The sequence below is a fragment of the Colias croceus genome, chromosome 1 (genome assembly GCF_905220415.1).
Source record: "Colias croceus chromosome 1, ilColCroc2.1".
In the NCBI taxonomy this organism is placed as follows: domain Eukaryota; kingdom Metazoa; phylum Arthropoda; class Insecta; order Lepidoptera; family Pieridae; genus Colias; species Colias croceus.
The window spans coordinates 4680030-4741285 of record NC_059537.1 but is presented as its reverse complement, the minus strand read 5'-3'; the positions used below and the strand labels follow the sequence as shown (position 1 = coordinate 4741285).

General features: G+C 33.7%; 2 protein-coding genes and 1 non-coding gene across 4 annotated transcripts; 2 read left to right on the top strand and 1 right to left on the bottom strand.

Moving 5' to 3' along the window:
- The first annotated feature begins 583 nt into the window (after positions 1 to 583).
- LOC123693036 (fork head domain-containing protein FD4-like) lies at positions 584 to 2025 on the top strand. Its single transcript, XM_045637929.1, has one exon. It carries the CDS (start codon positions 701 to 703, stop codon positions 1475 to 1477), a length of 777 nt encoding a protein of 258 aa, XP_045493885.1. The 5' UTR covers positions 584 to 700; the 3' UTR covers positions 1478 to 2025.
- Positions 2026 to 4306: 2281 nt separating this feature from the next.
- Trnas-gga lies at positions 4307 to 4382 on the top strand. The gene has a single exon. It is a non-coding gene; the product is annotated as a tRNA-Ser (tRNA).
- A 16102-nt stretch (positions 4383 to 20484) lies between these two features.
- Positions 20485 to 35242, bottom strand: LOC123692815 (fork head domain-containing protein FD4-like). 2 transcript variants are annotated; one of them, XR_006751602.1, is made up of 3 exons: positions 34408 to 35242; positions 23578 to 23798; positions 20485 to 20701 (listed from the first exon to the last, which is right to left on the bottom strand). XR_006751602.1 is itself a non-coding variant. In XM_045637616.1 (2 exons), exon 1 carries the CDS (start codon positions 35179 to 35181, stop codon positions 34411 to 34413), a length of 771 nt encoding a protein of 256 aa, XP_045493572.1. In that variant the 5' UTR covers positions 35182 to 35242; the 3' UTR covers positions 23577 to 23798; positions 34408 to 34410. The 2 variants fall into 2 exon arrangements, 1 of the variants encoding a protein (XP_045493572.1); XM_045637616.1 differs by lacking the exon at positions 20485 to 20701 and having other exon boundaries at positions 23577 to 23798.
- Positions 35243 to 61256: the final 26014 nt, after the last annotated feature.

Below are 61256 nucleotides of genomic sequence, written 5' to 3'. Positions count from 1 at the left end.
ATAAATATTTACTATCAAGATAATTCTTTACTGGCGAGCTTTCATTTATTGTGATTAAATGTAAAATATAAAATATTTTAGCTGATAAAATATGATATTTAAAATGTGCTCTACCGTTGAAAGAGTCCTTCCTCGATGATTTTAAACATTTTTACAACAAGCAATCTTTAAAATACACCTGAAGTACCAGATCTGCATATATTTTTGTAACAAAATGTTTAGAGACTGCATTATTTTCATTAAAATCATAACTAATTTATTCAAACTGCAGTGAATGCAATTTGTTATATTGAGACTACGTAATGATATACATTCATCGTTGAATTGGTGCATAATTCAAATCTCTTTTTCTGTATCATTGTAATTTACATATGCTAAATAAAAAGCGGTGTCATCACAAAGGATGTTTGGAGGCAATATAAACATAATATCAATTTAAATTCCTTGTTAGTGAGCCGACATCATACCTGAAAGTTTTCGTTTCCCATTGGTCGCGTATCCAGCCAATCGAAAGCGAGAATCTAGCGGCTCTACTCATACACAGTGGGACCCCTGCAAGGCGGGCGGGTCAACCGGCAAGCTCTCCGCGCCTCAGTTCTTTTTCACACCTCGCATCGAAGTGACGTGACTACACGCTGTGCCGGTTTCACAAATTCATTTTCTAACATAATCTTGTTGCCGGTCCTCAGTGGAAGTGACCATGCCGCGACCATCACGTGAATCGTATGGTGATCAAAAACCACCTTATTCTTACATTTCGCTAACAGCAATGGCAATATGGAGTTCACCGGAACGCATGTTGCCGCTATCAGAGATATATCGGTTTATAATGGACCGATTTCCTTACTACAGAAGAAACACGCAGAGATGGCAGAATTCATTGAGACACAATCTTTCTTTCAACGATTGTTTCGTGAAAGTGCCACGAAGACCGGACAGACCTGGCAAAGGAGCTTATTGGACTTTGCATCCTCAGGCCTTCGATATGTTCGAGAACGGTTCTTTATTGCGTCGCAGAAAAAGATTCAAGTTGCAGAAAGGTGAAAAAGATAATCTTAATGCTGAATTGGCCGCCCTTGCAAGTTTTAATAGGGCATTTTTGGCTCGGCAAGCGAATGCGCCACCTCCGCCGTCGGCATTGCCCAGCGCAAGTTTGTATTCGCCGCCAATGTGTTCACAAATGAGCCCTGAACCCGCTGAATTACCTGAAGTAGCTGTGACAGTTTTACCACGGGAGAGGCCACGAAGAGCGTTTACAATAGATGCATTGTTGGAGCCAGAACCACCTAGATCGTCACCGTCACCTCCTCAGCCGATGATAACAATGCAAGTGATGCCTCCCATTCCGAGGTTGGATTTGTCGATGCCCTCGCCGTACATGTTGGCAGCGCATAGGTACCAGGCAGAGCTTTTGCAAGCGGCCGCCCATGCCCTCCGTCCCTGTTACCTGCAGCCACCGCTGCTTCCCGTCGCGTGACATCACCAAGATCTTGTGAACTGTTACAACATGTGCAATGCTAGGTTGTAAGTACAGATTTATGAGAAATATTCAAGTTAACACGATTCTTCTTCGGTTCCCGTTAAATCTTTATTAAGTAAATTAATTATAATAAGTTATTTTGTTCCTATAAATAGTCTTTGGTTATTCCGTTAGTATTTGTAGATTTTAAGGCTCGCGTGTTAGCCGACGGTGTTGTGAGAGGCCTAAATACGCTAATCGATTTAAAGTTTTTATAAACCAGCAACCTCATAATCAACGACATATATATTTAAGTGATCTCAAATATAGACGTACTTAAAAATTAATAGATGTTCGTGCTAGTGATGATAATAATTTATTTATTTAGTGATTGTAAATATTCTATCAAGTGAACATTCCATGTTAGTGAAGTTATGGAAAATTGTAAATCGTATTTATTTGGCTTTGTCGTTATGTGTAGATAAACTTAAATATTATTCGCTTTGTAAATAGTTTTCATTGTTATAGTTGTAAGCAGTATATTAAAAGAAACAATTATTATGGTACATCTTGTTTTATTGAATTTGTTCAACTCGGTTATTCTATCTGGGTGGTAAACGATAAATTTAATCAGATTATTACGCTTTTTACCGGATTGTTGAAGTGTTACTAAAGTTCCTAATCCTTCGTGGGGGGTTTGAGTTAGAGAAGAAATTTTTGAATGGTAAAAAATGAACGCGGAGGTGGTCCGTTTCACGCTGTAACGACCGCAACGACCCACATTTGTGATCTAATAGGTCGTGATATTGCTACTTGAACAATTGTCGAGTCATTGCCTCCCTGATTAGCCACTAATACAGATAAAAAACATTTTAAAGGAATTTTCAAACTGGCTGGTCGGAATGTGATAAATTGTATTACAAGTTAAACTACAATAGTGACACAGATCTCATTGGATTTAGGAAATAAATTGCCACCGTAAATTATTTATGAATAAAATTAATTATATTGAAACTTGCTTTATTTAATTATTTATCTAGGGCATACTGAATCATACTGCACTTGTAAGAGAACGGCGAGTTGATTTAAAACGGACATTAAACAGGATTTATCGATTAGCACTTGCTCCTAGTATTTACTGGGCTACAGTTCAGCTTTCATTGTTCATATTTGACAAGAATGAGATAATGTGTTTTGATTTTTATAATATGTAGCTGGACCGATTTTATTGCAATTTTTTGTGCCTTCAGGTGGATTCGATCTCATTCGAAGTCGGGCAAAACCGAGTAACAATAAATTTAATGAGTATAAACAATAAATAGTATTTTTGGCGTACTTACCTATACCAGACAATTTTAGATGATAACAATTATACACTATCACTTACCAACTAAGCATCTCGTTCGCTACATTTTAATGATTTTATAAGCTCCAAAAAAAAAACTCTACTTTTTGTAGAAACTTGTAAGCTTGTAAAATTTATTGGATATTATTTAACTTTTGTTGGAAAATATTAAAATTTTTAAATAAAAATGCAACAAAGCAGCAGCTACAAAAAAAAAAAACAGGACGAATAAATAAAATATGGTTGGTCATATTTTATTTGAAATACTTAGATACTGGGTTACGCTACATAGCTTATAAACACAATTTTAATTAATCCTATAGTAATTTGTTCCTACTTAATGTTTGTTTTAACGTTAAAGGTAGGTAAATTTGGATATATTTTTAGGAGCTTTTACAGGTAGGATAGACTAGATGCTTATGAATTATTATTTCGAACTTCTTTATTAATAAACAAAAATGGTGGGTGGGTTCATTTCATAAAAATCAATTGTTTATAAAATAAAACAATAAAAATATGAGTGACACTTTATTTTCAATTTTTTTTAAGTACATAGTTTTTGATTGACAGTTTTTTACAGTATAAATATGAAATAAATATAAATGTATTCCTTAATTAAACAGGTTTACCTACTTAATTGACAAATAAATTAACCAAAACATTTCTTAATATCGTGATGATAAAGATGTTTACAAACGCTCATTCTAGTGACTTGATTTCCTTCAAGAATCTATTTCCTCCACAAACTAGCGTTAGAGCATAAACAATATGTTCTTAACTTAGTAACAAGATCCATTAAAGTGTCATAAATCAAAATGATATCCATGCACCGACTCGGGCGTAAATCATTTGCAACAATGCTGAACAAAATTATTAATGGCGGTATTGTCCGCTGATACATTGCTAATATTTTGCCAATTGTAACATGTTTGTGGATATCTTTTACTGTTAAGTGACGGATAATTTCAACATGTTTATGTTGTTCCATTGCTTTAATAAACGGGTAATTTGAATGGTTTGTGGGTAAAACTTTCATCGAAGTAAGTAGGAAGGAATTATGGATATAAGGTAAATTTGTTCAAGTCTTACTGAATTTTCTTTTACCCATAATTTAAATTTGAGAGGAAATTAAGTGTAGTAGTAACTACATAGGTATTTCTTATTTCCCAGTTAAAGGTAGAAAGCTGATACTTATTTGAAATATTGGTAGATTTGAATATGATGTTATCAAACATAGGCAGTAGGTACGGTACATACATTATAGCCACCTAAAGTAGCTAATAGTTTTTATATTACTTGAAATATTCAAGAGCAAAAACTTCTTAACCATGTAGAGCTAAAAATACTTGATAAATAAAAAAAAATCAAATAATGAGGTAAGATCAACTTTGTAACACATAAAATAAAAAACATTACTTTTTCATAAGTTCATATTGTGTAAAATACATATTGTCTCTATTTATAAATTTATAGGATAGAATAAATTCGATTACTCAGGCGGGTCACGAGTGGCTGAGTTGGTAAGGCATCCGCCCCGGAATGGCGCGAAGGATGCGGGTTCGAGTCCCGCCTCGTGATCGATTTTTTTCTATTCTTTATAAATTTATATTTATAAAGCATTTGAATGCCATAAAAACCAAAAAATATAAATTCACTATTTTCTATAAGTTAAATATTACCCCACGGTCAAGTCATATTTGTAGAGTTAGCCCTAAGCCTAAGCACACATTGTTTAATATTATTTGTGCATCAACTTTTTTTAAGTTTCCACCAATCCTATAATAAATATTTGCTGAGGCAGCTGTTTGAGTAGGATCATTACAAACCTTAAATAATAATCGGTCTCTTAGCACTTCTGTCGATGTTTTTGTCCGAACACCTTTGTAACAAACAACGTAACCTCTAATTTGGGAATTAATATCTAACACATTGTGCCCATCCTTTCACAGCACACTTTTTTGTTTTCCTAACATCCTTATATGTAATTATCTCGCCGTGATATGAGTTTTAGAGACGTATAATATTAATTTGTGATTATTATAGGTATATACTGCAGGCTATTCGCAAAGGGGAACTTTAACGTCAAACCCTTGGGCATCAGAAATGAATATATTTTTTTTTATTGTACGATAGGAAGCGCTTGACCACGATCTCGCTTGATGAATTATATCTTCTTTATTCTAACGAAATCCATGCATATGACAGCTTTTTTTTTTCATATAATTGTTAAGAAATGGAAAAATGAAAATTTTTTCTCTACAATAATGAATATTATGTATCTATTATGCTTTGCTTTTATTTATGTTCTAAAACAAAGTAATTCATTTTAATCTAAACGAGTTTGTCCTTAAAAAAATTGTGAAAGACATAAGAATGTAGAGAAGAATGTAGAGTTAGGTATATAGATTTATATAATTGATTGATTATATGTATAAAACCTTTATACTTATTGATTATAGACTTGATTATAGATAATTGTTGTCGATTGTACCTACGAGATAAATGTTATCTATTGAGTTCTGAAACCAAATTTGAAATGAAAATTTTAACTTTCTTTTTAATAGGCATTTGTGCACTCACATAGAATATGTGAGTTGATTGATGTTGAAATTTTCACAAGTGATTTTTTAAGCAATTGTCGATACGAATGTCCCTTTTCCTGTAGGTGGTGAATCTTCTTGCTGTGTCTCCAATACCAAAACACGGTGCTTATAATCTTAAAATACTGTGAAAAGTAAAAACCTGTGTAAAATCGCCCTGTTTTGTTCTCGATATTTTTATTTTAACTGACCAATGAATCTACAACATGTTTTTTATGTTATGCAAGAAATAAAACTGTGTCATAAGTCCAGTTTTATTCGTATCATTTTTAGTAGTTACTTCCTTAATTTATCTTATGTGAGATATTTTGAAACGTATATCATAATATTTATGTGTCTTAAATTAATAATATTTATTATTTATGTATAACAGCTATCAATCAAGTTAATATATTAGACTAACGACAAATATCATATGATAAAATGTCAAGGTGAGATCACAATATTGTTTTTCTTATAGAATAAGGTAGGTACTTACTTCAAAATTTAATTAGATGATGATGACATTTTTAAATTCGGAAGTAAATATATAGGCAACAATAATATAATTACAAAAATAAACAATAACAATCAAACTATAAATCTTATAATTTCAATTCGTTAGCAAATTGAATGAACACAAACGATGTAAAGGCGACATTAAGGCTACAATCGAATAAACGGCTGAATGAATCGGCCCTAAGTCAAGGGACACGGTCTTGAAAGTTGAATGAAGGTTTAGAAAATTGTCGGTGACATCACGACATCCCGCCGCAGTTCCGGCTATTGTGTGCCGCCCGCCCCTCGCGCGTTGGATACCTGACTTAGGTACAAGATTGGTGATGAACCATTATTAATGTAGCTTATAAATAATTGTTTTAATGTAGAGAGAAAATATAAGGAATAAACTTATATATTTGTAAATATTCAAACAGAAATTCTAATTGCATTTTATTTTTCGCAGAAAAGAAAAGCCAAGTGTCAATTTTAAACTTCCAAACAAATAATAAGGAGAGACAAAGTGATTCTTAAACTAGCGCTCATAGAAATGAAATTGGTTTCCCAAAAGTGGTTGCGACGTTTTAGTAGTTGTCATTAGATCACGTATGGCAGGCCGAGGCTTTATCGGATGATGGTGTGAAATGAGCGGTCGCCGGCGCCTTTGAGCGCGCCGACCGATACCGTTCCGTAAGAGCCACTTTTTGTAACACGCGTTTAGGACGCCTTCGGTTTTTTCTACACTGTTTGTAATGCCGAGTGTGTGGGACTTGACACGTAGGTAACTATTGTTAATTTTTTCTAACTAATCATCTATTTGTATGTCGCTTTCGTTTATTTATATTTAGTTGAATACGTAGCGTTAGAAATCGATACCGACTTGAGCAAATTAATAGACTAACTAGAAATAATCCGCAAATGTCAGGAACTGAGCGTTATGTTATCCATTATCCAAATTGTTAGTGCCCGTGTTAGTCGTGAACGATTTATATAATGTTTGCACGCGAAACTAAAGTGTCGATTAATAAAACGAAACATTTACACAAATTTGTCTATCATTATTAAATTGCCAGTTTATTATGCAATTATTATACTTGCAAGAGATAAAATATTGATTGGTTCTTATAATATTCCTATAGTTTCGTGTTATAATGGAAAGTTTTGATTGATTTTATTTCGCCAAATCAAAATAATTGTTGTTGCAATTTATTGGGATATTTTAATTATCGTTAAGAGTTAAAAATATAAAAATATGCTACGTTTTATGAAACAAATGACGTTTTGATTGCGTGTGTATTCGGCGACAGATGCGTCGTGTTTAAAATGCAATTTAAAAATAATTTGTAAAAATAAACTTTGATGGTGATAATTTCTATCTGTCCACAAAGAAAAACAACAGGTAATGATGAAATAACATGCTAACTGCATAACACTGGTACAAATAAACTTGTGGGCAGAAAGTCTTGTTAGGTATGTGTAGTAGCTTATAGTCATAATAATAATCCATTTAAAAACGGTATTTTCCTTTTTATTATATTTCATTATTCAGTATATATTATTAAAGGCTAACCATATGCTCCAGTAACTAATTACTTACATTATTCTACCCAAAAAATAAATAAACGATAATTGAATATTAAAATACAAAATTCAAGACTGGTGAATAGGCACTGTTATAATTTTCATATTATTCGAAATGTAAGGCATATAAATCCGTAAAGGTTTTAACAATAGCGTTCTGAGAACATTAGCGATATGAAAAGGAGGTATAAACAACATTAGCTCCTTTGTTGTATACTGGAACTGATTTTTCATCATTATGAATAAACCAAGATTGATTCCCATACAAAAGCTGTCAACTTTAGCGGAATAATAAAACGCAAACGCGCCTTTTTATTGTTGTTACAACAAAATGAAGTCGTAATGAGTGGGTCGCTCAGCCTCACGTGAATTTAATGTCGCTCGATTGAATTAAAACTACTTCATTAATGTGGCTTTTATTTAAATGGCTGACACATGACAGGCGTCGCTGACGTCTGTCAAGATGGCGGCCGATATAGCGCGACAAATCTGCGACAAGCTTAAGCGCATAATGTAAGTGTAATTTAATTGTGTGTAGTATTGTTGCGGGTCGTAAGAAATATAATGCTATTTGAATAAAGTAAGCCTGAGTTGAAAACGTATCGATGAATGTAGAAATAGTTTAATTCAATAAAGAATATAAAGAATTAAGTAGGTATTATTGATAGCATCTATTATAACTGATATCAAATTAAGAGCGGATAGAGCTAATTTTTAGTACCTACTGGGTATATTAATTTAAAATTTTATAACTAGCTTTGAACGTGTAAAGTAATTTTTAAATCATTATAGGTGCCAAGTTTTGAGTAATACGAAGCGCATTTCCATTGTAAAATATTGTAACCGGAGACAATACTCAATCTTTTTCTCCGGCCATACCTCGCATCGGAGTGATTAGCCGCGCGCAGCCTGTAATCACTGTTGCCCGAGAGTCTGCGCGGACGCTTCCCCGCCGCCCGCAAACCCCCAGGCAAATGCCTTCGTACAAAGGGAAAAAAACTTTTCCCGTGCGTACACTGTTAACGACCCGACCTGTTTTCATACCACTGTGAGAAGATTTAGCGAATTTGAATTTCGATTGCCCCAGTCGAGCCCAACGGTCCATCCATCACGGGAATTGATGGATTTGGGGCCAAAAAGACGTGAAAAAGTTCGCGAGATGAAAGCGGGCCATTTTGTGAGCGGTATTTGTAAGCGATGCTATTAAGAGAGGCTATTATTGTTTATCTGGGCTTCAGAGTGTTAATTATGAGCTTATTTTATAGGTGTTTCGTATGAGTTATTAATATTTAAGACTTAATCTTGATTAAAATGTAACAGGATTTTGTTTTGCAGACGTATAAGGATAAAAGACAATGCTCTACCTCGTTTGTCTCTATATAAGTACTTAATTAATAATAAAAGTAAACAGAAATGTATATGAGCCATGAGGTTATTAAAAATTGAAGTCACCCAAAAGCCTAGCAGGTGGGTGATAAATTTTAAAGATTATTCACCGCATATTACCCGCATTCTTTATACCTACATATGACTGCAGTAAAGTGGTAGAATGTCCAGTTGTGTATAATCAAATTGGAACTGAAATATGCGAAAATTACACAACGTCCCGACTCCCGACTTCTGTTGGGGCCAAACAGTCTGGTTCTGCACTCCAAGAGTGTTTCTGCATTGACTTGTTTTTGAACAAGCCAAAAATGAGAGTCGATCACTAAACACTCATTCATTGTTTTTCTCAAATGTTCTGGAGATTTTACATTTGTTAGGTAGCTCCTTGTAGTTAGAATAGAATATAAATGAACGATATAGAGCAATTGTTGCAATATTAACAAAGTTGAGAAAAATCTTTTATTTGCTGATTTGAGATTCACTACCATCCACAGCTACCATCGCAGCAATATAGAACGAAAAAATATCGACTTCAATAATAATAATTAAAAAAAATAAATATATTTTCAAACGGCTTATTTGCATTTTTATGCTTTGAATAACGTGACAAAGCGTTCATCATTCAATGCCCCACTGAAGAAAAATCTGACAAAAAAAAACTTTATAGGAATACCTATAAAGTTTTTTTTGTCAGATTTTTCTTCAGCTGTATTTTCCTTATAGGTACACTTCCATTAATATTTTATTAAATATTAATGGAAGTGTACCTATAAGGAAAATACAGCTAAATACTAAAACGACATTTATAATAGTTAAAACCCTGGTTATATTATTTATAGATCATCATCGTAGAGTTAAAAATAGATGAATACTTAGATGATATATATAAATGAATATTTGTTTCAATGTGAGCGTGTTTGTATAATATTTTTTGTGTCAACAACAGGTTACAAATGGTTTGATCTCCGCATTCTTGAGAGATTGCTTCTTTGTTGTTGCCGCTTAATAATGGTAATGATGACGTTTGTAGGCCTTTGTATGCCGCAAGGATGTCGTTACAAAACCTCTCCTATTCAAAAAAATATCAGTCCAGCATTAAAACCAATGAAGTATTTGTTAAGGATAACAAAATTTTGAAATAGGTAGTAATACTATTTTTAGGTAGTTCATATTTAAAACAAAATTAAACATTCTAATTAAATATTGAAAAAAAGTTCTACACTGCGTAGAGACAAAAAGAGAGCAAAGAAGAATAATAAATAAATCATATATTTTTGTTTGTATAAATACTAATTTCGGCAATGTCCTTCATCCGTGATATGCCGATTTGACATTTAGTATATTTATTTTTCGTAGGTTACATATCAAGTTTGACGTTCGCAATCATTAAGAGAATTAATTCGTGTGTCTTAATTAAACGATCCCAAGCCAAGCAATTTAATTATTTACATATATTACTAACTACTCGTAGCGCTATATACCATTATAAAATTTATAACATTAATTATGCACACTAAATCATAATAACGTCGTACCTAATTAAGATTTCATTTCGTTTTCCTAAACAGTTTTTTGAGCGGCTACTTGTTGTTTTTGTTTTGATTTTGTATTTGTTTTTTTTTAATTTTTACCGATTTCATAAGAAAATAGAGATCTAAAGTGCTGTTTCTGTATTTTTGTATTTGTACTGGATTGTATATCCAGTACACAAAATACACTACTACAAAATACTACAATATACGAAGGATTTTTTTTCTTGAATGTGCTGCAGAGTAAAAATGTCACTTTCAAGTTGGTCCGCTAAGAAAACGAATATCGAATCTTTTATTATGTTTTTTTTTTCATTGAATCGTCATTCGTCAACAATATCAATTTAAGGTTTAAATAAAAGAGTTGTATCACATTCACACAAAATTTTAATAATCAAATAATTTGCAAAGAAATTTGATTTAGGCATTAATGAAAACTGCAGGACATGGAATTTCCAGGAAGACTTTGATTGTTATATACAAGGGTACAAATCCATACTAATATTATAAATGCGAAAGTAACTCTGTCTGTCTGTCTGTCTGTTACTCAATCAGGCCTAAACTACTGAACCAATTTGCATGAAATTTGGTATGGAGATATTTTGATACCCGAGAAAGGACATAGGCTACCTTTTATTGCGAAATATGTACCACGGGCGAAGCCGGGGCGGACCACTAGTATACTTATAAGAAAAAGCTTGAGCGGCTTCTTCAAAGTTAATTCATAATTATCGAAATAATTACAATATTGAATCTACAAAGTACTTATTATTGAGACGGATTTCCTGTTTTAGCTGCAACTTGAGTTCTCATACGTGAGCAATAAATTTTGGGTTTATGTCCGAACGTTTATTCCAATCCGGATTGGGAGCGGGATACTAAAGTCGTATAATTATTATAATCAGTGGTCTAGTTGAGTTGCAATGGGTTATTTTTAATTAAGCTTTGTTTACCTTTAAGTTTATCAGTGGCTCTGTTTTAAATTCACATTATATCTAGTGTGAGTGTTTAGATGTTATGTAGGTATTCGATCGAACACGAACTACCTAGTATTTGAAGTTTTTACTGAATTCATGGGTGCTTGTTTTTGTACCTACTAAGGCGATTGTGTTGTTTAATTTATTTGTTTTTTGTTATGAAATTCACTACTAAATTCTAATCTACATTTACCCACCTACTTACCATAAAAACGTTTTTGGATAACTTAAAGTTGCTTTTAAGAAATTTTCAGGTTAAGTGCGGATGCGAATGAAATATAGTAAAGTTTTGGCTAGAAAAAGATTTCTAAGATAGAATATGGGCTCAGAAAGGAGTGATTTAAGTGAACTTAAATTTTAAGGTAGCCTTCATATTATTATATGACAATACTTACGATATTTTCCAAGACATTTAGCAAAGCTAAAGTTGCTTACCATGATTTTACTTCACCAATGGATTGAGGGAAATTTGTAAGTGAATATTACTACCCAGGTACCTATACAGTAGGTATACATATTATACCAACCAGCAGAAGACCGATAAAGGTTCTAGATATTATGCCAGTGTTTAATGTTGAATATCGTTATTGTTTTCCAGCGTAATTAAATGTTGTTGCAAGCATAAACAAAACAGCAATAAGTTATAAAGTAGTACCTAGTAGGTATTAGGTAAGTATTTTCAAACAAATTATTCTGCTATATTTCTGAAGTTAATGCAACAAAGAAAGCTCGTTATAATATTAAACAGATACTAAATTAAAATAAAGATTATTTATTGTTATCGTCCATGTAAATGGTAAGACAACAAAGAAATATGACACGTGTTAAGGCCAGATGTAAATGGAGCTATTTATTTTGCTTGATATATTTAACTGAAGCCAGCAGACCGTCTTACCTACATTATCTGCCTACATCTGCCACATTTCATGCTTACCTTCTCCAATTTTCCAACGGTCATAAAGTTTATTTACCTACAAAAATCTACATTATCCGGGAATGTCCGTGGCCTTCTTCACGGTGGATTAAAATACAGATAGAGGATATAGATACGTATTGTCATTGTGTGTAAGCGTATAATGGTGTGAAATCAAATGGTATTCGTTGTGAACTCTGCAGGTGTGGTGTGCGGCTCGGACAGTGTCGCGCATGTAACTGAGCGTTGAACAATTCTTCAAAGGTGCTTATTAAAATATTTGTTGTTCAGACGTTATTTATTTGTATATGTTGAACAGCTTTGTGGAATGCCGGCGCTCTGATGTAGGTGGCATGCTGCGGACGTGTGGCTTTGTTGCGGACCTCTGTGACTAATTCCCTTCTGTAAGATAGTTACATTGCAAAATTTACTTTGTCCTTTGTGTTTGCTGTGACCGATTTCTTTAAACAAATGCCGAAATTATATAATTCAACAATATGTACTATAGAACTGTATTGTTAGTAACTTTTCTTTCTGTCGTATTTACCATCATTCGGACAAAACGAGCGAACAAATAACACAAATATACCTTGAATGTTAATTTATTTGCGCAGTGTTAAAACGTTCGTAAATATTAATACTGTATAAGATATCTAACGAGACTATTTCAGTTATGAGTATAAATTAAACGTCACTAGTCAATATAATTATACTAACGTTAGCAAATTATAAATGTTATGTTAGAAGGTTTGTTTACGAGACTTCTGCCGTTAAAGCCTACGGGCAATTATTTGAATAAATATTAAATATACTTACAGTACTTATTTATCTAATGTTTTTAAGGCTGGCGGTTATTTTTAATGATTTCATATGAGGTAGGTATGCTTTAAGGTAATCTTATACCTATTATACATTTACATTATCATCATACATACGCATTCTCTTCAATTTGAATTATTTTAAAAGCTTAAAACTATCCAGTCATTATGTAGGTATTTACACGAACAATTATCACAGTTTCTCAACATAGACAAAAACGGTATAGTGTATTGTTATGGTCAGACAGATGCATAGAACAGTACATAAATCAATTAACAAGAATCGATTAGCAGGACTCCGTGGCGGACTCCCGCGCCAGCTTTACTGCATAGAACGAATTGACTCAATTATAACAAACCCGGGGAAGAAAATGATCTCGGGGATCGGCTCGATGCACTCAAACGTCGAAACTGTTAAAACATTATGAGCCATACAATTTTATCTCGTTCGAAAGCAGCCTGGGAGAATGATGGGTCCCGCAGACGAACCGGCGCAGAGGGAACGGGACGGAGTACTCGAGAGAAAAAGGGAGCCAGCGCGTTCGACCGACAGAGGTCGAATATAAATGTGGAATGTTTATGGTTCTACCGTTTTATTTTATCTGTGCCGGCAACGCATTAAAGACTGTTCCAATTGAAAGGATTGATCAGATGTTGGGCTAATGACGAGTCCTGACGTTTGATTGAGTTCGGTTTGCAATCGCATCACGCGTAGATATCCGCAGGTGATACTACTCGTGTTACTTTGATTTAATCTACGCTGTCCAACCACTTAAGCGTTATAAATAAAGATTGGATCGCGAGATGCTTTGATCACTGTAAATGCTATAATTGAATAAGTGTTTAGATAAATCATATATGGGTTTGATTTATTGCACATTTTACACAAAAAATCTGTAGAGCTTTTTCATAGTGATATAATTAGCATAGTCATAAAGTGTTGAAATCTTTTTAAACGATCTCTGTTCATAGTCCTGTGAATGATTTTGCTCAATTTTCTAATAACTTTACTTAAGTTTTCGTTATACCATAGGTAAGTCATAAATTAAATTTCCATTTCTTTATTAAATCTTTAGATGTCATAAGTAAACCGTGACTACAATATTAAAAACCATCTACTTTAAACTTTAGAGCAGAAACGTTTAATGTTACCTTATTATTTGATCCTTGCCAACCATTGATAAGCAACATGCACACACGGATCATGAAACATGAACATATTATCTACTTATAAGTACTTTCAGGCTCTTTTCGGTCCACAGCAGCAGCAGCAGCTTTAGACATAGCCTGAATACTACAAAAAGACTACATACTAATGTTTATATTGATATTTCTAAGCAATCGTTTGGTTCTCATCCAGGAAAATCATACAACAACGCAGTATCGCTTTCAACCTCCGCCCGCCCGCATACAAAGCTTTGACGCTTTGAGCTTCGCAGTCTCTGACGCATTGTGCGATTAGTGCCGGCGCCGGAACACGCGTCGTGTTGTGTTGTGACACCGACAGAGACGCCGATGTTTGCATTGTTGCGTGCCGTGACATATCGTTTGAGAAACGCCGAATGTTTTATGTACTCGAGCTTTGTGTGGACGTATTGTCTAGCACCGTGAAAGTTGCCGGTGTTTAATGACGGAGAGATTGGTATTGTTTTGTCGTACGTATAGGTTGGCGAGGAATTAAAGCAGAGGTTCATGTGTAGGCATGTATCCAGAGGCATACACGGACACCAATTCCTTATTGATATATTGCCGCCTCTATTAATTTTACAACTTAATTCGCAATGTTTTAGAGTATCTAATATGAGTGTTAATACTGTTAGGTTTGAAGAAGATAGAGGTACATAAACTGAGAGAGTTGAAGAGGAAGATTGCTGTATATTTAATAAATAATACTAAATATACTTATTAATCATAAAAAAACTGTCTCCAAGTTTTTTGTAATAGGCCTACCGGCCCATCCGCTTATTAGCCTACTTAGCTAATTGGTATAGAATTTGTCTTTGTAGGTATGTGTCTGTGCTTATTGTGTGTCTGTGTGTCTGTAAACAATTTTTGTTAAAAATAAATATAGATTGTATAAAAAGAACCTATATAAACTTTCGTGCTCTTGTGATCAATACACGAATTTCCAACAAAACTCTACCTTGTAAATAAGCTTAGAAATTTCTTCAACACTAAAATTTGCGGTTTTGCGCGGTACGTCCAATAGTCTTTTTTGGTCATTTAAACGTAAAATACACACTAGAGTTGTTTCTTAGCATTGGTCTACTGGCTACTGTAACTCGAAGCTAAATCTACGCAAACGTGCGAGGACAATGTGCAGTAAAAATGAGAAGGTATCCAAATAGGCCCAGTTCCATATTGCTAGTAATTTGTGGTGTTTGTGTATGTCAGAAAACGATAGATGCATTTGTTTTGAGTAATCGTAATGCTTTGGTTCTTTGAAGTCGTAATTTGTCTAACAATATTCATGTTTTAAACTCCAATAATACTAATCGATATCGCGTTTATAACTTTAAAAACAAATTAATGTTTCAAGATATAATTAACTAGGTAAGCCATGTTCTTTTCAACAATTTCAAAAATCTATAAACTTGATGCATCTATTCATAAATCTATCTCATCTATCATCTCATTTTATTTTAACGTAAACCCTGGGTACCTACTCATAGAAACTTGTAATTATTTGTATATTTTGTGTTAAGAACGCGACTAAAGTCAAATCACCAATCAACATTTAGTTGATACGTGTAATATTCAAGACCAAATATAAAAAATAAAATATATGTAAAACTTGATGATATTTTCGATTATCCTGTTTGATCAAAAACATAAAATATTGAAATTGACTCGATAGAAATAATTCACGAAGTTACCTCTAAATTTCACACTTTGACGTTTTTTACTTGACATGGTTATGCCTATTATGTTATTTTTTTCATAAACAATTATATTGAAACATTTGTGAGAACTTTGTTATACCACTTTTGTCTAATTACTTTTAGTTTTGATTTAATCACGATAAAACACTTTTGGCGCTTACTATATTTTTAATTACGCAAGAAATCATCTTGCATCGCACGTTCTAGGAGCTTCAAACATAATTCTATTTCATACATCAGACGCTATCGCTCCGTTGAGACGAGTAGACCGTGCTCAAATTGCTGTGCCGCGCGCCGATTTTTTAATAATATTGTTTTAATATTGTTTTTATGAAAATGGTAAACAACAAAAGAAAATTGAAACTTCAGAAACGAGAACTAAAAGACTTTCGTATTTACATGATATCTAACTAATTTTCGAAGATAAGTATAGTATTGTAATCATATTAATAAATATTAAATACCTAATTATTATTTATAATAAATAATAATAATTATTATTTATTAATATGTATTAATAAAAAATACGACTTTCGATTCATTTCAGAAACTTTATGCAGGTGATTTTAGATATTACATAAATAGGTATGTAATATCTAATCACACTCACACGAATTTATGCAAATGCATAAATTCGTTTCCGTGGGCTGAGTATTGACGCGACGATCTTAGGTATACAAACATATATATAGGTATATATTATATGGATACAAATATTTCATTCATAGTGTTACATCAATAAAATCAAGAAAGATTTATATGTACCTAGTATATTTTTTTATTAATTACTTATTACCATTACTACTATGATTACCTACTACCTATTTGTAGATTCCTATGGTTGTTCCAGTAAATAACGTAAATAGGTTGTGAATAGTAGATATATATAATATAATATATTCACAATCTGTATTATAATAATCACTGGTGCAGTGAACTCCCATAAATAATTATAATCCATACTATAATATTATAAATGCGAAAGTAACTCTGTCTGTCTGTCTGTTACTCAATCACGCCTAAACTACTGAACCAATTTGCATGAAATTTGGTATGGAGATATTTTGATACCCGAGAAAGGACATAGGCTACCTTTTATTGCGAAATACATATGTACCACGGGCGAAGCCGGGGCGGACCTCTAGTAAATTATAAAGTTATACCTGCTCATTATTTGAAATCTATCGTAAAATTAAATAAAATAAGTAACTTTACTCGTCTAAATATTTGTATATATAAAAATGAAACCCGTTTCGCGTTGTCACGGTATCACGTGTGAACGGCTGAACCGATTTCGATAATTCTTTTTTTATTGTATCCCTTGAAGGATGAAGGATGGTTCTCATGTAGAGAAAATGTAAAAATGTACGGGCGAAGCCGGGGTGGACCGCTAGTTACAAATAAAATACATATATCATTCATAAGTAACACGCGAAACGGAGCGCTCTCGATTGCGCTCATATGAAACAACATTCAGTACAATGCCTACATACGAAATCCAATAAGAGAAATTTCGCGACAGTCCTGCGCGTGAATCAAAAGATGGAATATCCATTTTTGGAGCGCCGGTTTCAAGCGACGGTGATAGCAGCAATTGCGCACGACGCGACGGCGACCTTGCCACTCCTATATTATAAACAAACACTATGAATAGGGTTGCAACTTTTTTTACAAGAAATAAAGTACGTATATTCATTATTCAGGTCTCTCTCTCTCTCTCTTGTCGGTCCCTCATGTCTGAGGATCGTGGTCAGCATCAGGGTTGCATCTGGAGCGGATGATTTGCCTCCACCGGTCTCTGTCCATGGCGTCTCTTACGACCGTGTAAAAAAAATATTAAACAGTATTTATTGTAGTGTGTGCCCTCTGACTAAATAAAAAAAAATTGTGAGCGTCTAAATGTAACACATTATATCTGTCTATATTATGTGTCTGCACTTTGATGCTGAAAACAGTCTTTTGTATAAATACTTTTTATTTGTTAAACAGTAAAAAGTATAATTTAGTGAAAAACAGTAGAATACTGTTTGGCAACCCTAAGTATGAATACACTCGCGAATGCAAATTCGGGGATTTTCTAATTTTGCTAAATTTTTGCGTTTGTAGTAGTGTATGGTCAGCAAATAAAAAAAACAACATTTTATTTTTAGTTTTTATTATATATACAGGGTTACTTGTAAAACACCAGCAACCTCGCAGGACAAGATACCTTACATCATAAGTAACAACATTAATAATTGTTCTACGACTTTTGATATTTTGTTAGATTTTATTTTCATAAAAAAATAAATGTTCATTTCATTTTCCGTTTGAATATTATAAACTCTACGCGCATCACAAAAATTACGTAAACAAGAAGCGAACGGGAGGGGAAAGGGGGCGTCGCGTCGCGGTTGTTCTTTCGATGATGAGTAGAACAACAAATCATTTAAAAATAATTTATTTCGTTATGCCAACAGCCAAAAGTCGTAGAACAAATGTTACTTATGATGTTAGCTATCTTGTCCTGCGAGGTTGCCGGTGTTTTACAAATAACCCTGTATATGGGATTTTAAATTAAACTATATGTGTTTCTCCTCTGAAAAAGATGAAACTTTATTTTAATATTTGCACATTTAACATACGTATAACTTTTACATTAACAATTAACAATATAAAGTTACAACACTTACACACAAATTAAACACTTCAACAAATATTATAACAATAATAACAAATAATAACAACAATCAACAAATACAAAATTTAACAATTACGTAATAATTATAACTTTTGAATGAAATGTGTGCTTTATGTTCTAACGGTACCAAGCGACTCACGGACTGCACGTGGTACCTGCGGACAGCGTAAACTGGTTTATTCTGGTTTTGTGCGTGTTTCCACTTTCAACTATCAAGTGACGATTTATTTATTTGTTTTGTTTCGTAATTATTATGGTCAAATATTAATAACGAAACAAATTATTATGGACACGATATTTTATTGTTTCACGGTAGTCGTTTTGTCGTTTGCTCAAGAACGTGAAATTGAATGATAATTATTTTTTTTTATAAAGTCAAAACCATTTTCTTTCAAATAAAAACTTGTTTTTATTGAAAACAAAAATCAGAGTGTTGCTAGGAATAAGTATAAAATTAAATAGTAATGTAAGGATATCGAAACATTTTTGTATAGGCCTGAACGTTATAGTGGAAACGCGCTCTAAGATCTGAGTAATATACACACCACTAGATATGCAAATATTTCTCCAAGCTAATTTACCTTGTACTAATAAGTATACTAATATTGTACTAATATTGTAAATGTGAAAGTAACTCTCAATCACGCCTACTGAACCAATTTGCATAAAATTTGGTATAGAGATATTTTGATACCCGAGAAAGGACATAGGATAGGTTTTATCGCGGAAATCCCACGGGAACGGGAATTATGCGGGTTTTTCTTTGACTGCGCGGGCGATGCCGCGGGCGGAAAGCTAGTATATAATAAATATAATATAAAGTATAAACACAACAATTTAACATTCATTCAAATCATACAAACAAACGGACATAAACAAACAGACAGAATTTTTTACGGATTCGTGCTCTATACTGTTTCCCTAATATCGTTTTTTTGAATATATTACATACGTATACACTTTTTTTACTGTTTTATTATATACGTATAGATTATCATCAATAATGATAAATAAAAATTAAAAAATAATAATAAATTATCATATTACATAATTTGCCATGATTTCAACTTCACTGCATACTAACTACCGAAAATACGCGTTGAACGCGCGAAGAATATTGTGTTTAATTTAGCGTCCGATGAACTTTACGTAAGTACGGTGAGCCGTGTATGATGGAAGAATGATTGCGCGCGGCATGGCGCGCTAGGGCGGGGCCCATAACTTTAGAAATTCTCTGGCTTTATGCCCACTCTTAAATAGTCTGAAGTTTAAAATATAAAATCAAGAGACTTTATCCAATAGAGCATTTTGCACGCATTACAAAAAATTATATTATTATTTCCATAGAAGTAACCTTTATCAAAGAGCGATTCGTGATTCATCCAATATGAATTTGAATAAGAGGATTCTCGTAAGAGATCATGATATTGTACATTATCCCCTTTAACCTTTAGCAGAAATAAATAAATAAATATTTCTGCAAAGCTGCTGCAGAATAACTGACTCATATTATCTTAGTTTGGGAGAAAATGTCACATAATAACATTTAATTTAATATAGTAGTTAGTTCTCAGAATTATTCACACAAGATTATCATTAAAAAGCAGTAAATACTAATTAAAAAAGGCAGCTTATTTCATCGAGTTTTTTTGTAAACAAAATAATAGACCAAAATTATTAAGTTCATTAAACATGTTCTGTGAACTTTTGTTTTTTACATATCAAGAATAATACCAGATTCAAATCGTAACTTGACTGATAACTATCTTTTAATTAAAGTTGGGAAATTAATAGTGCAATTAATAAACAAAATTCACTAATTAATTAAAACACCAAAAACGGTTAACACATACGTTATATTTTCTCTTCATTACAGTTACAATAAATTAATACTTTATTGCTTATAATTATATACTATAGCTGTACATATTTACAATTGAACGCTAACACAAATATCACAGTTTGGAAATCTACATAAATTAATTAAAACGTTGTCTAAACAATAATTATACTTGGGAATATCCACGGCATTGAGTTATATGTTGGAACTTTTCCTGAAAACAAAAATTTAATTTATTCTCTTGTACCGTAGAGTCGCCTAGTAGGTATATTCTCGTGGTATACTGGAATACTTTTTAAAAAATGTGTTTGAATATTTTTATTTGACAAATAATTCAGTAATCATTTTGGGTATACAGGGTTACTTGTAAAACACCGGCAACCTCGCAGGACAAGATAGCTAACATTATAAGCAACAACATTTGTTCTACGACTTTTGATAATTTGTTAGATTTTATTTTCATACAAAAATTAATGTTCATTTAATTTTCCGTTTGAATATTATAAACTCTACGCCTCCCAAAAATTACGTAAACAAGAAGTGAACGAGAGGGGGAAGGGGGTGTCGCGTCGACCATCCGATAATGAATAGAACATAGACTTACAAATGAATTTATATTTTTTGGTTTTTATGGCATTCAAATGCTTTATAAATATAAATTTATAAAGAATAGAAAAAATTCGATCACGAGGCGGGACTTGAACCCGCATCCTTCGCGCCATTCCGGGGCGGATGCCTAACCAACTCAGCCACTCGTGACCCGCCTGAGCAATCGAATTTATTCTATCCTTTCAGTTTTATGTGTCTTAAGGGACACACCGCGCGCCATCTATTGAGATGATTTAACAACCATTTCAACCAATATGAAGCACTTTTCAGTGAATACAATATTGTAACGATGGAACACGACCTTTTCTTGAATTTATATTTTTTGGTTTTTATGGCATTCAAATGCTTTATAAATATAAATTTATAAAGAATAGAAAAAATTCGATCACGAGGCGGGACTTGAACCCGCATCCTTCGCGCCATTCCGGGGCGGATGCCTAACCAACTCAGCCACTCGTGACCCGCCTGAGCAATCGAATTTATTCTATCCTTTCAGTTTTATGTGTCTTAAGGGACACACCGCGCGCCATCTATTGAGATGATTTAACAACCATTTCAACCAATATGAAGCACTTTTCAGTGAATACAATATTGTAACGATGGAACACGACCTTTTCTTGAATTTATATTTTTTGGTTTTTATGGCATTCAAATGCTTTATAAATATAAATTTATAAAGAATAGAAAAAATTCGATCACGAGGCGGGACTTGAACCCGCATCCTTCGCGCCATTCCGGGGCGGATGCCTAACCAACTCAGCCACTCGTGACCCGCCTGAGCAATCGAATTTATTCTATCCTTTCAGTTTTATGTGTCTTAAGGGACACACCGCGCGCCATCTATTGAGATGATTTAACAACCATTTCAACCAATATGAAGCACTTTTCAGTGAATACAATATTGTAACGATGGAACACGACCTTTTCTTGAATTTATATTTTTTGGTTTTTATGGCATTCAAATGCTTTATAAATATAAATTTATAAAGAATAGAAAAAATTCGATCACGAGGCGGGACTTGAACCCGCATCCTTCGCGCCATTCCGGGGCGGATGCCTAACCAACTCAGCCACTCGTGACCCGCCTGAGCAATCGAATTTATTCTATCCTTTCAGTTTTATGTGTCTTAAGGGACACACCGCGCGCCATCTATTGAGCGTAGTAGCGTAGTGCTTCATATTGGTTGAAATGGTTGTTAAATCATCTCAATAGATGGCGCGCGGTGTGTCCCTTAAGACACATAAAACTGAAAGGATAGAATAAATTCGATTGCTCAGGCGGGTCACGAGTGGCTGAGTTGGTTAGGCATCCGCCCCGGAATGGCGCGAAGGATGCGGGTTCAAGTCCCGCCTCGTGATCGAATTTTTTCTATTCTTTATAAATTTATATTTAGACTTACAAATGTTAGGAGAGTACAATAAAAGTTTAAAAAATCATTTAAAAATAATTTATTGCGTTATGCCAAAAGTCATAGAACAAATGTTGTTACTTATGATGTTAGCTATCTTGTCCTACGAGGTTGCTGGTGTTTTTCAAGTAACCCTGTATATTTGATTTTTTTCTGAATAAAAAGGTTCAATTCAATGATCAGTTTTTTTTCCAACTACCAAGTTTGTTTTCATTACTAATTATATTGAGTTGAAACGTAAAATAAAAGTACATTTATAAATTAAGTATCCATACAGTCTTTAACAATTCTTAAACACATAATAAGTATTTTCAAGTATATAAAAAGAAACATAACAACATATTAATATCTATAATATGAATTCTTATATAAATAAAAAATATTTAAACCCAAAATATCTACACATATATACTTTGTCCTTTCAAGATACCTACCTATTTAATACAAAATCAAAATCCTAAGAGCCTTGATGATACACGTAGCCATATAGGTACATGATACACATAGTTACAGACATTTCATTAATTAAACCATTGTTTAATTCCTTAGTAGATTATAAATATAAAGCTGAGTATCCACTAGTATTATTTGTAGTAGTAATATTACAAATTCTAAATGTTGTATGCATGAAAAATAAATGTTGCTACACACGCTGCATTGCAAAAAATAAAATTAGGTAGTTGTTGTTGATACATATTGTAATCATTTAAGCATATTATAATTATTGAGTTCCGTGATGATAGTTTGTAGCATATTTTAAGGTAGTTAACTTAAAATGTTACCTCTAGTGATTTAGCGGACTTTTAATGTCTCTTAATAAGCTTTTACTACATAGAAGAAACTATATTTTCCTCATGTCATATTGTATAGTCATGTCTAAATACTTTACTCTTATCAAAGTATAGTGTATTTAATCGTAAAGCATCTATTATATAATTTACAATCTTTCATAAGTTTGTTACTTGGTTAGGTCAGAGATAATAATATAACTCTAGGTACTAGTTAGGCATACATTTCCTTTCCCTGAATCGAAGACGAGTGGATACTCAGCTAAATTATTGTAGAAACATACCTTCATGAAAACAGGCCATATTTTCCCTAAAATTGTCTCATTCTTCTAATCCAGTTTTCTTTCAACACACTTCTCGTATTTATAAATGTTTAGTTTATGTTTCTGAACGCAAAATCACTCTGTTCTCAATTTAATACAATCTAACACTAGGCTTTATATGAGGTGCCTCTACTGTTTATTATTACTAGAACTATTGAGATCTTGCTTATGGAGTAGATTATCTGTGGACAAAGAAAAAGGTTGCATGAATAAAATGAATATGTACCTACTTAACTAATAGTCACATCTTCTTGCCATGAAAACCAAAAAAAAAAGTACTTAACTAATATTATAAATGTTACAATTACAGAATTATGAAAAATGGATTAAAAAGTAAAATTTAGGTATGTAATTGAATATTTCCGTAAACGAAAAAGGATTAGGTATAATTTGGCACCTATATAATTTGGTACCTATATAATTTATTGATAGTATCTATAGACTGTAAAATATATAATTTTTAATACTATCTTCAGGATCTGTGTTTTCAAAGGTATTCTCATACATAAATAATATAAAACGCTTTAATCAATTGGTAGGTATCTCTTTAATTTCATACGTGATTTACCCTAACAACCTTTAAAGAGTTAAATGTTTCCAATCAAACGACAAATCAAGGCAATTTCTATAATATGTGCAATTGATACCTATTTTAGAACATTTCTAACTCTACAGTCTACATAGAGAATTTTAGTAAAATAACCCAAACACATTTTGCAAGCTTTAAGTATATAAGTAGGTACTCCAATAAACTATGGACTCCACGTGGTTTTAATAGAAAATCTGCAATCATTCACATTTAGTAAGCCTAGGATCTTGGTAACCTACCTACCACCTAACGTAGATGTTATTGTTAGTGTTAAGATTGAAGAAGAAGTAAATGACTGAACTCATATTTGGAAATGTTTTGTTGAAAATAGTGATGAATAAGTAGGTAATGTAGAGGCTATAGAGCTCCGTACGTATCACATTTATTAAAGGCCTTAAATTTCAAGATAGAGTTTTTACATAATTAATTCATTTTATTTTCCACGTATTATTTATTGGTCAAATATACCAACGTTATCTCTCCATACTATACCTATCCTCAGATACGAGATAATTTTGTTCTAAACTAAATCGTGAAAATTGCGAATTAGAAAAGTAGCGGCCATATTCATTAAGTTTTGCAGTAATTCCTTTAGTTAAAATTAATAATAGTTAACAAAATGATTAACGAATATAGTCTATTTTAAACATTATTAAAATTTAAACGTTTACTTATAACACTTTAACTCATACCATGACAATTGGAGGTACAGATAGACTTTTAAATTGTAGATTAGGTAGGTACCTATTAAGGTCCGCCTCTTTGGTACAGTGGTTGACGCGTGAGCGTAGCACCGAGGGGTCCTGGGTTCGATTCCCGGTGGAGACGAAGAAAAAAAAATGTCTCGGTCTTGTAGGACACAGAAGTCTGATCACCTATTTGTCCCTAAAGAAAATTGATCGGTGCAGGTGTATAATGCATCTGCCCCTTATCCCACTAGGGGACATGGGACTTCACTTTTATACCTATTAAGGTATTAATGTAGGACTCGATAGATTGATCATGTAGAAATGAACCGTATACATTCTTAGTTAGTTCGATTCCCGGTCGAAGCAAGTGAATTTTCGAAAATCTTTGAATGCAGTTCTATTTCTTTTTAAAAATAAAGGAATGTTTCCTTTCAGCAAATTCGCTATCTTTAGTATTTCAAGTACTTTCCCTCCAGGGCCCAACGAAAATTTCCACACTGTATAAATAATATATAGATATAGGCATTTTTCCTGATACCAACTCATTATGGCTATTGACAAGATACTGAGGCCGATGTAAGTAGATCGCTTCGATATGTATCTAAATAAACTGATGTCACGCGGACCCCACGGATTTGTTAGGTTAGATTCGATATACATATTTGAAAGTTGAACATAGATAACAGGGCTGCATCATCTTCTACCGTAATAGCTTTATTTAAAACTGCCTATGCCCCGTTACTTTACCCGCATTTCTCTGTTCCTATGGATCTTAGCATAATTATATTATAAGCCTATAATCTTCCTCGACAAATAAACTAACGCTGATAGTTTTCTAATTGACTATTAGTTCCCGATATTAGCTTGTTCAATCAAACAAAGTAACAAACAAACTCTTTAGCTTTATAATATCAGTACAGAGTAAATTGAAACAACAAAAATTGTTGGTCAGTATGAAATAGTAGAGTGCTTTAACTGTATATTCTCCCTTATTATAAAAAACTACTAGTTTATTAGTTAAACTCTATCTGTTATTTTTAAAATTTAAGAAACCACACTGTAGAGTCAATGAGTGCTGAGTCCAACCTTCTTTATGTTACACCCACATGCTATTAGTGGTTATCGTCTTAAAGGAAAATTTATTTTACTATTTATGATACATAATTTGACTGAATATAATAAGCCGTCTAATTTATTCGCCACATGGATAAGCCTGAAGAGCTTTTATAAGAGTATGTATCATTTATAATGTTTAATAATATTCGGTTGTGCATACGCATTCCTTCTGATTGGTTGTGTTTGTACTAGCTTTGTCTTATCTTCGTACCTTATCTTATCTTATCATTGCACGGCTCGACCCGCGGCCGGGTCGAGTCAGCGCACTATGGAAAACGAACCGTATGACTTAGACAATACGGGCGAAATTGGTGGAGTTGATATTGCGGAGAATAATGTAAGCGGATCTGAGGAACGTATTATTGAAAGCGGTGATGTATTAGATATGGGAACGGAGGATGTGAATAGGAAGAGGTCGAGGATACGGGAGGAGAATTCGTCGGAGGAGGATTGGAATATTGTTTCTAGAAAGCGTAAAGTTGTGCGTGCAGGCAGTAGAAACGAGATGGAGGAAAAAATTGTCACAAGCAGTTCTGTGTTACCTAAACAGTTCACATTAGCCCGTTTATTCAGCGAAAATAAGATTGGCGGTATATCTCGTATTAAATATTTATTACAATATAAAATGAGCATTACATTCGAGGAGGAGAGATTTGCAAAGCGTTTTGTTGAGTGCAAGGCTTTTGAAGATTTGGGATGGAAATGTCAAAGGTCATCTGAGGTGGGGATGTCGTATGGAGTAATAAAAAATATCGAATTGGACGTTTCTGAGGAGGAATTATTGCGTAATATATCAAGCAACATCGAACTAATCTCTGTAAAGAGATTAAATCAGAGAAATTTTAATGACAAGGGTGTGGGTTCTTGGGAGAAGTGCGAAGCTATCCGACTGTGTTTTAAAGGGTCAGCTCTTCCCAGTCATGTATCTATTTATGGCTTACGTATCAATGTGGATCCCTATGTTTTTCCTGTCACGCAGTGCTCTCGATGTTGGAAGTTTGGCCATAGGCGTTTGGTGTGTCCTTCTAAGAAAGTTGTTTGCCCCAAGTGTGCTAATAACCACGAAAACTGTACAGTTACATCATTCTGTTGTGTTAACTGCTCTGGTAACCATATGGCACTACAAAAAATTTGCCCGGTGTTTAAAAAAGAAAGGAGATTACGAGAGATAATGTCAGAGTTTAACTGCACCTACAAAAAAGCGCTTACTATTTACGTGCCTCCTAGCCCAATACCTGTAGAATTACCGGAACCTACCCCCCTGATTTTACCTGACTCTATAGAGAATCAAGATGTTGTCGCAGAAAAAAATGAACATCTAATGTCTCATCTGTTTGATACCCCCCAGCCAGCTACATCGAGTAATATTGGTATCCGCCGGAAGCAAAGGAGACAGAAAAATGCCATGTCTGGACGAGACACGCCATTTCCCTCGATGGAGAATATATCTTCGGCACAAATGGATATCCAAGATCACACACCTCAAAGACAACAACAGCCACAGCCTTCAAGACTAAGTGAGGAAGGTCGAAAGGAACTGGTGGAGGGATTAAGTTTCTTTCGCCTCTTGGCGAAGTTGTGTAATGTCGCATTTGGTAAACAATCACTGGACGAGAAAATTCATCAAATAGTTACAATGTGCACGCAGTGGATTATATTATCTAAGGGAGTGAGTAGTTTTTCAATTGAAGATCTATTTGAGTCATTAAAAAATAATGGTTGAGGACGATCGAGTTAGCATTATTAATATTATACAATGGAATTGCCAAAGTTTACGCCCTAAGCTCATTAGTTTGGAATCTTTATTAAATCATGAAAAAATTCATGTTGCCGTGTTAAGCGAGACATGGCTTATGCGTGAGTCTGATTTGAGAATAAGTGATTATAACATTTTTCGTTCCGATAGAATAGATGGTTATGGTGGAGTAGCTATTCTCACGCATAAGTCTGTTAAGTGTACCTATAGTAGTCATCAAAGTTCGAATGTTGGTATTGAATTGTTGCATATCAAAATTCTTAATTGTCGGCATATTGAGCATATTTTGAGTGTCTATTGCCCATCCACTGTCCCGACTTCTCAAAATGACTGGGATTATGTGTTTTCTGGTTTCGGTTGTAAGACTTTAATTCTGGGTGATTTTAATGCACACCATGTTGGTTGGTCTTATAAATCTGATCAAAGAGGGGCACAGGTTTTGAACGCATCGATAGATAATAACTTTATTTACTTAAACAATGGAAATTTCACAAGATTGCGGCTCGTTGATGGTATTCTACAACAATCCACTCCTGATATATCATTTGTCTCTACAGATTTGGCAACTTTGTTTTCTTGGAAAGTCACTAACGAGTCATTAGGAAGTGACCATTTAATTATAAAGCTGTCATCGTCCACATATGATAGGAGATCGTTTATTAAACGTAGAAATTTCAATAATTGTGATTGGGATGCCTATACTTTATTTTTAGAACAATCATTTAATAATTTTAACATTCCCTCAAATTTACAAGACTTTTATGATTTATTTGAACAAACTTTGGTATCTGCTGCTGATAGAATAATTCCATACAAGAAAATACCCCAATTCTTTTGTGATAAGTTTAAACCCAAACCCTACTGGAATGCAGAGGTTTCAAAGGCGGTTGCTGAACGTCGTTTAGCTCTGTCAATTTTTAGAAGCTGTCCTTCTCCAGCTAATCTAGACGTACTCAAAGAAAAGATTTCTAATGCTCAAAGAATTATTCGGGTCGCAAAGAATAAATCTTGGCAGCGCTTTTGTACGTCTATTGATCACTCCACCTCATCTTCGGACATGTGGCGTAAAATGAAGTGGCTTAAAGGGCATCATGTTAGATCGACTGGATACATGGTAAGCAAAGATAGGGCGGAGGCTTTACTTGTAAATCTAGCGCCTATGTATGTGTGCCCTGCACAACCCACCTTTTCGTCCAGGAATACTAAATTAGAATCAGCAATAACTATTCAAGAACTAGATAATTCTATTAAAAAATCGGATACTGCTCCGGGGTGTGATGACATTTCATTTTCAATGATACGACACTTACCGCTGGTGGGGAAGCTATTATTACTTCAACTATACAATTCATTTTTATTAGTTGGATTTGTGCCCTCCCAATGGCGAACAGCTAAGATAATTCCTATTCCTAAACCTAACTGCGAAGTCAATACTCCGCCTACATTTCGTCCTATCGCTTTGTTATCGTGCATTTGTAAAATTTTCCATTCAATTTTAAATAAAAAGCTAGAGTGGCATTTTGAATCGAATGATCTTTTCTCCCATAGTGTTGTTGGTTTCCGTCGCTCTCGCGGTTGTTTTGATAGTCTTACATTTCTTGTGTCTAATATTCAATCAAGTTTTTCAACAGGCGCTGCAACTGTAGCCTGTTTCTTTGATATAAAAAGTGCCTATGATAACTTGGATATAAGTGCTGTGTTAAAAACTTTAGACGAAGTAGAAGCCGGGTCAAAAATTTGTAATTATCTTTGGTCGTATTTAAGTGAAAGGCGTCTCAGGATTGAAACTGAGGCTGGAGTTGTGACGCGATCATCTGGACGGGGCTTAGCTCAAGGTGATCCAATATCACCATTGCTTTTTAATGTTGCCACGTATAAAATTTGTAAAAATATTCAGAGTGTTAAAATATCTCAATATGCCGATGACTTTGTTTTATTTGCGTCAAATAAAAATTTATTTCGTGCTGTACAGGATGTGCAATCAGCAGGAAACATTTTTATTAATTTTCTAAATGGTTTGGGTCTTACAATCTCAACTTCTAAAAGTAAGGTGTGTGTTTTCAAAAGGGGAACTAATAGAACGTTAGTAGATTTAAGTTTTGATAATGATTTGTTACCTGTCGTGAATGACGTCAAATATTTGGGCATGTGGTTGGATTGTTCTTTAAGATGGAAAAAGCACATAGAGGAGTTGGTCGTTAAAGTATCTAGGCATATTAATATCCTAAAAGTATTGGCTGGCCCCGGTTGGGGGAATCATCAAAAACATATAAGACGGCTTTATATTTCTCTCATTCGTAGCCGAATAGATTTCGCTTGTTTTTTATATGATAATGCAGCTAAAAGTTCATTGCTCAAATTGGATAAAGTTCAAAATCAGGCTTTGCGTGTAATAGGTGGCTATATACGTAGTACCCCTATTCATGTTATGGAGAATGACCTTTGTCTTCCGCCTCTGTTTATTCGAAGAAGGTATCTGGCGGGGAAGTTTTGGTTAAAGTGTAGGTCGTATAAAAGTAACTTAGCAACTACGGCGCTAAATGAACTGTTTTCACTGAGTCGATCAAGGTATTGGAATAATAAAAAGCTTCCCCTTCTTGTTCGATCACAAGCCGGATTATCTTCACTGAGATTACAGAGTTGTGGTCGACTTGAGATGTTCTCGATGGATACTTGGGTTAGTAATATAAATGTTCAGGCTTTTATTTCAGATACCATCCCGTCAGTAGATCGTGCCAAACGCACTTACCATCACCGTACTCTTGAGTCTATTTGTTCCCAATTCATCCTTCATAAATATGGATTACATCACAAAGTTTACACTGATGGCTCTAAATGCGCAAGTAGTGGTGGTGCGGCCGTGTTGGATTCATTTCTTGGATGCAGCCTTAAGTTCAAAATTGATTCGGAGATATCCATTATGCATATGGAATTGATTGCTATCGCGGAAGCTTTGGCTTATATTCAATCTTTAAATTTCGGACATTTTGTCATTTTAACTGACTCTAAAAGCTCATTGCAACATTTGGCTCGCTGTGCCTCTCAAGTGAGAGGAGTACCGATTGCCTATAAAATTTTAGAGTTAATTTTGAACTTAAAAGCTAATAATAAAGAGATAATCTTACAATGGATCCCTTCTCATATTCAGCTCAAAGAGAACGATGAGGTTGATTTATTAGCCAAACAAGCAGCAATAGATGGGGTACCCTTGGAGGTCACTCCATTGTACTCGGATCATTTTAAATACGTGAAGGATAAATGTTTATCCGAATGGCAGGAATATTTTGATGAACGATCGCGGGAGGAAGGAATATTTTTTTTTAAGTAGGTAGTAGTACTTCCTAGATATTTGATAGAGAATTTTGTAAAATACATTATTCACGTAAAATTAAAAAAATTAATATTGCGTAAATGTTTTAAGTGTCATATAGACTTTAAAATTTATAATTGTTGTCTTACGTTAAATTTATAATTGTGTTATCCATTTTTTTTATAATAATTGAGTCTAAACAAAATGGAGGCGATTTAATATATCAATACTATATATTATAAATTTATATATCAATACTATTCAAATTGACTCTATAAAAGCAGATAGAGTCGCTTTTATTCAAATAATTAAATGACTAAACCATTCAAAAGTGAAATATTAAGACATTATTATTATTATTAGAAAATACATATTATTATTGGTATTAAGAATCCGGAGCATCATGCCTATAAATACCCGTAGATATATAAAACGTAATAATATAAGATATATAAACGTAGAGGTGAGAGTATGTGTTAAATAGTACGTAATCATTCATAAGTAGGTATGTACATATTGTACCATTTTGACTTTTTATATCGACTAATTAAGCTTTTTAATGTCTCAAAATTTTCTTTTCATTTGCTATCCTGCATTCGAGAAAGGAGAATGGCAAACTCCCATAGGACTCTGGGCCTGATCGTTACACTGATGATTTATGGGTGATTAAATAGATAAAAATATACAGACTCTATGAATATAATAATTATAGATCTTTTCTATGGGATAGCAGAGATATTGGGATATTGATTAAGATCAATTTTGAATATAACGTTACTAAGGCCCTTCTGCCATTAGGTACGATACTTCTAGAATACGATACTCGCGTAGAATACTACTTAGATATATTTTGCTGGCTACCCGATGCTCGCATATTATGCGACTGAAAAATGACTAAATTCATCATTATTGTGCCTCGTTTTTGTGGACCGACGTTATAATAATAATAATTCATTTATTTATTGCAACAACAGTTACGTCGTTATGTCGAGCAATCAGCAATTCCAGTGACGAAGAAGCTCTTGCAGTTTTTCTTTTTTATAGAAATAGAAGACGCCAACGTAAGAGTAAGAAGTACTGGATTCATCCATATATTGAAAGAAACATAAATTGTAGATTTTTTGTAGCCGAACGAGAACTACAACATGATGATTAGATATTTTTATCTTTCTAACGAAGAGATACGCGCGAGAGTCGAGACGCGATGCAAAAGCGACCGACACGGTGAGTAGTGCTATACTAGTCGCGGACGTGTAGGATAGCAGTAGCGTAGTGTGCGAGCCTACATAAAAATGTATGTGAGATACTCCGCGGCGACTAGTCTCCGAGACTTGCAGGATACTTGAATCGCCTATGCGTATCGTAATGGGAGAAGGGCCTAAAACTTCACTCAAATGTCAAACAACAAACATAAACAAATCACTCATAACTGACACAATTATGATTAATAATTTGACATTTTATTAATGGCCAGCTACATAAATAAAAATGTTATAATTATTATTGATTAAGTAAAACATGTTTATATTTTATAGAATGATCTAAATAAATTAAGATATGTGTTAAAAATAAGTTAAGTTTTGCTTCTGATTTATAAAGCATTTGAATTCAATAAAATTAAAAATAAAATATAGACATTCATTCGTATTAATCGATATATTCGACTTTTTTACTCCTGACAACACTGACAATCTCTGCTTGATAAGACCGGTAGTCATAGAAATCTAAATAACAATGCCGGTAGTGAACACATTATCTTTTTTTTCAAAGATTTGTTTTCCCATAGAATCAGAAGTAAATATTTTACCAAGAATTACTAAAAATAACATAATGAATTTTAAATATATTATGATTTCTGTAACAGTTAGGCCCAGTTTCGCCATTCTCCTTTGACAATTTTAGCTGCTTCCTTCTGCATTCTTAAAAAAATTGACAGTTTTTGATATTCTATTGTCCGTTACAATCGAATATAAAAGAGTTGCAGGTCTGAACAAATGGCAAAACGAAAAAATCTTTACGACTTAGTGTTGACGTGGTTCGGCCAATGAAAAACCGTGAGCCGCCATTTTCCTCGGCACTCGGCAGAGCACGTCCACAGTGACCGAGCTGCTTTACACAACAATATTTTCTTTAGGCTGCTCTCGCCAAGGCTCCCCGCACCCGCCTTTTAGTTTGGGTAGGCATTTTTTTTTGTGTGGTGATTCTCAATGTTAGCCAGAAGGGCTACTACATTTTAACGCGGACGCATGGCTGAACTGAAGGTACACCCTGGTATAGCGACATGCGCAAGGGCGTCCCCCCTTGACGGGGATCTCGAACCTCGGCTTGGGCTGTCGCTTGAGTGGAGGAGGCCGGAAGGGCACTAGTCGGACGGGATGGGTAGGCATGTCAATTCCATCCTATTCTACTACCTACAGTATTTGCTATTTGGCTAGGCCTGATGGGCAGATAACCATTTAGAAAGTTTCTTATGGAAAGTAATGAAATAATATCCATATAGGAAACTTGAAATAATTATAGAGAGAGAAATTAGAAAAGTTTACCATGATTTCTTAAAGTAGGATTATTTTCAGTGTGTGAAATTTGAGGCGCTAGATGACCTACACCTACCTACACCTATAACGCTGTCATTTTTCAGGTTTATAGATTGTGTAAAACCTGGAAAGTCTTAAACTGAGAGTTAACTCTTCTAAAAACAAGTTTGTTTTAAAATACCTGGCAGATCCTAAGATATTTCCAACTAGATTGTTAAAATCTAAAATGAGTAGATGTAGGAAGGAGTAGATGAGTATCTAGATTTCTATTATTTTAACCTATACATTTGTTTCTCCAATTATAATTTGTGTTGTTCAATTCAACTTGATTTGTTTGAACTTTTTTGTAAATTAGTCCTTCCGGTTATTTTATTAGATAAAAAAATTTATATGATCCTATAATTTTTATAGCACTTGCAAATAATATATTGCGTTCATCATGTACCTAAACGTTGTCCTTACGTTTACAGTATAAATAGCATTGTTAAATTATTTCATATAAGAAAATAATAATTTTCCTTTAAACGACCATTTACCCGTCGACTTTATACGACACTTTCATGTTTGTTGAATAAATTATGATGATACTTTACTTCATTTTATTATGAAATAACTACTTATAATGTTATTTTACTGCCACATTTCGCGCAAAGAGCATCGCTCAACTCAATCATTTCTAAAACCAGTGCTTCTTATAAATTTTGACATTAAAAATAGTTCAAAAGAAGTAAGCGTTATGTGTTATATGTTCATGGGCTAAGAATAACACACTTCCAATAAGGTATTCAAGTACTCACCATTCATGAATTAAGCGTATAATGTGAGAATTGACTCGTATCCCGCCACGTCCACAGCGGTGGTAAGCAGGATTGCTGCAGTCCAGCCAACAGCTCCGCGTGGTACCTCTGCGCCGCCAGGAGATACGGAGCTGGTAGCGGCAGGGGGTAGTGAGGCTGCGGCGCCGGAGGAGGGGAGGGGGACGACTGCCTCGGCTCAGGCTCTAGAAGGGCATCTATCGTAAACGCTCGACGAGGCCGCGGTCCCGCCGGCAACAACGCTGATGTGTCTGGTGCATCTACAGGATCTGGACTAGGCCGCGAACACATCGCCATCGGTGCGTACATTCCACCTGACATCCCGGACGCTGGCGCAGATCCCGCCTGCCGCGCCAGAAACGCCCTATTGAAACTGGCCAGTGCTGCCAATTCAGCGTTCAAACTATCCTTCTCTCCTTTATGCAACTTGAATCTCTTACGTCTACGTAATAGAGATCCGTTTTCGAACATGTCAAATGCTTGTGGATGAAGTGTCCAATAGGCGCCTTTGCCGGGCCGGTCTGGTCTCCGCGGTACCTTTACAAAGCAGTCGTTGAAGGAGAGATTGTGGCGCAGAGAGTTCTGCCACCGCTGTGTGTTCCGCCTGTAGTATGGAAACCGATCGGTGATGAACCGGTAGATCTCCGATAAGGGCAACATGCGTTCCGGCGAACTCCAGATGGCCATGGCCGTGAGCGCGATGTATGAGAACGGTGGTTTCTGGTCCCCGTACGATTCACGGGTCGGCCGAGGCATAATTTAGCACTGAAACGTTTGTGTGTATTCGCGTCGTGTTTTCAGGCAGCACGTCTCTCACTAGTTAATGGAAGATAAGAACTGGGCGAGCGGGCACGAGTCGCGGCGCGGCAAGGCGGGGCCGCGAGTGCAGGCGCCTCCCTCCTCGCCACGCACCAATCGCCGTCATCTTACTTTGCTTTTGTTTTTGTCGGCTCCGGACCCGTTACAGAAGAATTTAAATTGTTATCACGTTTACATTATACAAAATTTATTCGACACCGACACTTGAGCTTGTTTCGAAATTGCAATGATTAAAGAAGTAGTACTTAGTGGTGTTGAGAGCACGTTGGATTCAGGCCGATCGTTATACATTGATTTGTACCTAATAATCTTGTTTATACCTACGCCGCTGTAAATAACGCAGGAAAAAATTATAAAGAAAAAGTTTTCTCTAAAATATTATTTGCGAAACAAAAATAAAGCTTTTACATTTTTATATGCTAGACATGATCTTTTATCTAATATCTAATAAATAAATATTAATATTAAATAGGTATGACAAAAAATTCAAAACCAAATAGGTATGTGGTGGCTATCAAACGTTTCAGAGTATAGCTTCAAGCATTTTAAAAAGGTCATTCTACTTAATAGTAAAAAAATATTTTTTTTTTACTCCTTTAATACTATAATAGTGATGAGCAATATATTTTTAATTGATGAACCAGTAACATTAAACCTAAGTTTTAATTACCATTAATAGCACAAAAAGAACATTAATATAATTACAATTTCAAACCAGAAGGATTAACAAGATGCAGTAAATTAAGCTCTATATTTGTCTGAATTAAACTCCATGCAATTTTTACAATGTAACAAGCCATCTAATCAGGTACCTAATAGCTATTACGGACTAATTGCATACCTACGTAAATCGTAACTCATTTACTAAACAATATAATTACATATCTTAATTAGCCACTTGTAGGTATTTCAGTATCTATTCTTAGAATAACACATGAGAAAAACGTAATAATAGGCATAACTTTTTAAGCTCAGTTGATAGACGCGTCTTCCCAGAGCTACCTACAGGCTAATTAGTAGGTATACGGTGCATTTATGTTAAAAGTTATTGATTTGTATGCAAAATACATATAAGGCAGTAAATACATTTACGTAATAATTAACTGTGAAAACGTTTATTGCAACTTTGTTGAATCAATTACCTACGTATACCTAGGTATACTTACTGAAAGACACAAGGTATTTAGATATGCCCCTACTAGGTTTTCGTCCTTATATTTTTAAGCAGGAAACAAATAGAATAATTGGTAGATAACGATAGGGTTAATAATAACGTAACAATAGTGATTCCGATAGAGCGGCATTTTCGTAAAATTTATATTTCTTTAGGTAGATATATCTAGTTATCTACGTCACAATACGTATACGTGCTAAACTTTTGAATTTCTAATTTTCTCTGTTATCCAACCGGATCGGATAGGACTTTATATCCTACAATAATTAACTCAATGAGAAATACAAATAAAAAACAAAAATGTTGAAAAACATTATTTTTATCTTGTACTAGCGGTCCGCCCCAGCTTCACCCGTGGTACATGTTCACGTTTTCTCTCGATATGAACCATCCTCGTACTTCATGGAAAATTATAAAAAAAGAATTAACGAAATCGGTTCAGTCGTTCTCGAGTTTTGCGCTTACCAACACATTTAGCGAGTCATTTTTATTATATAGATTAGCGGTCCGCCCCGGCTTCGCCCGTGGTACATATTCACGTTTTCACTACATAAGAACCATCCTCGTACTTCAAGGAATATAATAAAAAAAGAATTAAAGAAATCGGTTCAGCTGTTCTAAAGTTATGCGCTTACCAACACATTTTGGGATTCATTTTTATATTATAGATTTGACTGATTTTCGTCTCAGGTTACTTATACATAGGTAAACGTTATTGCTTCAATATAGGAACATTACAAATTGAAACATTGTTGATAATATTAAACCCGGTTTATTACTGTAAAATAGTTAATCTTTAAATGCTCAAATAAAACTTGGTAGGAACTAGAAACTGATTACCTGTGTATCTAGTATAAAATGTAGGTAATTTAATGTAAAATTTTATATCTTCTCCATAAACTTAGACTTAATCTTAAGTGTACCTACTACTTTAGTACCTACATAACGATTACCTAATATGTATGATAATAAACTAGTTACTAGATATATGGGCCTCGAGACAAATGGCAGACACGCTAATGAATAGAATTTTTCTATCTATACTAATTGACATAAGCTTATGACGTTATGCTAATGGTTTGGTCACACCAAAATTCCCATCCAACCAAAAATTTACAAAATTCATCAAAACATAGGTACCTAGATAAAAATAAACTGTATTAAATTTCCATAGGTATTAAAGTAGGTACCTACGTAAACAGGTTGTTCGCTATTTACACAGTGGCGTAGCTATCATATGGCCAGGTGGTGCAGTGCACCAGGGCCCCCGAGCTCAGGGGGCCCTCAAACCTCAGCTTTGAAAAAAAATTTTTAAATAAAAAAAATCTTGTGAGCAGGCTCAAGCCATTTTTTTATTTTTTTTTTCAAATCGACAATTATAGAACTCCTTATTCAACATTTCCAACCTTGTTTCCAATACATGCGCCAAGCGTGTGCTGTTTGTTATCGTTAGTTCGGTTATTTGGTAGTTTTGATGAGTACGCCCGTAGTACATTGGATCAGCGATGAGCTCACGTGCTTGACGGTAGTGAGGCCAATTCGCCAATTCCACCCATCAACTTTTTAATGAAACTTTCATTCGCTCTTGCCTTGCATGAGTTCTCATTTATGATATTTGTGACGATGTTTTCAACTTTCTGGGGTCTGGGACGTACTACAATAGTTGACGCTAGGTGTGTCGCTGACTGTTCGTAATTCCCTACTACCAGCCTTATTTCATCAAGTATCACCACTAATGCTATGATTTCTATTCCGCACATCCATCCATCTGGCACCAAATTCTGCTAGAACTCATTTTCGCTAAAAAAATTTCCGATGACAAAATTTGTATTCGATACCGGTTGCAGCACAACGGTAACCGTATAATCTATGATAGCTCTCAACATGATCGACAACAAAAAATAAACAACGTTATTCTAAACTCAAATTCAAATTGACAAATGAGCTAGGTACTTAACGGAAAAAAAGAAACAGTAATTATTGCAGTGTAAACTGCTTAAACAACGGGGTACCCACTTCATTTTACAGTGGAACAGAGAATTTTCCTGTCTTAACCGAGATTTTAACAGTTACACTGGATTGTTTACAGTTCGATACACTAAATTCATCAATGTTTCCAGTAAAACAGCATTCGACAAGATCGCCTCCGACATTTATCGTTAATTGCAATAGAAAATGAGGCATCAAACTTGGATTTGAGTGAAATTATAGACGAATTCGCAAAAATTAAAGCGCGCAAGAGATTGTGAATTGGGCGAATTCTGTTAAAAATCGTTTTTTTCCATTTTTTAATCTCATCTGTATACCTAATAAATATTCTATATTGTCATGTGCGTCGTTGTTTATTTATTCCCTTTTTCTTCTATTAAACACATGGAGAGTCTAATAGAGACGACGTATGGATTTAGTCTACTAGAGATAAGTTCACTTACTGTTTTCTATTCTTATTCTTATTCTTATCAATAATTTTGAAGGCAAATATAAGTTAAAACTACGCGGAAAGAGGGGAGGAGGAGGGCCCGATTCTTTCCCAATGCACCAGGGCCCTTGTCCCCCTAGCTACGCCACTAATACGAAATCGTTAGTATCATAATAATAATAATAGTTAAAAAAAACTAAAAAACACGCTTTTTATAGAAAACCGAACTAAAAAATAGAAAATTTTATCAAATTACTGTATTGTCATCGGTCCTCAATAAATCTACAAAGTTTGAACGAAATCTGGCCATTTAAAGTGGGTCAAAATCGCGCCCAAAGAAGTCGGTTACAAACATACAAACATACAGGTGAAGCTAATATAAAGCGTGTAATAAAATCACTTCAACAATTTTACCGCCTTTCAGCTGAATATGAAATTTGTTACTTTTGAAGTAAGAAAGTAGGACTCCTGAATCATTTTGATGTTAACTTTATTAGAAACTAGCTTTCCGCCCGCGGCTTCGCCCGCGTTTTCAAAGGAAAACCCGCGTAGTTCCCGTTCCCGTGGGATTTCCGGGATTGCGTCAATTTCCTGGGATAAAAAGTAGCCTTTCTCGGGTATCAAAATATCTCCATACCAAATTTCATGTACCTAGGTAAATTGGTTCAGTAGTTTAGGCGTGATTGAGTAACAGACAGACAGACAGAGTTACTTTCGCATTTATAATATTACTAGCTGTTGCCCGCGACTTCGTCCGCAATTAGGTCGTTTTTCGTCATTCGTCGTTTAAAAAAAATAAGTGTACATCATTTTTCACCATCGCCTAATTATAACTGCTGAAAATGAAATAAAAAATAAATTATAAAACTATAATAGATACTATAATAGGTAGATTTTTTCCAAACAGCTGCTATAACTGTTTGCATCAAAACATTAAAGCATAAAGTTACCCTCTTTTAAAATCATTTTAAGTTACAACTTCGCTATGCAATTTAAAACGCATTGTGGTGATTTCGTTTCGGTAGCAATGTCATTTACGTTTATTATACGCATATTATTTATTTTTTAAATGCATTAAAGCAGAATTAAATAAAGGGGCAGTACATTTTACTAATATTTTAATGTGTGAATTCTAAAACAATTCAGTTTTGCGCAAGATTATTATCTACTTATTCCCAAATTCAATAGAAACGATATAATTGGAAGCTCCCTAACACGTGATATTGAATTTAAGGCTCCATGTGAAACATACTGAAAAATATGTTTATTTTTACTAGCCAGTACCTACAGCCAACCAACTTCGGAAAATTAGGTAGAACTATGGTAGAGCTATTTTTCACTTAACTACTTTTGAATGAGCGTAGCAAAAACATGTTGCTGTAAACAGTACGAATATGTTTAATTTTTTATTGTATTTAAATATTCAAAATGTGATAAAGTTGAGAACGTCTACAATAATGACATATTCCTCTTTGGAAAGAGCATGAGTGATAGGATTACAAGGCAGTATGAATTTTATGAGGCACGGAAACCTTCCAACACCCCTTGCATTATTATTATACATATTTGAATTATTATATTGTACAATACAATACAAATGTAAAATACATATAACCATAAAGTTGCAAAACCTCAACTTCGAATACATTTAAATCACACAGCAAAAACAATCACGAACAAAGCGCTACGAGCCTACGGGTCTACGAGTGTTTGTAAAAAATGAACGAGTTTAGAAAAAAAGCTGTCAAAAATGTGCCAAGAATGGTTATTATAATCGATTCTTTTTTCACGGGCAACACTCATAGGAGCAATCATGTTGGCATAAACCGAGCTAATATTCCCTTTGAAGTCGCCGCCCGCTCTGATCACACAGAAGAAACAAACGCCTCCACCTTGTTATTATGTGTGACTTCAACAAATTGTTCACAAATATTTGCCTCTACCTGTGATTTTTTATCCAATACCGATATTCGCCGTGACCGAGTCAAGGACGTCGTAAAACTTGGCCGATTAAGCATGGTGGATTATAAATATCTACTAGTATCGCCGGCTAATGGTTTTACAATGGGAATTATGTTGGTGGTAAGAGGCAATCATTAATCGAACAGTTATTAACACTTACCTACAGGTAAACTTGATGTATTTATATTATAGTGCGAAATGTTGAATAATTCTTCATAATATTATATGGTTATATCAATCGTTAATTGTAAATGATCACCATAAAATATAATATCTACGGTTAAATTTACCGTGAGCCTGAAAATACCATTTCCAAAAATCTTTAAATTAACCAGTAATTATTTTAGCATAAGTAAGGCGAAATTCAACTCCAAGAACCAAATTTATAATAGCAAATGAATTTTGTCAATAGACAGTAGGTACACCTACCTCCTTAAAGAAAATATAGCTGGAAAAAAACACGGAATTTTCGAATAAAACTAATCTTAAAACTACTAACCTATGGAAGAAGAATGGGGAAAAAGAAAAGCAGAGTAGCCTGTGAAAAGTTGCCAGACAGCATTTCAAACTTTCTTTTAATGTAAAATTAATTTGAAATTATCATTGAACCAAACAATATTGTCTATCGAGAATATTATGTCTATCGAGAATTTGATAATTTAATAATATCTAATATTAAAATTTAGGATAAAATTATTAATTGTAATTCCATATGCCTTGACGGGTAGAATATGGCTGGACCTCATATTTGTATAACACCTTGTATTGTACCCATGTTCATGGAATAAAATATTTGAATTTGAATTTGAAAAAAAAAATTTGAATTTGAAAATATTATTTCATGATCCATTAGAGACCTACTTTTTTAGGGAGCAGCTACTAACTAAACGTTCACATTTTCAAACACAATCCACTTTTATGGCATATATACGCATCTTTATACTTAAGATTAATACGTAAATTCAATCGCTATTGTAAGCATTATGATTTTTATGAAAATATTCCTAAGCTTCTTAACTTTTATAATGCAGGATTAAATATTGAAGTTTTCTCTTTCAAACTGAACACAGATAGGCTAAGTTTTTAATAGGTCTGTTTAATGATATATCGTAAACAGTCCGAGTCCATGCGAGAGTTTAGCGGGTTATTTTCTAATACTCGTATAATGTCCTTTTTATTGAGTGTAAATAATTGAGTTTGAATCAACGCCGCGCCGACATCTGCTCGCTTGCTCGTATCACTCCTTTTCGGATTTCCCACTTAACTTTAATGTTCTCATAAAATTTTACGTTTGTTACAGGATAAACAAATCTAAACATTAACGCTCTACATTTAAGATTCGAAACGTTTTGTGTCCGTAAACGCTACATGTCTTCGTCGGGATTTAAAAGGAGTTTAATCTGCTAATGGTTTTGTTAACATCAAAATTAGTTTTTAAGAACATCGTTCCGTGAATTGATTTTGGTCTGTCCGACATTTGCATGTATTTTACTCCAGTTATTACAATATTTGTTGTTGGAGATTATTTATGTGACTGCAATGGACAATGTCGGGTTTGTGTGCAGTCGAGTCGGTGTTATTGATCCCATTATTATGGAAAATACTCAAACATGATTTATTATTTAATGTTCAACAACAATTAAATGCAGTATTTTTATTTATAATGAAAATAAAAAGTAAATGTTCAAATGACACTGTACAAACATGATATGTCTAGGTGTAAATTTCGTGTCAGTTTCATTCTACAGAAACCGCGAATTTCATGTCAAATAAATATGTAGTGATCTTGTAGTGATAGTAGGGACCTACACGTGTAGCACATTTTCCTTGAATTCGTCCAATGAATTTATGACACACAAACACTTTTCACTCAGCTCCGAAATTAATATATTTTAGGAACTAAAAATTTCATAGAGAATTTCATGAAATCCTAATGTTCTAAACACATTAAAATTCTGCCAGTTTTTAACAAATTTATGAATGAAAGGAATAACCATATATTGAGGCGACCCACGTAGATGTGATAAGCTAAGGAAAAACAAGGAAAAATAAAAAGATTCGCGTTGAAATGGATATTTAATTTTGCAGAATGGGGCAACATCTAGTTTCTCTATTAGTGAAGCGAGAGAGTTCCTCATTTAGAATTTTATTTAATAAGTAATCCGTATTGAAACTATATTTGTATCCTTATGTATATGTATCTACCTACAAAAAATTGCAATATATTTTAAATTAAAATGCAACCAATCAAAACCATATCTAATTTGGAACAGATTAATTGTGTTACTCACAAATTATTTCATATTTTTGATCCTTCTACTATGTAGGTATAGCCACGAACAAGTATCGTAATATTATGCATAGAAGTTATTTCCGTATGGAAACTCGCCACAAACTAGTGTAAGGTAGCGGTCAGTGTTAATAATAGATAGGGTATATAGTGGTTTAGATTTTATATTGTGAACCAACCCTCGGCCGGCAACACATGTCATAGCCCGGGGCAACTATTAAACGAACCACAAATTGAATGTATGAAAAATGGGTGGTTAAAATGAATAAAATTACACAACTTTTCAAATTAACGATAAAGTTTTGTATTTAAAATGTTATTGTTATAAAAAATCGTCAGTGTATTTTCTTAAAATAAACGTAATATGCAAGAAACTTAGGAACTCAATCATTTTTAGTCACAAAAAGACTTTTATTTCTTAGCTCTGAAGTAGTCATGTAATCATTTGTTATTTCACCCAATATAAACTTATGAAAACGCGTATCACCGAAACAATATGAAGATTGCATTATCCCATCAAGTGCTATAATCTTTCAAAGGTGTTCCCTGATACAGATAATTAATATTAGGCAAGGCCTGCGCCCCGCGGCGCTTTGCCCCGAACGTCTTTGAGCCGCGCCGCCACAAGCATTTGTCATATTAGCGCACCAAAGGTGTGAATCGATTTTTTCTAATCGTTATTAATGAGAATAATAGAAAATTGTTTTTTGTTACAACATTGTTGATTGTTGTCAATTAGTTTTTTGTTGTTCTGATTGCGTGGCGGATCGATTTGTTTAATTTCAACTATGGGCGCAAATGGTATTGGAATTATTGGTGTTTTCACACATACTTAATCACTGTTTGTATACAAAACCATCTACTTATATAGAAAAATCATCTATAATATTTTTGACAAAATGTAATGATGTAAAGTCTTTCCAATAAAGAGTTCAATACCTTACCTACTCTACTAACATATAGAGTTTCGAACAGACATTCGATATTTTAAACCGATATAAGTGGAAGAAAATGTACCTTTTAGAATTGTAGGTAATCAAGATCTAATAATTTCTTCTTAACAATAAAAGCAATACAATTTATTCTAGGTACCTATAACTTTATTTTGCACTCTCGTTGCGTGCGATTCACAAAAGGTTACGCAATTTGTTAAACATGCTCCATTCTCTATTGAAAAATTTCCAAGGGTTGTTTCAATGTTATTTTTCAAAGAGCCACTTATTATGTTACTTTGGAAAAATGAGTCAAATCACGGAGCTCGGGAAAGCTCTCAGTCCCCTTTATTCGAAGGCATTGAATAATAAGTGGGTATAACGCCTCCATTTTCTTAGCACCCTAAACAATACAGATGCTAAGCGAATAATCGGCATTCATGAAACCTTTTGGATTTTTTTGATGTAATAGGTACCTATTTTAAATTATGTTAATTTGGATTCACGAAGAATGCGTAATATTTTACGAAGTTTTTACGTTGTTTCAATTATTGATCTTTTATTTTTGAATTAAAATAGCATTGAGTTGAAAGTACCCTTTGCAACTTAAATTTTTATGTTATTGGTTGATGTAGGTTGGTATTGGTTGACCTATTGTGAGTGAATAACATAATGCTCTAACTTTTTAGACAGATTGTCTGTATGTTTGGCCGTCCATCTGTCACAATGTCTCTGTGGTCTGGTTCTACAATAAATGGATTTAATCATTCAAGAATTGTCTATAAAAACATAATTTAAAAAAGTAATTAAAAATGGTTAATTTACGGAACCCTACGTGTAAATCTGACTCTTACTTGGCCGCATTTATTTATCTAAAATATTCAATTATTCTGTGTTACTAACTGAAGCAATCAAATTAATATTCAATTAATTTCAAAATCAATTTGAAAATAAAACAAATCAGTTTATGTAATATGATTGACGTACGCCATTATATGTTGAAACTTATTGTATGTGTGCAAATGATATGAATTGACCTCTACCGACCGGAAGCTATGAATTACAGTGATAGTACAAAGGAATCTATTACTCTGAATATAAAAGCTATTGTTCTGTTGCCGAAATATACCGATGTTCTAGTGATTTATTACTCTTATCACTGCACGAGATTACAACATTTTTGTATGATGCATTGTTTTAGTGTTTTTTGTTAGGAATTATGTAAACAAGAATTTGTAAAACGTTATTTTTTATTGTAGGTAGGTACAAATAAATAACACTTGAGCAAAAATAACACACGCATTTTTTTGTAAACAACAACGATAGAAAAGTTGAATGCATAAATATGGCATACAGAAACAAATATTATTAACAGCAACATTAAGACATTAAGAACACATTCGGTTATTATTTTGAGGTGAAGAATAGTAATGTAGAGCAAAAAAAGGAGACTATTTGCCGCGTGTGACTAAAAAGTTACAACAGATGTATAAATATAAGTCAGAAAATAGCATTTGCTCTCAAAGTGACTAATAAAATTCTACAAAACGAAGTCTATAGAAAACTTTACATCATAGGCGGCATAATAGATATACAGGAGGTACCATCAAAGACACTCGAAAAAAAATTGGTAGCTTGAAACCACGTTAATAAAAAAAGTAAGTAGCAACTAAAAAATACTCCCCAACAGGTGAAATCCAATTCAACTAATCAATAGTCTATAACCATTACCATAAATTGCGTTCAAAGATTTTCCGATGAATTAAACATGTTTTCATAGCGGGGCGCGGGGGGCGGGGCGGCGAGGCGTTAGAACTATTAACTCGCTGTTTGGAGATAACATCGCCCGACAAACTCGATTAGTGAGTGAAGTGAGCCTGCTGGTTTGGTCTGAGTGAGAAGCGGACGCGAGAAGGGGATTTTTTATTTTTTTTGTGCAATTTCAAATTCATTTTTTGCCTTACTGGCACGCAAAAAAAATGTTTTTTTTCAGTTCATACATAAAAAAATAGATTTCACTTACCTAATTTTGATTTGTTATTTATATCAAATGTCAAACAGTCTTATTAAATTATCATTACAATATTCATTAAACAGTCACACATACACAAAAATGCATGTTCGGTATGCGAGTTTTTGGTGTAGGTCGCAGATACAGACGCCTCTTGAAGAAGCGAAAAAGTTTGCTGCGAAGAAGGTTACTTATGTAAGCAAAAAAATAATATGATATTATATTTTAGATCTATGGAATAGTTTCTACTGGATACTTTACTTACAATACAAAATAAAATGTCTCAATAACCAAGATCACAGCCAAGATAAAAATGATGGATGAAATGGAATGTTAGGTCAAAACTAAGTATAAAATAAAATGTCTGAAGTTAATATGTAGCTATAATACAAATATATGTATATCTTATTGTTGTATGGAAATATGTGATCCTTGTTTTCACTTAATTATGAAAATCTACAAACTCTTTCGCCTTTCCAATTTTCCATATTATTCTTATAATTTAAGTATTTACGTTCGCAACTTGTACCACACACCCAGTTATTTCAAATCACTCTTAATATTATGATCACAACATAAAAACCTCGGTACATGCATTTAACAAAAATACGTCGGTATAATATTAAGTATACATATTTTCGTGAATTTTAAAATTGCGCTAAACAAAGCGGGCTCGGGTATTTTAAAATTAAATTTAGTGAATATGCATCGTATTCAGTTTATGGATTTAGTTTTTTTGAGCTGAGTTGGGGCTAATTGCTTTTGGTCGGTCAAACAACGCTTTGGCGGTGCCTGGTCTCATAATTCATGTGGATCCTCCCTAAAGCTGCGTAGACGGAACGGCGCAGAGAGAAAGAGATAGGCTATGTGAACGGGATATGGTTAAATGGGAATTATTGTAATAAAGTATCTACGTAAAGATTTGTAGGATGTGTTTTAAGGATCTGATTAAGCTGTACAGAATTAGATAACTTATACGAATGACGAATAATGGTAACGTCAAAAATTGAGTGAATTAGGTACCTACTGATTATAAAAAATGTCGTAGGTGTAAATCTTTTATTTATTTACAGCGATAGATTCCTGATTTTGATATTGAATAATTAGGTACTTTCCTATTTTTACAAACTTGATTTGATTTGAATTGAAATTTGTTATTATTTTATAAGATCTAAGTTAAACCTACAACAACATAAACAGATAAGTATTAATTTTCCTGCTTCACTGGTATATCTGTAAAATTGATCTAATTCTGTCGCATTTTAGATTAGTTTTGCAGGTAAGATATTTTTTCAATGAAAGCAAAATGTATTATGCATTTAGTACCAATTACCAAAATTTTCGTTGTAACAGTAAACGAGAAGCTTTTATTTACATAGCTTTTATAAGATATACATTATAGTAATTTCATGTGTTTAATTTTGATCAGTCTCCTCGTAACTACGTTTGCTGCAAAGTGCGAAACGTCGAGATAATAATATTATCTCGACGTTTCGAGATTAAACATTTTAGCGGTTTCTTCATTATAATTATTATAATATAAAATGTTTATTTTCTAAAAGTAATCTTTATTGTTATTCACAGCATTGTTTACCAATCAACACACGAATAATAATTCGATTGGCGCCCGCATCGGCTGACCGCAACTATTGTGCAGTAACGCGATGCTATAAACTTTACCCTTCCATTTGCATATCAACAATATCTGTTTATCCGCTTTCTTGAATATTTATGTGGATTGTGGAACTTTTAACTTTCAGCAGTATCTTTTTGTTTGGATTGTATTTGATAGGAAATAGAGGATTTAGGACATAATATGCGTACACAGATGTGTTCTTTAGCAACAACAAGAGCAATATTTTTTGCATTTTGCTGTCAAGTTAATAAACATAATTATTATAAGTACTCTAGGTTACTTAATTGAAAGGTGGCATATAGATTTAAAATAGAAAAACGAATATTTACATAGATAGATTACTCGCAATTTAGTCCTTATTTTAGTGCTATGGTTTTCTGATAACTGAATACAATATTCATACCAAAGGAACATTAAAGAAAGCCAGATGGTACCTGATTATATTTTAATGATAAATGATAACACACAAGGTGGTCCCAAACTGTTAATGTTCAGTAATGTCACGATGATACAACCGTAGCGAATCGCCTGCACACCTCCTTGCTATTGTATTGTACTACCAAGCATTGCTCCATACATTTTTATTGCGTTACATATTATAATAATCATTTATGTCTATTGTCGTTGCTTAAATAGAGCATTGTGCTTTTTGAAGCATGTAAACTAGGTTCTGCTCACATTTATAGCGTAAGAAATATTTTGGTACAAAATCATTAATACGACTCTACATTTTATTTTATACAGTAATAACTTATGAATTAATTCCTTTGACTCTGGTTAATGTCTAAAATAAGTCATAAAATAGTATGTTAATAACTCTACAGTTATAAATATTATAGATATCTACAGTACAGTGTAAGAAAACTATAAGTACGTCACTTATGCAATGTGTTGTTAACCTTAGCGACATACTTTCAATAGCAATTAGGGACAAAGTCGACAACTTCACTAATTACTACTTAAAATATTTCCCAAGTAAGTACGTATTTTCTAAAAATGATTAATTATGATTCTAATACCCGACCACCGCACAGCTCCTAAAGCACTGTTTGCTTTCTACGTTTCATCCCATTAAGCAACTGAATAAACTCATTACAAATGAATGCGACTACCCGCCGAAAGGCTCCTTTCAATCGATATTAAACTGCATTATCTACGATTATTCTCTACTTTGATTAGTACCATATCATTTAGTCCTGTGTTGTAATTATAAATCGATAATGTAAAATGAGTTATATGGTTACAAGTATAGAGTAACAAATTGTGTGCGATGTTTTAGAGGCGGCATCTTTGTGTGCGACGGATGAAAAGCGCCGCGCGCGACTATTTATCATTGACACATGCAATAGTATTGGGACACGGCTCAAGATATTAGTCAAACAAACTCGATTCAAACGTACAAGCTTGCTGTTGAGTTACAGCCATCATCCGCTACTTAATTTGGACTATTTTTCATCGTGTTTATATACCTACTAGATGAAAGTTAAAGAAATAAAGGAAATAAATAGAGCTAGGCACTTCGAATTTAACTTAAAAAAATATTTAAAGACATTTTGTGGGTGAAAAAAACGTCTTTGGTTTATAATTATTGTACATCCGATAACAATAATAAGTAAGTAGCCAGAAAAAAATAAACAAATTGGAATCGGTAGACAAAAAGTGGAAAACATTCAAATTATATTCAAAGGTCATACTTACTAGGTACATTTATTAATTGTCTAATCTCAGCCGATCAAATAAAGAACTCGATAGTAACATCAAAGATGAAGCGACGCTGCAGCAATTTATGATAATTACACATAATATCTCTAAGGTTTGTTTATATGTGCCCGGCGAGGTAAGTCGTTACACTTTTGATGAAACTTTATAATCACTTTAATTGGCTTCCATCAAAACTGGCGTTTGGATTTTAATAATAAATATTTATACAGGTAGCAGCTGCATTAAAACTTGGCTCGATACCCAAATAATAATTAGCCTGCCCTTAGCACCTCGGTCGGCGATCGAGAAAAAAGAGCTCGGCCAGCCTCGCTCGCGAACTAACACAACCTGTAATTTGGAAATTATTATCTAACACATTGTGCCTTTCTGGTTATCCCGCCGGTCAATTTGCCGTTTTTATAGCTCCCACAGAGTCGCGGCTTCTAATTATCTCGACCACGATCGTGGCCCCAGGCGAGATCGCATCGATACCCATAAACTAAACCCTCGCACGATAACATAGAGCTCAAATCATCTAGTTGTAATTTCACGCTTGAGTTAGAAACATGAGAAAATATGTTCAAGAATAACGCGTCCGCGCGAACTATATTTGTTTTACCGCGAAACCTCTTAACGACTTTAATCATTTTACAATAATAATTATACTCCGCAATCAAACGACTGATGATTGGACACTGACGTCGACTGCACGGTAGTCGAGAGCACATTCCATTATGATAATATACTTAATGAATATATATTAAAAATTAAAAACGATGCAAGCAGAGGTCATTAAAGCGGTTTCTGTCTCTACCTTGTTAGTCGCGAGTCTTTACAAACCGTCACATTTCCTTTTTATACGCTATTATCTATGCACGATGTCGTAAATTTAAATATTAATCGGTGAGTTTTAACGCCCAATTTTTAAATTAGAGAAATGAACCGAAAATAACTGTACGCTCGTTGGAGCCGTTTTCGGCACTCGATGGTCGTATTCTAATAGAAAGGACTAGGTACTAATAAAATTAATTTATTTCTCGATAACAACAGTAACGCGACTTCAAAAACACGCCGCGGTTTCACATCATTAATCATATTAATTAAGACGGAGCATGAGCTCTTTTGTTCGTGGTACTTTGACTAAACGAGAGTTCTTTACGCTCTCCTCTTGGAAATTACCTCGGGCAATATGGGTGTCGTGCGAGAAAGCGATAAAATTCAGGTAAAATGTGTGGAGTGACAGCGCATGCGCGTGATTTGCGCGCGTCGGCCGCCGCGCGCCGCGTGCGCGATTGGTCAGAGACAATATTGTTTGATGGACGTATGTGAACTCTGCTTGCAATTTTCTTGCTATTACTGCGTTATGTGTGTAATCGAGCAATTACCAAAGATCTATGAGCGGCACGCGGGCACAATTTGTTGCGCTCGCGTTACTTCAATCTATTGTTTTATGATATTGATGAATTTGAAGTGCGATTCTAAAAGGCCGTGACGAAAAATAATAGTTTAACAATCGATATTTTCATTTGATTCAATGAAGCTCTGTTACCAAACGTACGTGCTTTGTATCAATAAATATGTCTCTAGAATATATCAAGATTTTTAATTGAAATATACAAGCTCTAGTTATAATATAGAAGAGGTAAAAACTTTCTTTAGATTTTTTTTTACAATGGACGTAAAATAAAAGTTAACTATCCTGAACCATCTTAATAAAACTGAACCTTCAATATTTGAAGGATTGACAAAAAAAAAGCCTGATGTTTCAATCAGGATACTCTTATTATCCATCATACCTATAGGTATCTAATGGACACTTCTATGTTCATATGATAAAAACTTTCAAGCTTGGTGCTAGATAGTACTACACTATGTACATAATATTGAACTACATAGACATAATAAATGCAAAATATTTTCTGCATAGATTTTCTTTTTAAGCTATAATTTTTATTCACTATGCTTATAAATTTAATATTTTTAGAAGAACTAAGTAATTACCTCAACCACATTCTGTAACGTCGAATAAAAAACAAGTTGATCTAAAATTAGGAGTGTATATTTCTACCAAATTATGTTCTTAATCCGTGTATTTCTAGCGCTTTAACTTCATCATTTAATACAGACAAGTGATGAATCACACACATAAGTCTTATTAATTCAAAGAATTACGTCTTCATTGACTACCGTTAGCCTTCACAATTATCTCAAATTATCTTCTATTATCGCACGAGCACAATCAACTTAATACGACAGTATTAAAGTAATGAGAGAATGACTGAGTGCGGATAATAAGCGGAATTGATATAATTTATATACGCTGTGCAAAGGAAAAATTGACTATTTTATAATTGAACTAAAGCACGGCTATTGCTCAGTCACATACATGGAAAACGTTTCAATTATGAAATTGCAATACTTATCTACTTAATAAGGTTATATTAATAACTTTATTATTCATTATTCATTAATGCTTATTATAGTAAATTTAATACGTCCTTATTCAATTAAATACGTAGTAAAAAGGCGTTGATATAGAAATAAAAGCTACCGCACATATTCAAAAAAACAAACCACGCGAATCATCAACCAAAATTGACATTTTCAATTCAGGTAGGTACGTGCAAAGCTTAAAGCTATTTGCGATTATTTCCGAATTTCATTATTGCATTATCATTTTCTTAATAACCGTTGCTTGTTTCTGAAAATGCAACCTTAAATAAATGGATTCTGGTTCGTTTTGTATTGTAAGGCTTTTAAGGTTGGCTGGATGAAAGACGCCGCTACCATTTGTCACATTTTTGGATCGATCTGCGAAAGTTGCGCCCGCCCAGTTTGCACTTTGTGTCTTGTTCTTTTTTAGACATTACGGAATACATATTTAATGGTTTTTCGCTTTTGGGACCGTGGCCAATCATTCTGTCATTAAAATTAAGCGTCAAGTGTTAATGTCGGCGAATATGTAGGTATGCGGAAATGTGTCTTTGTTTAATGTGTGGAATTTTTCTAGGGCGGTCAACTTTGTTACCATTTTATATATGAATTATACGATAAAATAATATCTTTAGAAATGACAAGATTATATTTTGCAATTTCCTCTTCTAGATATTAAACAAAAATAATCGATATCTACTATATTACGCTCGATAACTAAATGTGTCTTCGGAGACAGATGAATGACTCTAGATTGGTAGAGTTATTTTATTGCCAACAGTTTAATGTTTCCGTTAACTACTTTAATAATATTATAACATGTAATGTGTTTGTATGTTTTATTTTACTATATGATATTACCTGTATATTAAAAATCAAAACCCGTCAGACATTTAAGGGTAATCTGTTATTCTATAATCAATAATGGATAGGTACTTTTCAAATTTCAATAGATTTAGAATTACACCTCATCACAGACAATGTAACAGTTTATATTCTATCCGTTACCTAGACATTTTGTTTAGGTATACCTATGTTGCACGTACCTACCTACTGCAATTATTTACATATAAATACAAATAATATGGTAATTTCATTTATTGGATGAGCAATGCGATAATAAACATGACAATACGTCCCCAAAACGTAAACGGGAATATACGTATATTCCCGTTTTATAGTCCAAGTAATAAAAGGTTCGCATGCACACCGGTTATAAACAGCAATTAAATAATTCGAAGCTCTAATATGTAGATCTGTGCGTGTATCAAGCGGCCATTAGACGCGAAACGGCAAATCATTTACAAGAAAGCGAGAACCCGCCTCGTACTATTTACATAATTTATTCATTTGCGAGCACGTGGGTTGTAGCTTGTGGAGATTTTCATATACATTTTCGATGTACTAATTCCCTTTGTAGGTATCTACTAATAAATATGGTTTCTGTAAACAATTAAAGGTTATTATTATTAAAGGGTATTTATATAAACTGTCTATTTATCGGTGGTAACTACCGACGAATTTTACATTTTTTATTATTATTTTGATATATATTATCTTATATATTATCACTTCAACCTTAATACTTTTAATATGATCGATAGAAATATCATAGTAAGGTCTATCAGGCCTGTCGTAAAAAGTAGAGTTAGAATTTTGGCTTCTGTTTTACTTTAAAATAATTAATTTCACTTTCATAGTACAGTAATTTAGTTCACAGTAGTCTTAATCATCAGCTTTTCAACAATTAGCCAAATAAATCTAAGCAAAAAATAAAAATAAAGTTTGACGAGAATAAATTCCCTTTCCGAGTTACAACCGTGTTCTACTGAGCCCATGATACGATCTACCAAATATTAAACTAATATTTAGGCAACGCTTTGCCTGGAGCCGCCTCATTTGAATAAGGTGTAATTCCATTAACTATGGAAACACGTAAACGCGAATCTTTTAAACTAAATATCTTTTTTTCATGGCGGTATTTGAATTTTCATGTAGTATTATGAAAAATATGTCTCAGCAAATTACCTAATTTTTAAGCTATAATTAATTAATCATGATTTTAATTTATCATGACATAATGTGCAAAATTATTAAATTAAAATCCCATTTTATTCTATAATTCCATATTGATTTCAAATTCCAAGAGAATTATATCTGTTAAAAAAAGCATGTTTAAAAGAAGACTGTTATCCTATCTCTACATGCCTTTAGAAGCATAGAGTCACAAGTACGTATCTTAAAACAAACTTTTCTATAGCATTAGAAATTCACACATTCTTGTTATATTAATTTTTAGAGTAGGTAGAGTCACCAAAATATTATAAGCTTTGGTTTCAAATGTATTTTTATTTTTCTAATTTCCTCGTTGTTATAAATTTCATTTTAAGCTCTACTACTACCTACTAACCAAGTTCTATAAACTTTAAAAAATTCAATTTTATCAATAAAGTTAAAAGAAAAGTACCTACTGTATTGGCACATTTGTTAAAAGCCAGCCAGTTATATACATAGTTACTATAGATACTAAAATTGCGTGCAAATTAAATCTAACCAATCTTAGTATAATTTGAAAACAAACAAAAGTCGACTAGTTAACCAAACCGCTGAACGCGGTAGTGAAAGCGCGGCTTAACCGGGTGTAGTTTAAAATATCATAATCATAAGCCATTAGCCGACTAATGCCATGTCTCCGCGGCGGCCTTTGAACGCTGCTTTATTACGTCACTATTAATTGTAAACGATCCGAGGGATTCTAAACCTTTCTACTGCACCTACGCGGCTGTCGTAAATATTGAATATTTAGGAAATCCGTTCTATTATAGGCTGTATTGCGTTCACCGTTTGATGCCGTGGAGCACTTTTATAATGAGGTTTTAGTTCGATTTAAGTGGCTTTTAAGCGTTTTAGATTTTATATGTTGGGTGCAGAATCGATAGAACTTATACTTCCCCTGTAAAAAATAGGCGTACCTATCTGCAAAATTTATTTTTTGATAATAATATAATATTTGTAAATATTTTACCTGTTACCTACTGAAAATGGAATTTTTTCGAGAAAGAATATATTCTTAATTGTATAATGACAAATATATTCTTGTAAAATAAATGTCAACAGGAAAGTAGTCAGTGTGAGTCAGCAGAAAGTGTGACAAATTTCGATCGGACAATTTGGGATAGGTAAAAAATGTAGAGCCTCTAACTCAACATCTTTGTAAAAATGTAGAGAATGCTTTCACATTTTTTTTAAACAAACGCAATTATTGATATATAAAATCTCGTCCATATAATTCAGCAGCCATCTAGTAAACAGCCCAACAGAGTCTTATTTTTTTGAAACTACTAGCTTCCCGCCCGCGGCTTCGCCCGCGTTTTCAAAGAAAAACCTGCATAGTTCCCGTTCCCTAGGGATTTCTGGGATAAAACCTATCCTATCTCTCAAGTTGGATCGAACTGCACATGGTGTGCGAATTTTATTATAATCGGTTAAGTGGTTTAGGAGTCCATTGAAGACAAACATTGTGACACGAGATTTATATATATTAGAGAAGAAGAAGATAAGTTTTTAAGTGCTTGGAAATGGCTCTACCTATGTACGACACAAGCTAAGAATATACCAGTTAGGTACTATAACTTCTGACTACTTTGAAAAACCCACAAAATTTGGTTACTTATTTTGTTAAAAACGTAGCTGTCTGTCAGACGCACAGAAGTAGAGATAGACGAAGTAAGAGCTTTCCATTAAATTAATATTGAGAAGACTGTCTCGAATTCCTATTTTCCATGATAAAACCAAAACTCGTCCTCACACAAGTGAATCGTACAGAATATTTTGCATGTCAACTGAACAAAAATAAACTCGTACACCCATAGAATTGAGTTGTCAGACAATTTTCCTCTACATAACTTGCGAACACAGTAAAAACGTCGTCGCGAAGTTGAAAATCAAACAGTGATTGACGTGTCATTCTGAATTTCATTTCAATTAGTTACTGAAGTCTCTCGTTGTCTATGAGAGGCGGGCGACGCCCCTTTCTCTTAACCAATGGCTGGCTAAAACTGTCTCTTAGTCTGACGGCGATGGGACTTGGTACAATATACGAGACACGTCGTTTCCGAGACTGATGGATGTTCGAATCGTTAGCGAGACGCTAAAATGCCATTTTTCATATACATATGTGCGTCTGGCGCCTGTGTGGAAAATAACGTAATATCTATATTACGTTTTAGTGCTTTGTCTATGGTTTTCTTAATGAGCATAAATTGTCTACAGTCGAACGTAACAACGTCATGAACATCATATTATAAGCGTAGTTTTGAAATACAAAGTGATGAACACATTTTTTTTATAATTCAATCCTATTTAGTTATATCATTACTATAATCCAAAGTTAAGGAGAGTTTTCGTAAATGATTGGTCACCGCTACTCGAAAGTATTTATTTATTTATTTATTTATTTATATATCTTATGCATAGGTAATACTTTTTCTTTAGTATCTTCCTGAGTTAATATTCGAAGGACAAGGATATATGATTTAACAATATGTCGACTGCTAGCAATTTACCAATATTCCTTCTCGCATTCGAAATCTAAGTGCTCACAAAGCCTCAGTTCACAAATTTGGTAAAATCGCTTACAACTTTTACCAAACAATCAGTACATTGCACCGCTTTCATAATCCAATTAAGAATAATTGTCGATAAACTGACAGCTCGGATATCGATTTATGTGGTGATATTTTAACATCGTTAATAAATTTATGCTTGTTCTTTCCGTTTGATTGCGCGCGGTGTTTCATTAAGTTTATTCGATTCGCACTTTGGGCCTCTCAGTATTGACAGCTTGTAATCCAGTAATGATTTATATCATTACGCGTTTGAAATTTAATTAATTTTCAACAATGCGTATGCGTTTACGACGTCACTTTAACATCAGTGTCATGCTTCTTTCATGCCATACATGACTGCAGATTAATCAAGAAAAAATAAGAAAGCTTCCATAAATATGGCATAGTTATTTAAATTAAATAGATGACATGATATATTGATACGGAGAAGTTTCGGTCAAACAATTTAAATGCAAAAAAGGTGGAGTCTGCAGAATCATTGAAAAAAGACACTGAAAAACGAAACTTTTAAGCGACCACGGTTTCAATTTCAATTCAATCGAGATACATATGTGAGAAAGTATACATGTAGGTACATAAATTTAAACCACGTCGAAGCGCACAACACAGATGGTTCTATTGCGAGGATGATAAAGCAGATTTTTCTAGAATTTCGCCTGAAAGCGTACCGTTTGAAAGCGTACGGTACTATTGATTTCGCGGTACATTGCTCGCATGAAATATGAAGGCTGCGGTGAACCCAGACTTACGGCCGCATCCTCCCGATTTATTAGATCGTTATACGGCGTCGGGGTAAATAAATTTCATTTCAATAGCATTTTTATTATTTTCGCCATGACAAATTCCTGAGCGAATGTGCGGTGTCCGCGCGCCGCATGCGGGTGCGGGTGCCAAGATGTGTTTGTCTTCGATTCGTGTTTTTTGTTACTTATTTCAGTTGGACTATATGGGTGAGCCTGACACGTGTCTATATATATGGCAAGTTGGATAAACGACATTTGCGGTTATTAAACAAAATTATTTTCGAGTAAGTACCTACCTATTTAAAATAATTCTTAGTATAATATATTTCGAAATGTATCTAGCGATCCATGTAGTTCAGATTTTAACGCTGACGGCTGAACAAGAGATACATTCAAAAGAATAATTAATAAATTTTGGAATTACTTAATTTTACAAAAACGAGCATAGCAACATGAATTTACAAACTAACATTAACTCGAGAGCTCTACCACCTCTCACTTTCACTCTACCTCTTTCTTTTCGTGCGAAAATAGCTCTAATTCAGAGTCTTGTGTTTTCACCAATACACAGAGAAATATCGCTATAAATACATTAATATGTACATAACTATATAGCGGATACTGTACCCATGATTTGATGCATGACACCATTACAGTTAACCCGAGCGTTATCGACGTCTTGGCACGGTTGTTATACCGATATTTACAACATTGTTGTCCCAAATAAATGTGCGTATTTTGTCATGCGGGACACGCTGTCACAACAAACATTATTTCATTTAATTTTATGATTTTGTAACACACCGTGAAGCGACGTTTTCGAGCTTTTGTGAGGCAACAAAGATTCGCGGTTTACAACGGTAATGCGACTCACCCCATTGTACAACTAATGTTTCGTTACTAATTGCTCTCTATTTTTTCAAGATTTCAATAATATAAAGTCAATTGTAGCTTTGTAGGGTTGTGTTGCGGTTATTGTGTTTACTATTCTATATGAGTTTTAGTCCTTTCTTGTCCTTATACCTACCTTTTGTTTACAGATAAAAGCACTTTGTTTTTTCTTTTAGACTTTAGATTTTAGGTATTATATACGAGCTCTCTATTTTAGTCCAAATAAGAAATAAGATATTCATAATGTCCATGCTCAATTAAATTAATTACACTCAATACTGAAACTTTAGGGGAGTTTCAGAGTTGCGGAAAAAATCCCAATTTTTGCTCTACATTAAATTATAATATAAACCATAGCATATGTGCTAACATAAGATGTAATATAGAAATTCACCAAAACATTTATTTTATGATATACCTAAGTACGTACAACCGACTAGAATCATACTCATCCCCTAAGCTTCGCTGTGATCTAAAATATGGACGAATGTATAATTTTAATACTATACGGTACATTTATGAAATTTATATACGCCGATATGCTCGAGAGCTGATTTAAGCCTCACGTACTATGCGCCTGTAAAATTGATCATAAGAAATTGGAATACAAAGCGTGAAATAATAAACACATTCCGTACTCCCGTCGCATGATAAGAACCAATAAAAACCGTAAATATATAATGACGCAGTATTCAAATTTCCCATTCGTCTCGGGTTTAAACAAAAACGTTCTATTTAATAGTGTTCGAGGCACGAGATCATGTGACTGGTGTGAGCTTTTCAAATCGATTTTCACGATCCGAGTTAATCGAGACGCGTGCGTTTGTCAGGTGTAATCGAGTTCCGGAATATCGATTATTATCTTTCATAACTTAAGCACATTAATACACATCACGTATCATAAATTTTTCTTCAAGATATTTTGCCATCCTTATCATAATTATAAAATTATCACATAAAGTCTTCTTAAAAATTATTTCTGCAATAATAGATATTAGATATGTAGGTATAAAGAATATCAACTACAATTTATTAGGTATGTATTTTCTCTTTACCACAAATAAGTAAATAGTTGCTTTTAAGTGAATGAAGTCATTCACAGAAAAGCGATGTGCTTTCCTACAATCCCTTTAAATTGGGGTGAGAAAAAAATGTGCTATAAAAAGATAAAGATATTTATAATTTAACTAAATAATTATCAACATGTAAGTAGAATCAATTAAAATTCACAAGTATAAAATATAAATTATTCAAATTCAACAATTAATCAAAAACTATAAACGACGAACATAGAATGATTGTTTAAATGAAAATTAAAATAATACGTTTAATTCCATACATTCAACCCTCGATACATTTAAAGATAGATTAATCATGTTTCCATATAGGTAGGTTTTCATATAAGGGCGATCTACTATAATGTATCTATTTTATTAAAAGCCGGGTGTCCCTGCAAGCAGGCCGGATGTGAGGGAACAGACAAAACGATACAAAATACATGGGCGGTAACAATATAAATTGTTCTAATGATATTATTATGCTAACTTTAATTTAATACGATGTATCAAAACGTATCATATGATATAATGGATCATATATTTAAAGCATTGACATTTAAAAAAATTTAAAAAGGGATAATTAATTTAGTATTTTGAAATGTTTCAGTTAAAATAGTAGTAGTAATAGTAGCACTAAATAATTGCAGATAGAAATTAAATAAAGTACATATTAGTACATTGAGAATTATGATGATGATGATGGTATTTTTTCTGTTTTATCTTTACAATATGTATTAATTATAATTGGTGATAGAAGTAGGTATACTATATGTAATAGAAGTAGGTATACTTATAGGTATACTGCATGTAACATGTAGAGATTCGCACTTATTCAGCATAACGGAAATTCTCCTCATCGGAAATTAGTGTCATTGCAGATGTAAAATACCTCATTAGAAACTGTTATTGTTTCAACATAAAAAATCAATAGGGTACAAGTTACAAGTGTAAGTTATGTTAAAAAATATGGAAACAAAACACGCTATATGTAGGTACATTGTACAATCTTTGGAATCACTTGTGAAAAAAAATATTCCAAATCCAAATCGAAAATGTATGAGAGCGTGGATAAAAGTATATCGTTGTTTCGAAAGTTCCAAGTCTCCACAATTCGTCTCGATTCACATTCCAAATATCGACGATTGGCTACCCACTACCCTATTTTAGATTCCTTAGAGCAATCACCACCACTATTCCTAACTAAAAATTCGTTACAAAGGATTAAAACTGACCAATTGTTAAGGTCAAGGTCAACTCTCGAGCATTTCAAGGATTGTAAATCACATCATTCGATTGGTTCCAAGCAACTACGGTACAAATTAAATGTGTATCGAAATCAGCGATTAAAATTTTATTGGTTGTTGGGCGAGTTTTGTAACGTTTGTTATAAATCTGTAGAATGTAGATGTAGGTACAGCTAGTGTAGCGATTTAGTTGTTTAAATTTTATCTTTTGCACCCTTTTTGCAATACGTACTGGAAAAACTGTAAACGACGATTTAATTGCGTAAAATTTATACACAATTTAAAAATTATAATTAGGGAACTATTTGAATTTTGATTAGGCGGGTCCACGAGCATCCCCAGAACGAGTTGCCTCGCGTAGCAATTGTTTCGAAACAGTTCTGAAAGTGTGGACGTGGCTCGGCCGAGGAAAGCGCCACAGTGATCATACAAAAATGAAAACAATCCGCAACGTAAGCTACCCATTGCACAACTGACGATTAATTACAGTTTTAAGTACAAAAGGTTAGTCTCGAGGCCAAAGCATATAGCATAATCATCCAAGAACCAATAATCAGCTATAACAATAGACTGCAGCGGAAGTATTGGAAGTGCTAATTCGAAAAATACAACCGCATCGTAATCAGTACAGAGACGCATCGATGAAATGACTACAGACCTGCAATTAGTGGCCGAGACAAAAATGGCTGCTCGATCGACAACCACCAGTATTTCCTGACCTCTCTGGATATTACCCGTAGGGGTGGAAAGAGGTCTCGTTGACTGGCGCAACACCCCCTGCGTGTGTGTTAATTTAATTTTCTACTTGTAGTAATTGCTAGCAGCCGGGTACATGACGTTATAATGAGTTATTTGTATATTAAAGGCTGTTCTCGTGTGTTCACCAGTCA

What these genes read in the sequence shown, in the direction of transcription:
- LOC123693036 (XM_045637929.1), top strand. Translation starts at nt 701, where the DNA reads ATGCCGCGACCATCACGTGAATCGTATGGTGATCAAAAACCACCTTAT.
- LOC123692815 (XM_045637616.1), bottom strand. Translation starts at nt 35,181, where the DNA reads ATGCCTCGGCCGACCCGTGAATCGTACGGGGACCAGAAACCACCGTTC.